Here is a 60,948-nt window from a genome sequence, read left to right as displayed (position 1 = left end):
ATAGGCACCTCAAGTTGTGAACTGATTTAGTACTTGGAAACCTCCAGTTGCCCTTAGTTGTAGCATTTATCCAAGTACAGCACCAAGTAGCAATTTAGCTTCTCAGCTAACATTGAGTAGTTTGGACAGTTCTAAGTAAATTGTTTTTGTTGAGCTGATTGTTTTAAAATTAAGCCTCCAAGCACTGAAAGAATCAGCAATGCCAAAGGAGACTCAGAGCCTGTCCTCAAAGTTATGACAAGTCAGGCACTTGGCAGTTTTCACAATGACCTATATTTTAATATGGGCTATTGGATTATTTCTAAAGAGGCTTCTTAGCCATAAAAGAATTATGCTCATTGGCTGGGCTGTGGCAAAAATACAATTGAATTAAGGATTGAAATAATTTAGGATCCAGCTGGACAAGTTGTCCCTGCGGCTGAGCAGTAACAGATGTATTAAGCATTGGAAATTGCACAGAAAAAACGGTATAATTGATCTAAGGTAACCTCACTACTTTATATTAAATAAATCAATGCTGATAAGCTGAAAGGTTAGAAGCAAGAAGCTGAATTGAAGGAAGGTGGACTTGGAAAAAGCAACTCTAAGTAAAACAAGTCAACTTTTATGTCCTAAATGTGGTAGGGACTATGGACACTTGATTTCTCTAAGTACAGTGGCTATGAATTTCCAAATCAGCAGAGCCCTGGGGAGTGTTGGGGATGTGAAGGAGGCGTTACTATTTCTGTGTGAAAAACAGAAAATGATAATTAGCCACCTCTGTGTTAAGTTGTGCATCTACAGTGATTCATGGCTGAAAAGCACAGGTGACCCACAGGGCTCACTCACATGTACCTGCACCTATCTCTGCTGTTCAGCTCAAGGATTCAGAGGGAAGGCTGCATCACAACAACCCCATTACACCGAGCAGCTGAGGTTTTTGGAGTGCAGTGTGCATGTGCATGTGTGTTAAAAGAACCAGGCAAGCCCAAAATGTTGGCCAGTAATGTAGGAGACAGTAAGTTCCTTCTGGAGACACCCAGTGCCTGAACATCAGCAAATGCAGAGCTACTGGAGGAGGAGGCTGTAAAATGAAGAACAACATACTTTTCTAGTTAAAAGTGTTTTTTGAAAAGACAGAGGAAAACTTTACAAGGTGAGAGCAACTTCAAATAAACTTGTGTATGTATTTAATGTAGCTGGAAATACTGCAGGGTAATAGAAGACAGGATTTCCCTGTTGTTACTCAACTCCTGATTCAATTTCTCCATTTCCAGACTAAGTACAAATAGTTTCATTAGAAATTAACCTTGTTTTGCAAAGAATGAAAAGATATATTTTAAAATATTTGAATTATTGCTTTAGGTGCAGGTCTAGCAAAATGAACTCAAACTTGTACGAGTGCTGTGCTTTGGGTGCACACATTAAATGGGACATGCAAGGAAGGGGCGGCAGAGGCAGCTGGAGCCAGGTGCGCTCCCTGTGTGCCCCTGGGGAGGGGTCGGGTGTGTTGGATGTTGGTTGTTGGCTTGTTTGTTGGGGATGTGTTGGCTGTTGGTTTGTTTGTTGGGGGTATGTTGGTTTGTTTGTCGAGGGTGTGTTGGTTGTTGGTTTGTTTGTGGGCTGCTCGAACCCGAACAGCCGCAGGCGGTGCCTGTGTCAGTGCTGGTGTCGGTGTCGGAGTTGGTGTCTGTGTGTCTGTGTCGATGTTGGTGTCGGTGCCGGTGTCGGTGCCAGTGTCGGTGTTGGTGTCGGTGTCAGTGCTGGTGTCGGTGCTGGTGTCAGTGTCGGTGCCAGTGTCGGTGTCAGTGCTGGTGTTGGTGTTGGTGTCGGTGCCGGTGTCGGTGTCAGTGCTGGTGTCGCAGTTGGTGTTGGTGTTGGTGTCAGTGTTGGTGCCGGTGCCGGTGTCGGTGCCGGTGTCGGTGTCGGTGCTGGTGTCGGTGTCAGTGTTGGTGTTGGTGTCAGTGCCAGTGTTGGTGTCAGTGCCAGTGTTGGTGTCGGTGTCTGTGTTGGTGTCGGTGTCTGTGTTGGTGTCAGTGTTGGTGTTGGTGTCTGTGTCGGCGCCGGTGTTGGTGCTGGTGTTGCAGTTGGTGTCGGTGTCGGTGTTGGTGTCAGTGTTGGTGTCGGTGTCGGTGTCAGTGTCGGTGCCGGTGTTGGTGTCGATGTTGGTGTCGGTGTTGGTGTCGGTGTCAGTGCCGGCGTTGGTGTTGGTGTCTATGTCTGTGTCGGTGTCAGTGTTGGTGTCGGTATCGGTGTCAGTGTCGGTGCCGGTGTTGGTGTTGGTGCTGGTGTTGCAGTTGGTGTCGGTGTTGGTGTCTGTGTGTCTGTGTCGGTGTTGGTGTCGGTGTCAGTGCTGGTGTCGGTGCTGGTGTCAGTGTCGGTGCCAGTGTCGGTGTCAGTGCCGGTGTCGGTGTCAGTGTCTGTGTCGGTGTCGGTGTCTGTGTGTCTGTGTCGGTGCCGGTGCCGGTGTCGGTGTTGGTGTTGGTGTCAGTGCCGGTGTCGGCGTCAGTGTCTGTGTCAGTGTCGGTGTCTGTGTCGGCGTCAGTGTCTGTGTCGGCGTCAGTGTCTGTGTCGGTGTTGGTGTCTGTGTGTCTGTGTCGGTGCCGGTGCCGATGTCGGTGTCGGTGCCGGTGCCGGTGTCGGTGTCGGTGCCGGTGTCGGTGTCGGTGTTGGTGCTGGTGTCGGTGTGAGTGTCAGTGTCGGTGTTGGTGTTGGTGCTGGTGTCGGTGTCGGTGCCGGTGCCGGTGTCGGTGCCGGTGCCGGTGTCGGTGTCGGTGCCGGTGTCGGTGTTGGTGCTGGTGTCGGTGTGAGTGTCAGTGTCGGTGTTGGTGTTGGTGCTGGTGTCGGTGTCGGTGTCGGTGCCGGTGTCGGTGCTGGTGTCAGTATCGTTGTCGGTGTTGGTGCTGGTGTCGGTGTCGGTGTCGGTGCTGGTGTCGGTGTCGGTTCCGGCGCCGGTATCGGTGTCGGTGTCGGTGTCGGTGTCGGTGTCGGTGTCGGTGTCAGTATCGGTGTCGGTGTCTGTGTCGGTGTCGGTGTCGGTGCCGGTGTCGGTGCCGGTGCCGGCTCCGGAGGCCGTGCCCGGCCGTGGGGATGCAGCGGGAGCCGCTCCCGGCGATGTGCGGCACAGCCGGAGCCCTTTGGGCTGCCCTGAAGCTCCATCTGCTGGAGGAGCCTCCCGAGCCTCCCGAACCAGGGCAGCGGCCGCGGCTCGGGCTCCGATCCTCCCGCGGGGGAGCCGGGCTGCGCTCCCATGGGCTTTCCTTCCAAAAAACACCGCCGAACTCCGAAGGACCCGACAGCAGCATTCCAACAGAAACTAAAGATTTCTGCTTTGGGAATGAGGAAGATCCAAACTTCCTCAAGAGTGCAGCAAATATACCGATTTGAAGCGTGTACTTTATGTGTGAATAGCATGTGACCTGTGAGCAGCGATGCTAAAGGTCAGTTCTGCATGCAAAGTCAAACAGAGTTTAGCAAATGTTAAAATAATGTTTTAGCTAAGATTTTACTGTGGCACAAATGAATAGAAGAATTGATACTAGAACGTGGCTCTGCCTGTGACATTCCTCTGACAGCCACCCTTTTTCACACCAGATATCTTCTGTCTCTGCCACTTCCAGGAACTGAAACTTTTGTGACCTAATAATTCTCTGCAGATCTGCTGAACCTAATAAAAAATTTTGTCTTGTTATGTCTTGTCCTCAGCAGGGAGGAATCTCTGACACAAAATAAAGTAGAATGAAAATTCTGATTTTGGAGCTAGACATAGATTAGAACAATTAGTTGTTTCTTACTTAATTTCAAATAAATGAGATGAGATATAACCAGCAGGTAAACATGCAGTCATCCTTCCTTGCTGTGATTACTTAGTTTTTCAAGCTGCTCTTAATCAAAGTTTTTTTTGCATCTCAGCAAACATAACCATAGAAATGTCTAAACATAAAATTATGTAATTAAAAATATGATGTTACTTTGGCGCCAGCTAAACCTTAAGTTTTTGTTTATGTACTGAAATAATAGTGATACCAGAAGATTAACTACCATGAGAAATTCTTTGTGAGATGTTATATTCTAAAGGAAAAATGGAACATTCATATGTACCCTCAACATAGAAAAATATCTCTGGCTTTCTGAAGATTTTCATGCTGCAATCTCTTGATGTCTGAGTGTATAATTCCTTGTGGTCAAGGTCCAAAATTATCACAGAACAGTAAGTTGTACATGCTGACTCCTAATTCTCCAAAGAAGGTTTTAGATTGATGGCAGGCTGTTAAATATTAGTTTGGGCAAGGATCAGCCTTGAGCCTCCACACACACTGCAGAAGGAAGTCAATGGGCCTGTTTCATTCCTGGCTTCTGCATCTCTTAGCAGTTTGTGGAATTTCTGAGGGAGGCAATGAGGAACTCAGTTCCTCTTTCTGAGATCTCACAGCAGCTCATTGCCTGAGCCCAGCTCCATCAGGGGTGCTGAGTCCTTCCAGTGAGGGCTCTGAGCTAGGGAGCACAGCAAGACTCAGAACTCTCAGAACTTTCTGAGGAAGTTTTGCTACATGGCTTGGTGTTGTGGGGGTTTTTTTTTGGGTTTTTTTTTTTTGTTTTTGTTTTTTTTTTAAATATCAGAGAGTTAAAAAAAAAAAAGAAAAAAGAAGATAGGGGTAGGTACTGCTTGGTTAGGACCCTGTGAGCTGGCAGCTAAGGGCTGGCTGGTTTATTTAGGCTGGAAGAAGGAACAGGTGAGTGTATTTGCTGGATTCTGATCTCCAGTCAGCCTTTTCAATAAATTAAAAAGTAGGGAGGAAATCATGGCAGAGTTAGAGGATGGGAGGATGAGTTGTTTGAGAGTGAGAAGGTCCCTCCTACATCTTTTTTCTGCATCAGGGCTGTGCTGTAGGAGACCCCAGGTCAAAATTGGAAGGCAAACTCTACATTGAGGGAATATTGTTTACCTAGTTTTGCCAGTATATGCTGATTTAGCAAGACTAGAAGAGAAAAAATAAGATGGAACCAAATGAAGTTGGTATGGTCAATAACTTCATGAGGAGAGGGCCACTGAAAGCAAAACTATCTGTGTTTTGCAACATCTAGGTCAGTGGCTAGGTTGTCTGCTTTTATTTTTTGGTACAGAATTGCTGCAGTTGCCGTCAACATCCCCCTTTCCTACGGCTTCACCCCCACAGCTCTTGATCTGTCTGTAAGGAGGCACAAGCAGGGTTTAATGCAGTGACAGCACTTTAGTATTCTCTTTCTCAATCAATTAATAATTAACATTGACCACCCATGACTCTATTATTTATCTTATACTTTTCCCTGTTTTCTCTTATCCTCGTTCTTTCTTTCCTCTTCTGCATTGGTCTCAGCAAAACTTTGTTCCAGACCCTAGAGGGAGAAGGAGAAAATGGGTCAGAGCTGCAGAGGCAGCAGCAGGGCACAGTCTTCTTACTGGAACAAGTCTGAGACCAGGAACAGAGAAGTGCTGGAAGCTTTGTGCTGTGCTTCTGGTACAATAGCACAGCTCTGATGGCACACTAATTCAGTTTTTTACTTTTAGGAACCACTAAGGCAGCACTGATGCTTCCTTAACTGTGCTAGTTCATTATCATACAATGTAATTTTCTGATTCTGGTATACAGTTTGTAGGACTTATTTTCTGGGTTCTGTTTCTTGGCAGATCTAGCTGACAAGGCAGCTTCCAAAAATGTACATGAAAAGGCCAGGTTTCTGTGCTGAATAAATGATGATTTGTATTTTGGTGGAGTTTGGACCCTGTTGTTATAAAATGCCCAAAAGAAAGGCCAGTCCAAAACATAAAGAATTAAAGTTAAAAAAAAAAAATCAGATAAGAATATGTAATAAGCTCACATCAAAATCCCAAACTTTTGGAAGGAATTTGGATGTAAATTTGATCTTAGAAGCTCTGGAGGATTTATAATCATAAGAATACCAAATAAAACTCTGGCAGAAGCCTTGCCATGTCATTGCTGACATTAACACTAGGCTGCTTACTGGGATTGATAGACGCTTTCTTCTTTCTTGTTTAATAATCTATTTCCTCTTGGAGGAAAACCGTGGTAGTAAAACTCAGCAAAGCCAACAATGTGTCTCCTAAACAAATTAATTTCCTTCTTCAAACATTGTTTCATTCAAGAGCAATACATTCAAAATTCCTTTTAGTGATGGGTTCTTAATTGGTTCCTTTTGCAGGAATGTAGCAGTCATTCTTTGAATCTTCCTTGAAGTTTGCTGAATTTGTTAAAATTGGCTTTGTTATCTTTATTGAGCTGCAGTAAGGGAATGATCTTGATAACATAATTAATGTATGGGGGTTTTTTTAGAGTTTCTTAGGAGGAACCCACACATTTTTTTTGTAATGGTGAGCAATATGTATAAAAAATCACCTTTAACTTTTCCCTAGAGGGATGCAGTTGAGTTTCAGGGATGTGTAATGATACCTAGAACAAACAAATGAGGGATGCCTCTTCCTGTAATGAGGAGATCTCATTTCATCTGCTTCTGAGAAAGCCTCATATTGCTAATGGTCAGACATTGAGTGAAACAATTTTGCAACTAACGTTACCATGATTTTAGCATTAATATTGCTGAAAGAGCATAAATACTTCCTGGAAGGCTGTGGTTTAGGTTAGTGATTTGTATTTCCTCTTTTTTGGGGGGGAGGGAGGGGTTGGTGAGGGATCTTTAAAAATATTTTGATTCATTCAAAGAGTAGGGGAAACAATATGTGATTGCAGCTACGTGGCAAGGCTGGTAAGTAAGGCTCGAGCTGTGGAAGAGTCTGTGGTGTAACCCAGGGCTGACTGTGTCCCATTAAAGTCATTCACTAGGTTTCTCTTGTGCTGAGTGGGTTCAGAGATCAGCAGCCCTGGCTTTTGAACCATTTATGAACTAATGAGAGCCCCAAGATGAGTGTGGTGATGAGCACTGACCAGTTACAGTAGAAGCCTGTGAGCAAGAGGAGGTCACAGTACCATGGCAGGGCTCCCTCACCAGCCCTGAGCAGTGACAGAGTTGGACAGAAGTTCCCATTGCTGGAAAGAGCCAACACACAGAGAGCTGCCCTGTGAGCAGCCCCAACCCTCAGCAGCACAAACCAGCCCAGAGTGGGACTGTGCCACAGGAATGAGATGAGCTGTGTGGAGCATCCGTGGGGCTGTCAGCACAGAAAGTGCTCGGGGTTCTCTGCCCTGGGTGCAAACCCTTCCATTGCCCCCAGTGCTGGAAATTCCCTGCCTTGCTCCTGGGAGCCAACAAGTCTGTGTTGTGCTGCTCTGCTGTGCCTCTGGCTGCAGTGCCTAATTACCAGGATGGAAGCTGTTCTTCCACCAGGACTGTGAAGGAAGCCTGGCTTCACATCAGTCTTTGCCCTAAGAAAGCAGTGGAGGAAGAGAAGTTTGTGTTTTCTTACCAGTCCTGTGCTTAGGTCCTCCAGAGATCTTATTTTCACAATTAAAATGGATTAAATAGGGATTTTCTTCTATTCTATCACACCATCTTTGTGCTCAGGGCTGTGTTTTCTGAAGAAACAGACTAAAAATGTATTTTACTGAAACCTGGTGCTCTGAGCTGTAGGTAGATTTTGGAACATGGTACATTAGGCACAGAGGCACCTTTGCTCTTTAAACAAAATGAGCTTCTGTCTCCAAATGCTTCCACACAGCATTTATCTAGAGATCAAGGTAAATTTTTACCTATCTCAGATACTTCCTCTGAAGTAACTGCTTCTGAAAAAATAAAGAAGAACTCTTCATTTTTTAAAATCATTCCTCACTGTCTGAAAGTGGATGGCACCAGTGGGTTACAGGCACCTGTGTAATGACAAACTTCTAGCCCAAAGTAAATTTTTTCTTTTGATGGTCTATTGCACCAGTAAAGATTCCAGGTATGAAGTTCTTTTAACTGAAGACTCCACATCTGTGTGCATTTTATTCCTTAGATTTTGGGTGACCTGATTGCAAATCACCCTTTTTTAAGAGAGAAGAGATGCTAACCTTATAATCCTGTCTTTTTAATAGTTCAGGTTGCATCTGAAACAATTGCCAAGGTGGTTGCTTTACTGCTGTTCTTAATTAGGAAGTGTCACTAAAATAAATTGGGTTCAGTTTTGCAGCATCAGTATCATTTATTATGGAGAGCGTGGTAGGCTGAAATGTAGGCAGAGGGCTACCAACATCATTAAGTTATTTTGTGTTTTCTCAGGTAGGAGATGGTGGGATACACTGCTGGGTAGGCCTGGTTCAGAATCAGACTAGCACTTGCATATATTTTTCATCTAAGAATAGTGTGGGAATTTGCAATATTTTAGAGAAAGGGGTGAAATACTTAATATTTATTGCACTGATAGAACAAATTACTTCCAGAGAAACATCCAGTGTTTAGGAATGATTCAGTCTTGATGAATTACCCTGCCATATACAGTGATACAGCCAAAGGAAACTTCCAGCTGGCTTCATTTTGTGTGACCAGTGTGATATATTCCCAAGAGACTGAAGCCCTTTCTAAGGAGAGAGTTCTTTGTCCTGGTTGCATCAGCAATCCTTTCTCAGTACATTGTGCCATCCTTTTTTGTGGGGTGTGTTTTGTCACCGTGCTGTATGGGAGATGTGTGCGTAATAAATCCAGTAGAAATAAACAGTGTTTTCCCCCTTGTGAATATGTGATCTATGATTTATTTATCCACCCAGACTTGGACTAATAGCATGTCAAATGCTGCCTGTTTGTCTTCCTGTTGACATATTTCTATCAGCAGTGTCTTCTGTATTATGGATAGGAAAACTATTAGCAGATTTATAAAACAATGGTTTAACGAGACCAGTGCTTTGATGTAAGTAGATGGACTCCACTAGGGAAGATAATAAGAGATTAGGTGGAGGGGAGGGGTTTTTTGTCTGCTGTGAAATTGTTCAGATTAGGCTGCAAGAAGAATAAATGGAGACTGACTGACTCCACCAGAAGGTCAGACACTGACCTGTCTGCTGGGCTGATGTACCCTGTAACTGCACAGAGAACTGAGACCTCTTTCTCTTGCACCTTGGCATGCCCTGAGTCATGGTGGAAAGAACAGGTTTGGTATCACAGAAGTGTCTAGTGACTGCAAGCAAGTCAGAGCTAGCTGTAGGTAAGAGGTACAACTATTTTGATAGGGAGAAATATGCTACAAGAGTCTAAATGCATCATATTGCAATAACTATAAAATCTGTGTCATCTGTGCTATTCATTGTCTGATGCTGAGTTCAACTTCTTCCATCTGAAAAAAAAATTAGTGGGAGTGTTAAAGCAAAGAATGTCTAATTTGACTACAGGGTTTGGAGTACCATGAGCATCCATAGATAATTCAGAAATCAGAACTCTTGTGTTTCTATGTCTGCTACACCAGTGCTCTCCTGTGAAACCTTTGGCAGGGTAGTGGCTTTCTTTTTGCTTTGTGTATTTATAAACTGTTAAATATCTAAGAAAGGTAGAAACTGTTCTTAGGTGCTTTATACAACACTTCAATGGCTCTTTCTTCTTCTTAAGCTGCAAAGTCCATTTTAATTAAATGAATAATAATGCAGAGTATTGTCAAAGGTGCCTCCTAGTACTCGTTGCCCAAAGGGCTGGTTCTCTTTGGTCCACTAAGGATCTTTTCTACTAAAGAGGAGTTTGCACTGTATAAAGCACAGACTTTTGCCTTAAATTTGGTAATATTAAAGGCAGAAAGAATGGCTCCTGCATGTGTTTATTTCAAAGGTTGTTTTAGGTTTAGTGCAGCTTTGAGTTAATAATAGTTCAAACATGAACTGAAACCATATAGGTGGCAATGACACTGTTTCTCTGCCCACTGTGTATACTGACAATATACTTTTCTGCTTACAAGAGATGGGCTGTTAAGGATGTGATTAAATAACATTATGGAATTTGGCTTTCATTCGAAAGGCCAGTGGACAAAATGTAAACATTTTAAATGGTTTCTGCTTTGAATGGCTGCTGCAGCTCATGGCTGGTTATCTCCTGTTTCAAAGACTTCCTGCATTGAGGAAAACAGCTTTTCTAAAAGCTGCTGGCAGTTCTGGTATGACTCCTTCTAGTCTCCTACACTTTTTCCTGTTCATTTCTTTTTTACGTTTTAAGAAAACACTTGGAATTTTCCTGCAATCTTTGATATCAGGAGATAGGAGCAGAAACACAGACTTGTGTATCTAATTGTGCACTTGGCCTTATCTTTGTCTGCAAGGCTGATGTTTACATTTGAAAAGGAAATTATTCTTTTTGAACAATTATAGCCTCTAAGCTTTCATCATGTCTCTCTAATCTGTAGAAGCTTTGCTTATAGTGCAGTCAGATGCTTAGTGAAATTTTAGGAAGATAATGTCCTTAACAAAAGGGAAATAAAGGTTTTTTTTAAATAAGAAATCTACTTTTAACAATAATTTGAGTTGATCAAGATGTTATTGATAAACTGGTCTTTAAAATTCCATAAGGATGAAAGTAAGATACTGCAGTAGGCAGGAATGAGCAGCTGTAGGAAAAGAGCAAGGGGCAGCAGTTCATCAGATTGCAGCTAGCTCTACAGTGGGCATTGCTGTGCTGTTTTAAAAAAGCCAAGCTTTGCACTGTGTATGAACAGGAGCTTTGACTAGAAACTACAGAAAGTCTTCTTGTCTACTGAGGAATGGTGGCTCTGGAGCTGAAGCTGAGAGCTTCTCTCTGGAGAACTAAAATGAAAATAATCAGTAGTCTAGAAAGTGCAACCTGTGATGAAAAAAGCAAAGATTTTGCTTTTTGACTTAAGAAAGGCAGGCTGGGGGAGGCAGGAGTGAAACAGGCATAATGATAAGGTCAGAATATAGTTTTGTGAAGTTATAAATACTTGCCCAGCAGAGAAACAGAAATTAATCAATTCTCCTTGAGCAAGGTGAACACAACACTTCAGCTGCAAAAGTATTCAGGCTAGACTAGAAGAAAAACTTTTCTAACAGCAGAAATTATTGAGCAATGGATCAGATGGGCAAGGCTGTGCAGTGCTCCTTTGTGGAGGCCTTTAATGGCAGGTTTAATCCAGTGAATTTTCACTCCTTCAAATGAATGCTCTTACCCATGCCCAGTATAGAACAAAGCAACGTGCAGCTGTAGCTTTAGAAATGAGTCTTGCTTTCAACATAACATTTTCTTTCTTTTTAACATATAATTTTCAATCTTGAAAGGAAGATTTTCAACTGACTATTTCCTGGAATAAAACTTGTAATAAAAGTTAACAGATGAAAAAAGTTAACATTTATTTATTATCAACAAGATAAAGCATTTAATAACATGAAAACCAAGAATAATCATGATGTGAAAATATAGAAGGGGCATATATTGACTTCCAACATGTTGCAGCAGGAAATAGCTTAAAAAATAGTGCTTAGCAAAGGTAATGAAGTATTTTCTATAATAACATTGTCATATGTCTCTGAAGTTAAGCTGTAGTTGTTATGTTGTAGAATATCACAAACTAAGAGGATGGCATAATAAAAAAAAATTAATCAGTTGTGGTATTGTGTTCCTTGATGAAGTTCTCAGCATCCTTACAATAACTAGCCATGGAAATATTTCCTGTTTTCTGATTATTAGTATTGTTTTCTGCTTCTAGTAAATACAAAGCATCTGCTTGATACCTACAGGATTAAGCATACACTGAAGTGCTTAGCAGAAGTTGGGTCCTTAAATGACCCTCCTATATTTCCTTTGTCATGGCACTAAACCTGCTGTGCTTCTTGAACTTTATCTGAGTAAGTGCTGCATACTGTATTTATATCAGACACATTTTATTGTTTGCATTTTGGCTTTATGAAATGTCAGAATTAATCTTATACTAATGAAATGTTCAAATTTCATCTCAGCTATGAACCTAGCTGCTAATCCTATAAGATGTTTACTCTCTGCCTCTCTGGCTATGTATAGTAACAGAGAGTCTGCCAACCTAAGCACTGCTGACAAACGTCTCCCTACTGCTAGTCAGTCTAATAAATGTTATTTCATTGAGTAAAGATTTAAAATTAATTAATTCAATGTCATTAAAATCCCTTGCAACCTTTGACAAGTTTGCTCTTACTGCAGGCCAGCAAAAGTAGTTATCTGAATACTGCATGTGCCCCTGAACCCCACCAGACTTGGTAATTTTTATGTTTTAATCTTAAAATTTAAGTTTAATCCTTGTGGAATATAACTTTTAATGGTAGTAGCTATGTTTTAGGTGAAAATGTGGAGGGAGAAAGGGGAGAGAAAGGTAGGTTGTTTCAAAAGATGCAAAACAGAAGGGAAAAAGGTAAACCAAAGGGCACTGACCAGAGTCCAGTCTTCCAGCAAATCATACAGAGTGTAGCTACCAACCTCCCAAGCCTTTCTTTAGAATTTCTCCAGTGGCATTCCCAAAGTGGGAGCTGTGTAATTCTCAGCATGGACTCTCAGGCTGCATTCCTTGTTGAAGGCTGTGGTCAGAGTTCACAGCACTGTCCGGTGTGGGTGTGTTTGTGTAGGTAGGGACATTTTTACATTTGGTTTCTGAGCTTCAGGCCCTGACTTTCCACATCTACAGGCCCTGAGTATCTCTTGGCACCTATGCAAACAGCACCAGGAGCTGCTATGCAGAATGGTGGATTTATGTGCACTGGCATGGTGCCTGAGGCATTACCCAGAAGTAGGGCCCTGGTGGGTTGAGCACCACAGAAGAAAGGTCTCAACAAATGTATCTCAGACTTCTGATACCCAGGGAATCCTTTGTTTAGATGGGAATTCCAAGGGAGATGGCAGGTGAGGCCAAGCAGCCCTTACCCTGTGCAGCTCTTCTGTGAATGGTCAATAGAACTGTCACACAACACAGCCCTTGGCTGCACTCCTGGGGCTCTTAGTCCTGCTGGGGTCTTGAGAAGGGATGAATGGGCAGAGCACACAGCTGTTGTGCAGAATTTCCCCTGTAGATCATTTAGGAATCACGGAAATTTTCCTCCTCTGTATCCCCATGCCATGCAGCAAGCTGATGAGAAGAGGATGTGACACACCCAGGAATATTGTGGAGTATGATTTGGCACCTCACTTCTGGTGCAGATGAGCACAAGAGCTCAGGAGCAGCAGGCACTGATGGTTTGGTGCCTCTTATTGGTGCTGCCCAGCTACTGAGTGTGAGGAGAGCCATTTTCAGATACTTTCCCTCAAAGTGTTACTGCTCCTCATAGCTCTGATGGACAGTAACCAGCCAGGAGTTGGGTGATTTTGGCAGTTTAGTACCAGATCTTACAGAGGTATAACCTGACATGAAACCTGAATGTGTTATCTCTGTTTCCACTTATTTAGGCAGTAACACTGATGCAGCACAGGAAGTACAAATAGTTCTAATTTTCTTGGGTTGAAAGATCTTTGTCACAGAAATCAACCTCTGGGGTGGCCAGTGGAGACTCTTAATTCACCTTCATTAAACTTAAAGCATTTGTGTTTTCATTGTTCCAGGGTGAACAAAAAAGGTTCATTTTTCTAGGTGACCCAGCATTGCCTTTCATGTGCTCAGAAACAGGAGCCTAGATTTATAAAATGTAAATGAGATTTATTCATAGTGTGTATAGTTATCAAACCTCATGAATAACAGCATCCCATAAGCCTGTACTCTTGTGAATAAGTTGTGTTTCCCTCTTGTAACAGACTTGTCCTTGTCTCATTCTCACCTGTGTTGATTGCTGGTGTTTCTGCATACTTTAGTGTCTTATTTTTGTATCCATGAAGGATTTATCATCAAATCCATGTCAAAGCAAGACAGAGAAGTCCTGATTAAATAAATGGTGTTTTCTAGGGTGACATGAGGCCAATTACACCTTTCTGCTATGCAGGAATCACAGTGACCCTAAAGCAGCCCATAGACTTACGAACTTGGACCTCAGGAAGTCTAAGGCAGAAAGGTGTCATCCCTCAAAGTCTTATTGAGAGCCATTCTCTGTTCAGTATTTTTAACCTTCTCCTTCTGTTTAGCTCCTGCTCTGCCACTTAATGTAATGCCTGTTTATTGCAGCCTGCTTTTAGTTTGGTCCTTTTAAAAGCTCCCTGAGGCACAATGATGCCTAGAAATTAATGTATTCCCTTCCCGCACATCCAGCAGATGTGTGTATATTGAGTTACTGTCTCTAGTGTTTAGCTAATTTCTCTTCAGAGCATGGTTGAATCACTGCTACATACCAAACTCATCTGTGGCCTTTCCTCTAACTACAGGGATACAGATTTATACACATAATATTTTTAGCTTTAACTGCAAAGGGCTCGTGTGACTTGCAGATTTTTATAAAATCTCTAAACATGCTGTGCTGTTGGACAGCACAGCTCCTGGTGCTGAACGTGGCTGGATTCAGCAGCAGTGTGTGTAAGGCACCCTTTGCCTCCAGAGACCTTGAAGTGCTTTCCTTTGTCATCTTTGCCCACCCATCTTTTTCTTACTGGTTGGAACAGAAATCATCTTTGAAGAGATTACTGCTGGTTAAAAAGATGAGACTTTGGTTAATATGCTAGGTAAAAACATCCTTGCTAAGAATTAGCATGTATTCCAGTATTCCTGTTCTCTAATTGGGAAAAAATACTCTCCTAATGTTCACAATACTCAAAGCCATGATTATTACATCTCAACTGTGGTTGAGGTCACTCGTTTTACATGTAAATGGTGATGCCTTATTTTCCCTCAAAAAATGGAGGTCTCTCTCCACAGATTTGCAGACCTTTGTATCATAATCCCTCTTGTCGAGGCAGTCACCAGAATTAACTCTTTGGAAGAGCATTGGTCCTGTCCTATTCTCATAAAGCAAAGTGCCATCACATGAAGAACTTAAAATGCCCACTTCAGGCTGCACTGAGTTAACCAAGGTAAGACACCTTCAGCATGATTTCCTGGAAACTCCCTGCCAGCCCCTTGTGTAGACAAAGTACCCTTCCCACTGTACTAAAAATAAAAAGACTCAGTTGTTCAAGTAAAGTCTTTCAAAAAATATAGATTTATTTTAAGCACATGAAACATCAGGAGAGGCACAATTATAAACAGAGAAAGCAAAACATGGCAATGAGCTTGTGGCCAGACTCCAAGCAATAACTTAGAGGCAGAGGTTACCATTTCACATATTAAAACCTGCTGAAAGTTGGTTATTATTGGTACTAGACAGTCTAGGCTTTGCTCATCTCAGTCTTAATTTGAACATACCTTCTCATTTATTCCCTTTCAAGTTTTTATTGAGAAGTATTTGCCTAAATAGTTATATATTTTAAATACTGCATAAAGTGCATTCAGACGAAGGATGGAAAAGGTAAAGGACCAATTTCCAGTGCACTAGAGAGGACCGAGGCAAAACATATTCAAATCATTGACTAGAAAGAGCTTGGTTATGAACCAAACCCCAAGAACACTGAGTAATGGCACAGTAATGCAAACTTGGTTTCTAGGAGACAGTTTTAGAGTAGATACTAAGTACTAGAACTATGGTTTGACAGCATATTTGCCTTTCAAGCCTTGCAGAGCAAGGTCACATTCCTCTGTTGACAATTGCGAGAATAAAAAATACACTGAAGTTTGAAATGCTCCTCCCAATGTGATCCTGAACAGTTGTTACTGTAAACAACATGGTATTTATTTTGAAACAGTCCATTAATTCTTAGGTCTTACTGTCTGCATTTTCCTCTACACTGTAAGCTGCTATCTTGGAATTCCAATCAGTTTTTTGCTGTTAGAAGTGCAGCCATTTCCATCCATCACCAGCCTTTAGGCCTAAAGTGGTTTCTGTTAACATCAGTGAACCAGCATGTCTTGTTCAGAAGCTTAGGCTTTCTGGTTCATAAGAAGTTAAGGGCAATCTAAGGACTGCCAAAAAACATAATCTTCAACTCTCAGCTTCCTGTAACTCATGACACTCCTGTGTCTCAGAAGCTTGACAACAGCTAAATGATATTGCAAATTAAAACACTCTAGCATAATTTTTTTCCCTTAAGTCATGTTGGGGTGTAGAGGAATTGAGCAGCACCAAAACTCCACTAGTTTTCAGACAAGTGGTCTCCTCAGTCTCCATTCTGAGAGGTCACTGCAGTGCTGGAGCCTCGCACCCCTCTTAGCACACCTGCTACTTTTGTGGAAGCATGGACTTGGAAGACACTGAACAACTAACCTTCCCAGCACTGTGATACTGACATTAAGATTTGAACAGTGGTTTTTCCCCTCACAATCAAAAAGGAATAACTCCTCCTGATATGAAAGTTTAAAAAAAAGAAAGCTTTTAAAAAATTGTAACTTCCATTTCTACTTTACATCAGTTGTGCTTATGAAGAGCTGGGGAAAAAATCCAGTAGAATTCACAGCTGAATTATTTAACTCTTTTCAGTCATCCTTTTTGTCAGAGGTGCTTGAGTTATCTTCCTCATTGCCTTCAGGACAGACTTTATTTCTTGCAAGTGGTGCTGTTTCTGAGACCAGGGCTGTGCTCCTAACTGGGCTGTGGTTGCCCTTGTGTGGCTCAGTGTCATGCTCCTCAAACATACCCAACTGGTGTCTCTGTAGATCTAGGTATGTAGTAAACAACGTGGCATATTCTGGATGCTTGAGTGCAAAGTCCTTGAACTCCTCTGAAAAACATTAAAAATCACAGATGCTACAGTGCAGCAACAGAATCAAACAAAATTTCAGTGCTTGCTTCTTTCACTGAAGCTGATCTCCAGTTAGTCTCCTCTAAACAAACCCAGGAGTATGACAAGGTATGAGGACCATCAGGGAATTTGAGGGAATTACAAAAGGAAATCCCCTGTCAATAGGACTATCAGAGTATTCTTTCTAACAAAAGGATGTAACTTACCATAGGAGAGCTTCCCGGTTTCATCTGCATCTATTTCTTTAAAGAGCACAGAAACATCAAGCTCAGGCAGCCCCAGTGCTGACTGAACGACAGAAGCAAACTCATCTTCTGTTATAGTGCCATCCTCATCCATGTCAAAGAGCTGCAAGAGACAGAAGGTGTAGAAATCCTTTGGCATCACTTTGCCTATGAACCCCCTGCGCACATCAGCCACTCATGGTGGCCTTCCAGCATTCAGGAGCTCTGTGGACAATGCCTGGGACTTGAAGAGCCTGGAACAAGACTAAGCAGACACTTTGCACAGCAATGTCCATGCTGTAACTGGGAATAGAATGTTCTGCCAAAACAAACAAACCTCACAGCGTTGGTTCACTGATAAAAATAATACAAAACTCATAAAACACAAACAAAGATGTACGGTTTTTGTCACCATAAGCTATGCTAAGAGTCTACTGAATTCAGCAAGTCTATAGTGGAGCACCTTAGGTTTTAGTCTCCATTTTCATTAGGTTATGGCACATGTGCTATCAGATTAAACTTGCTATCATAGTTTATGCTCTGACATATCTAAATTTTAGTGTATGTGACTGATCACTCACTATGGAATTAATTGTAATTAACAAGGAATTTTGGTGCCTGGAATGCAGGCAGTTGATCAGTGATGATCCCATCCTTCCCAGTGCAGTGACAGTAACCATCTGCTATGAGTCACCCCTGGAGAAATACAAGGGATGGATGGATGGTTGTAATTCTTAAATACTTGCTACAGGCAAACTTTGCCATTGTGAAGGAAAAGACATTTAGTGGCACAGAAAACAAGTAGCAAAGGGAACTCATAGTTCCATTTTAGACTGAAATAGGTTTTTACCAGCTGAACCAGTTGTTTTATGCTGAAACTGGAAATTAAAGTGGATTACTGATTTTATAATCAGCACACTTTTTAAGATACTGAAGAGTATCTTAAAGAGTCTAGGAAACAACACAATGGAACAGCAATACTAGCTGCTAGGCTTGCTTCTTCACAGGAATCTGTACTGATGAAACATCCCTAAAAATGGACAAATCACCTTGAAAAGCTGTAGTGCTTATCTGAAAAGAAGCCAGTGGATATAATGGATTGCCACAAAACCTCTGGTACTTCCCAACTATGCATCAGTACTAGGGGGCACCCAGTTCACAATGAACAAGAGCAGTATCTCAGTATGTTTTTCAATAGAGTTCATAGAGATTAATGGGTAGAACAACTGATCTGTGTCAAAGAACTACTGAAAAAAGAGCCAAGGATTCACAACTTGGGCATCCCTGGTCACGTATTGCCTGCATGTACCTGAGATGTGAAAGGAGATCCTTGACTGCTTGTACTATCAGGGACAAGCCAGCAGTTCTTAGATGCAGCCCAATTTTGAATGTGCCAGCCCTGAAAAGCCCTTGATTTTTTCCCCCTCCTCTTTGTTAAGAACAATGACTCTAGTGAGGCTTGACCCACAAGAGGATATTACTCCATCTATTGTGACATTGAAGAATCATAGCAGAAAAAAACCTCGGGCAAAAAAACTACAAGTGCTGCTGAATAATTTTTGGAGTTAGCCTGCCAAGTTACATATTCATTAGTGCCTTCAGATGGCTTTTGAAACCCTTCCCTATGATGCCTGCAATTCTTCCCCTCCCTTTCACACTCTAAATGTCAATTGGTTTAAGAGAATTACTCACATTTGCATAACAGATTGAAGCTATAAACTTATGATTTGAAAGCTAACAGACTTACAGTCAGTCTTGATTTGTCAGGTTTGTAGATTTACACTGAATTGAACTTACCTTAAATGCCATCCGAATAGTCTCCTCTGTGTTGGCCGGGTTACAAAGAATAGACAAACCAATTACATACTCTCTGAAGTCAATGGTGCCATCTCCATTCTGTAACCCAAACATGCATGGCAGGAGTTATAGTTAATACTGCAAATCATTTTAAAAGCTCTTCTGTAAATCAAACACAACACATGCACTAAGACAGTTTACAATACCAGAGGTTTTTGTTCTTCCTGGGAAAAATCCTAAGAGCTCACTAAATCTGTAATACTAAGGCTGGAGTAGCAATATACAAACAAAACATAAACAAAAAAAGATTTAAAACAACTTCGTTTTCTTTTAGTACATGGTTCAGGAGGGCTCTAAGAATAACTGGAATCCAGGTGTTTGAGGTCACTGTAGCAGTGCATGCAGCACTGGCACCTGCTGAAGTTCAGAGACCAACACAACAATCCAGAATTAACACACCAAGAGTGAGGCTGTTGCTTTGAGTTTGAACCTTCAGCAATAAAATATATGTCAGTGAAAGGACAACCAAATCTACCTGGTTTATCTTAAGCTTTTATTTGAAGCCTGTGCACTGCCCTAAATGCTATTTGGAGGCCAATGCACTGTCCTACCTTTAAAGCCAGAAAGGCAAGGAATTCATTGGAACAGTCTCTGTAATAATTCCAGGTTTGATCTGTACAAACATTTCAATGTATTAACTACACAGCTACATCAACAAAACATTTGAAGCTTGCTTTGATAGGATTTGTGATTAGTTCTGTGTAAGCTGCATTATATTTGCAGATAGGAAGAGTGGCAGATGACTGATGAAATCCATGCTTATGTCAGTAGCGTTTCTGTCACCACACTGGAAGGTTCTTGAGTATTTTGGGAAACATCTGTCTGGGCAAAAGCCATCTGCAAATCTTAGATGGTGGAACACAGAGCAGGTAATGACAGCATGATAGAGATGACAAGTAGTTCATTGTTTTGAATATTCACAATAAGAGCATTCATCAAAAATGTTTTAAAAGCAAACTGAAGTGTAAAGCAGAGTTCCCTTTGTGGATAGTGTGTTTTGCATTTCAAAAAGAAAAATATTTTCTTAAAAATTGGAATCTCTACATATGAGAAAAGCACAAAACATTTTCAGCCAAGTGAGAGAGGGGTGGTCTGTTGGGTAAATCTGCAGCAAAGAGCCAGAGCAGGATTCCATTTCTGCCTCTCCTACCAACTTCTAATGTCCACTTCAGCACACCAACCTTAACCTTTCTGCTTTTGGTTTTCAGCTGCTGAACAGTGCAATATGCCAGGGAGAATACTAGGGCTGCTCTGTAGAGTGCTTTGAAAACATTGGGTGCTATGAAACAGGGATTTTAGTAATTCAATTTAGATTTTGAGATAGCTCTTGATTAACAAAGTATGTGTAATAATATATTGACATCAGTATTACTAACTTGTCATCATCAAGCTATACATTTCACAGGATTTAAAACTTCTAAGATATAATTTTATTTAGTCTTCAAAACCAATGCAAGGCTCTTTTGCATAGACAACAGCTATCTTCTTTATATCGATGATCTAACCAATATTTTTGATTGCTCTTTTGATTGACTTTGAACATCTTGTACTTCGGAGACCTGTGAATTTCAGGGAAACTTTTGAGCAAAGATACAAATAAGATACAAACTTCCAAGTTACATTCATGTGTGTCTAAGGGCTATAACCTTCGACAGTTTTTAATCATTAGAAAAGGACATTATTGTCCCATACATGTAGTTTTATTTACAAATCTGTATTCTCATTGTGGTAAACAGAATTTGACTTTCAGTATTTTGTCCACATTGTAGTTCTCAGAGATAACAGATCTAACTTTAAAGTCTAACATTACAAACATAAAGTCTTAAAACAACTGCAGCAAGAATGCAAATAATAATTGCTCAAAGTTCCCCAGAACATTATTTTTAAACAGTTTTGCAGACTGTAGTCTTAGCAAAAGATTTTTGGATGTGATTAGAATATTTAAAAAATTTATTTTCAAAGTTAAGAATATATATTACAGTAAAAGAATCGGGAAGTAAACTTTAAAATAATTTAATTAAAAACAACTTCTGAAAGAAGTTAACACAGCTGTGGTTGCAAATGGAAATATGACAAGAAAAAAGACAAAATAAAGGTCATATTACTTTCATTAACTCCAGCCATTCCAGTAGGAAATAAAGCTACTATGCTTGCAAGATCATGTTGTGACTAGTTCTACTGAACTCTAGGATGCTGGCTAACTTCCAAATGCTCTGGCATTCTGGTTAAGGAGAAATGATGGGGTTTGATGCCTGGAGAAAGAAATGGATGTTAAACTGAAAATACAGGAAAACCTTCAGTGCGTGTGTAACACCACAGCAAAAAGCACTTGCAACTGTCTTTCTATGCATGTCTAAGTGTTTGCAGCCTATGTACCCAAGAATATTTTAAGGAAGCAACGTGTGAGCTGAGCTCCAGTTCTCTAAATGGCAAAATAGAACATCAGAATTTGGGTATTTGCAGCTATGCCACACAAAACAATCAAAATATAATGTAACCTTAACAACTCTTGTTTTCTTTAAGTAAGCCAGCTTTCTGCTACTATTTTCCCTACAGCATGCTATGGTAACTGGAGTTTTCTTGTTGCTTTTTTTATGTAACACAGTAAATCTTAGACTTAGGAAAACAATAAAGTTGCACTGTCATAAGAATTCTCCATTTAGATTTGCACAGGGACTGTAAGCCAGATGCAGAATAAAGTTCAGAGTACTATTGCATCAGTACTTTTGAGGAGGTATCACACTTTACCTCCTGCTCATTTTTCTATTACTCAGAGCCCAAATGGCATTGTGTGGCACAATGATAACTGAGTGCTTTTCCACTGAAGAACTGGGAGGAGGCTGAATGCCATTAGGAGGGAATTGGCCTCTTTTCTCTGGACAATATGAATATTTTTCTGTTTGCTATTAATCAAAGTGCAGGAGGAAAAAGTCTGGGCACAAATTTTAAGTTAGTTTCAAGTAAAAGGTTTCTGCAAATATACCAGGGAAGGTATTTCATCAATTTAAAAAATACTATTTGCCGAGTGTAAGTGCAAGATTTAGAAAGCAAAGCTATGGAAGTTTACAGCCCAAACCAAAGCACAGCACCCCATTAACATGCAGATGGCCTGCAGGTACTGTGTGGTATTTCTCAGTGAGTCACTGCTGTGTCTCTGGGGAAGGGAAAGGGCATGAGGACTCTCACATCTGGAGACTGCCTCCAGAGCCAGGCTGCCTATTTAACTCATCTTTTCACGCTCCAGCCAACTCACACACAGCCGAGACAATTTTCCTTTAAAGCAGCAGAGCCTTGCCAAGAAATCTGCCTTGTGCAAGTGTAGTTTTGACCAACAATGTAATCTTTAATTCAAAGAAATATACCTTTGACAGTTCATCTTCCTTTTTTTTTTTACTCCTTTTTCTTATTAGCCAGAACTGCATAACTGGCTTGAGTGGGATGCTGCACTCTGATGAAATTTCACTCAGATAGCCAGAGGTTGACTTTGGCTGGCTGTCTGCTATGTGACTGTGTAATTATTTCAAGTTTCTCTAAATATAAATGAAGTATTTTAAGTTGTTTGCTTCGTAACTATGTTTAGTCTTGAAGGAAAGAGAGAAAAGACTAGTTCATAGAACTGCAGGAAGGAGAAGACCATTGCAAAAGTAGCCTCGTGTAAGCCTCAATTTTGTCCCGGCCACAGCAGTAGCACTGAGGCTTTGCTTCAGCAGCCAAGCATGAAAAAGTAGAAGTAGAAAGGAAATGGAATGATTATGTAAGTTCACTGATCATTACAGTTATTGCTACTCTAATGTTTTTCCCCTTGTTAGAAATAACTGCACAAGACTCTACCGGTGACTGCCTTCAGGCAAACAGCCTTTATTCCAGCTTAGTGACTGCTGACAAACCAGAACAGCAACATCCACACCAAACTTAGGAGCTTTTTATATAATAGTTATACTCAGATACAAGCCGCTTTACATGAAAAAACAACTAAGCTTTGATCTTCCCAATATAGAGGCTATGATTTTCTTAAGACAGAGTTACACAACTGCCCAATCAACAACCTACACAAATCCCTCAGAAAAGCAGACTAGTGCATGCACAAGAGGAATCACTACACTTGAAGCTAAGCCACCTAGCACTAGCTACATCTGCCTTAGAAAGGCTAAAGGCAAAGACTGCAGTCGTAGGGAGAGGGCTGATCCTCCCCATGTGTGCTCCAGACACAGCTGCCTCTTTCCTGCGCCTTCAGGAATACATGGTCAGCTGCAGCCAGTCTTCCATGGTCACTCTGATGCGCCCACTGCCATCTGCATCCAGGGCCCGGAACGCCCTGAACATGCTGTCCAGGCGCACCAGGCAGCTGATGAAGCTGTTGAAATCCATGCTGCCGTCCTCGGCCGCGTACCTGCGCACGATTACGCGGCACAGCTGCTCGTTCAGCTGGAACCCCGCAGCCTTCAGGGCGTGTGGCAGCTGGGCTCTCCCAACAGTGCCCGAGCGAGCAGTGTCATACTGCTTGTACACACACTGCCACTTCTTGATGTTGTTCCACAGGTACTTGAACTCCTCGAAGCCCAGCTTGCCGCTTCCATCGCTATCCATGACGGCGACCATGCTACGGCAGGTGTCCAAGCTGAAGCCATCCGTCTTCAAGTCTTGGTGTCTGGCAACAACTTTGTTCAGGATGTCCCTTAGCTCTGTGGCACTCACTTCCATGTCATCTCCAGCCAGCTGGGCAAACAGGCGACGGAACTGTCTGACCTCATTGCTCTCCTGAGCTTCCACATTTGTAAAATGATTGCGAGGAGGTGGAGGTGGCTCTGGGTTGTACTGAGCTGCTGCTTCACTTATAAGGTTGACGAGACCTCCAACAACTCCTCCAATATTCCCTGCACCTCCACCTCCTGTCAGGAGCCCTCCAAGGCCACGTGCAAGGTTTCCTCCACGACTACTGCCACTTCCTCCGCTCAGCAAAGCTTTAGCAAGGAACATCGTGAAGATGTTTTGAAGGAGTTACTCGGAGATCCAGTGCTCTGCAGCTCTCTGAAGCTGTTTTGTGTCTGACTTGGGCGTGGGCAAAACACAGTTCATCTGCATGCTCAGACTTCACCATGTCTGTGCATGTCTCACTAGTTTCTGTCAGGTGTTGATACGCCTCTGTTTCTTTTCTTCTTTGCATTATGTTTATCTGATTTGAGGAACCATTTAAGAGAAAAAAATAATGAGGTTGAAACCCACAAAGTAGAAGTCTCAGAATGCCTGTGCTCATACCTGAAGCAATTTGAAAACAGTCCTGTTGGATAAGCATGACTGTTCCTCAGTTGTGCTGATCTCCTTAAAGGTGAATGCAGCCTTTTACTTGTTTGTTTTCACAATCCTTTATTCCCTCAAAGTTTTAGTGAATTGAGCATTAGTTCTAGCATAGTTCTAGTCATTGATGTTGTGCCATATGAAGAAAGTGAAAGGAGTATGATTGCCCTTAATTACTCTGGTTGCCACAGCACATTTCTGATGTAGGTCCTGTGCTTCAGGACTCAGACTACATGCCTCAGGAGCCAATGGTCCAAGATGGGCAGGCAGGAACGACAAAAGGATGAGTACCTAGCTCTGCTGGAGCTTCGAGGCATTCAGCAGTTCAGGAAATGCATTTGACTCTTTCCTATTTTAGAGCATGTAAAAACTTTTAATGTGGAAAACTCCTGAAAGAGTTTTAATCAGCATATACCACAGCCTCCCAAGGTACCCTGCTAAGGCCAACTGATCAGGAAGAGTGATGCTGAGTTGGAAAGCTCTTATGGTAAGAGAAAACCTCAGTCCACAGGCACTAGCAGGACAACAGGCTGTGTGCACTGCAGCACATGTGGAGGCCCAGAAGTAAGATTAATTCTATCTCTGCTCTAGTCATTGATGCTTCAGGTACAGAGAGAAATGCAACCATTTTTGTCATCCTCAGGGAGCTGGAGAGATTAGCACTGACTAGGGGTAAAGCTTAAATGATCCTGTTAACACGCAGTCCCCTCTATGGCTGGAGAGAAGCAGGAGGAGTCCCTGTAAAGTCTAACAGCACCCTTCACAAGCACAGCAAGGAACACTCCAGTGCTCCAGTCAACACTCCAGTTAGCTTCACCCTGCCTTAAATTATCTAATTAATTACAACAGCTAACTAAGCTATCAAAATGTACAAAAAATCAAAATCTGCAGTCAGTAAAAGAAAATATTCAGCATTACCAGCATGAAGATTATTGTCTGATACTGGTGCAGCAACTTGGTCCAAGTTCTGCCATCTCACAAGGCAGAAACTAATGAATATTTTTTCCACTGAAACTTAAGAACAAAATTGTAAGAGTCACCTACCTTGCTTACAGAAACTGTTAACCAAGACCCATTTAGTAAGCTGGACATAATGAATTATAGTAAATACCCTTCTGGTAGGTGGTTTCTAACAAAATATTGTCAACAAGTCAGTTAAAATTACTCACCCTGTCAAAAAGCAGAAACAGCTCTCTGAGGACATCTGAAATAGGCAGCTTCAAGTACTCAGCAAACTCCTCAATTCCAATTCTTCCCCCTTTGGAAGCACTTGCAATAGCAGCAAAAGTATCCAACTGCTCTCTGACATGATTCCATTTTAGGCTATGCAAACATGAGGGAGAGGAAATATTTCTATACAGCAGTTCTTGGACAGATGGAATTTCAGTAGGAGTTATTACAGTGTTCAAAGATAAAAACTGCCAGTCAGAGCATGTGTGTAGAGCATTTCTAATGCTGTACTTCAGACCAGTAAATCACTAATTAAGTACATCAGTAATTAAATCAGTAATTAAGGACTGCTCCCCTCTGGTTATTAATATTAAAAGCAGGCCATTCAGTGCTTGGGTATGTCAGATTTCCACAGAATGACTTCCCAAACCCAGAACTGTCAGTCCAGTTACCAGGCTCCTCCAGCAGAAAGCTTTTCATTACCATAAATTCAGGTGCAGCAATATTTTGCTGCATCATGCTCTAGGGTAAGTATTTCCTTGACAGAGGTCTCAGCTCTATCAGCAAGCTCTCTACCCAAACACCAGTCTTGCCAGAGCCTCAGAAGTGTCAGACCTCTGCAGACATACACCACTGCACCTTGGCAAGAATAATTTAGATTGCCATGTAACTCTTCCAAATGGAGTTCCATAAATGGATATATAGCACATAATAGTAAGTCATGATTTATTGGACACATTCAGATTTCACCACAGCCACGCCAGTATGTATGGAGTATGGTTACATGGCTCAGTCCTCAAATTCCACTGCATCCAGACAGAAAAAGGTTGACATCACTAGTGACACATGGCTGCACAGCATAACTAAGAACAGTAAGCTGAAATTTCAGGCTGGAAAGAAAGCTTTTTACTTCCTGCCACAACCTGCCTGTGCCTCATCACTGAAGAAATTTAAATTTGAACCAAGATTACCATTGAGTGCTTAAAATAGGTACTGCTCTGCTTTTCTCACCCTTTGGTGACAACAACCTCTTCTCCTGCAACACTGGCGACAAAAATTACTCAGGATTAGTCCTTACTGGGATTTTCCTCATCTCTCATTTCCTTGTAGCTTATATAAGTTGTGTGCATAAATATGCTATATAATACATGGCCAAGTCTTTTCTCTGGTTATTTAATCTTTGGCAGAAGGCCATCAACACCTGCAGCATTTTTCTAATTAGGCTACCAAGAGATAAAAATTCCCTTACTTGAGTTTCTTGCTGATTTTGGTGAACTCCACCAGCCCAGCTTCCATGGGTAAAGTCAACTGCCCTGCTGAAATCATCAGTCTGCAATCTTCAAAAGTGTGATCAGTGACTGGCACATTCAAAGCACTGAAATAAAATTAAAGAAAAAGCAAAATCGATTTCTTACATGAAAATAACTTCTTGTTGATGGCTTCCCTTCTCTGATATGTGAAACAAACGGTAATTCACTCTTGCACTGCTGCAAGTAGGACAAAGCAATCCCCACCATTTCAAGAAACTGTGAAACCACACTGTGAAACTACCTTATGGCAGCACCATGAAGTATTAAGATTTACAGTCTTGTAAATGCAGACAGTAATGCTGGAGAACAAATCACCACCCACTTATGCCTGCCAAGCAAGAAGAGGCCATTTTATTCCAGTTTTCTATGAATTGAACATACTGTGTTCCAATGCAAGATAACCTCTTTATGCTCCTTGTAAAAACGACCAGGGTAATCTAGTATAGGAGCCTGACACCTCTAAGTGAAAATCTAGAGCCATTCCTATGTTGACTAAACTGTACTTTATGGCTAGGCTGTATCTGGAATTGCTGCACACAAAGGAACAGCTCTCAAAGGTTTTACTCATGATCAGTTACTTACTTTGCCATGGTTTGTCGGACTCTGTTGGCAAAAAGAATTGGATCGTTCTTTTCTTCCTCAGTGGGAACATGAACAGGCAGAAACTGAAAGGGATGAGTTAGCCAATCAATTCAGTAGTTACCACTTCATTAGGAACATGAATAATTTCATATTTTTATTTGAGGGGGAAAACAGGAGAAAAACATCAGCCATGCAATGAAAGGAATGGGCACTAGAGGTCTCAGTCACCTTAGAAATTGCTCTGGTTCTTCTGCCCTCTCCACACAAATGAGATTTACTGCAAAACTACCTCTTAAGGATTGGCAGAAGCTTCTGTAATATGTAAAATCAACCCCCCAAAAAAGGAAAGTATAATAAATACATACTTAGTTAGAAGATTAAACGCTGCACCAGTAAGAATGTGAGTTTGAAATACTGCACACTTCTTTTCAAACATCTTTTTAAAGTGATGTTATATATTGGACTAGTGATGTGAGTTTCAATGTTTTTAAATACACACTGCAGTCCCACCTCATACCTGTTAATTGTACCTGTCAGCATGTGACTGATAACTTTCCTGTACGTTTTTCCCCCTGACAAAAACATTAAGGAACCATAGTTCTAAGTAGCATACCCACTGGATGCAATTTCAGAGCTCCAAGTAGAAGGTACTCAATTCCCAACAACCCCCTCTCCTACCACATCTAGGAAACATCACAGTTATCTGAAAGGTAACATGTTTACTACGGAGGATTCAGTATTAATATGTAAGAAGTTGGAAGCACCCTTTCACCAAAAGAGACATGAGCTATTATCTATTGTGGCATAAACCAGCACCTGCTTGCAAAGTAGTGTGTGGGGAGGAGTGTTTGGCTCTTTCTACTTCAGTCTACAGTGTTTGCTCACAGCCTTGTTTACTGTTCCTTTTCCCAGCTATGCTTATCATTTATCTGAGTTCTGCTGCTCTGCACCCTGCCCTTAACTCCTAGAATACAACAATTCCAAAACAAGGTGCTGCTCATGGTTCATTGGAAGAAAGATGTTAATTATGTGCCAGTATATTGCTTTAGTTATACTGCAGCTGCTGGTGATGCATTATTATAGTGCTAACTGTCCCACACAAACACAGTTTGTCCTGAACAGCCTTTTACAGTTTAAGGAATGCTTTCTCCTTATGGTTAAAACCAGGGAGTTTATGGAATTGGTTATCTGTCCAACAGCCATAACAATTTTCTGTTTATAATTAAAAGTTGTCTTCCCTGTAAGGAGAAGAGAGGTCCAGCTGTTGACAGGAATACTTGAGATTTTATTCCTTCTGTGAGCACTTGCCAGCTTTGTTCAAGGTCTGAAATAGGTCCCTGGTTATTACAACTCCCCTTCAGAAGCCACATAACTCAAACTGAGAAAGCACAGGCACACAGTACACAAAACTCTGACGTCCCTGGGTGAGCTGAAATAGCTCCAGGTTCATCTACGCAAACGTGGTCATGGTTTTGAAAGTGGTCATTACTTCACTGGGGGCTGAGGTCTTGCTCACAGAGCAATGTGAATTCCTGGCAGCTTAAACACCACCTTCATCCCCTTCAAGAAACCCCTACAATTATTCACAAAACCTGTTTGCCAGAAACAACAGCTGAGGAGCAAGAATTTGGTTTCTTGACCTCCTGCAGTGGCTGCATGATCTCACACCCTCAGCAGCTTATCTGCTGGAGACTGGCAAGTACATCTTCCCAGACAAACTCAGTCCTGTAAGAAAAATTCCTCACAACTTTCAGCAGCAAAAAATATTTCTCTGATCTGCTAGTGACCTAGTCTCTCTTCTTACAGAATTTGCCAAATGCTGTATTTTTTGCAGCCCTAAAACTCACTGCCAGGCTCAGTGTCATGTTAACATCCCAGTGTGTTAGAGCTGGGCTGGACATGGACACACATCCCTGGAGCCCACCACTGCTCCTGCACAGCAGGCAGAGGCAGTGCTACACTGGCTGGGAGTGGAGAGGCTACTTGCCCACAGGATGGGACTGCAGCAGAAATGTCTGCTCCTAAAAGGAGCAGTGGGATTCCCTCCTTCCACAGGAAAACGCGTCCCTTCTCTTTTTAGAAACTGAAAGGCTTTTGCACTGAGGCCAAGAAATTAGTTTCATTTTGGGCAAACACGCTGCTGTGAAAGCTGCAAATGTTTTCATATTTCAGTTTCATCTCTTGCAACAGGAAATTCATTTTCCAGCAAACAAGTCTGAGCTCTGTTTTGAAGCAGGGGAAAACAAATCTCTTACTTCTATTGGAAGGCTACACTAACTGTTTCTTGCTCCCATGTATATAAACCACATAGCTATGCCCTACTGAACGAGATTATTAGGAGAATTATCTCTTGATTACATCTTCTACAAATATGTGTCTAATGCATTCACTATACAGTAACAAGATGCTCCCTTAAAATGAATTTCATTGTTCCACAACACAGACTGCATTGCCAATTGTTAGCAGTAACAGCACTGCTTGTATTCACAAAGCTTTGGACTCAGCTAAATTCTGTGTTTTGCAAATAAACAGCAAAACATGTCATTTTCTCCCCTTTCTCAGGTACCTAAACCTTAGTCCCCACTGACAATCATTTTGTGGTCTGGTAAGAAATGTGTTTTGAAAGCTGCCTCTGCCAGGGAGCAGTTGGAGTGAGGGTGCTCACATTGAGAAGTGTGGATGTTGTTTCAGTTGTCATTTGTCTGTCTCTATGCTGCACAGCGGATTTTAACAAGGGAACTGGCAGAAATCTATGACAGTCCAGTCTGGGGAGATGGTGAGGAAGAGAAGGTCACTTTGAAGGGATCAGAAATGGGGGAAGTAGGAAAAATAAACTGTTACCTTTGATAGAATGTATGTTAATTCTTAGCTTTAACATCTGCAGAATTCATGTGGTGATAATTAACAGTGATTTTACAATGCTCTAAAAAATAAATTTCTGGCAGCTGTCTTAGAAACTCATCAGAATGATACAAACATATGGACAACAAATTAAATCTATTACTTGCTGTGATGTTTGTTGGAGACATTTGTTTATTGTTCACTAAAACTAACTAATAATGTGAATAATGCATTTATATTAAAGCAGAAATTCCCTGGTTGCTAAATCTTTGTACAAAAATATTTCCAATTCTTACCTCAACTTCTATTCTTGTGAAGATCTGACACAGTGTCAGTATGCACAGCTCTTTACTGCAGGCAAAGAGGAAGAAAAATAATTTTTACTTCTTTAAAACAAAAGTATTTGCATGTCAGCAGATTAAACTTTTTAAAACACAAAAAACCCAAAACCATTAATCAAGGTATTAAAGCACCTTGCAATGAAGTTTCTCAAAAAGTTACTTTTCATATTTTTTCTAACAGGGTTTCTGCATATAACTGATGCTTGCTCACAAGGGGAGGCAACTTTCTGTCTGCTCTCATGCACATTAACAATTCTGCACAGCACTTTGGGCAGAAAAATGTCTCCCTCTCTTTAAGGAGGTCCATGGATACCGGATTTTAAACTTTAACATCTTTGATTCTGAGAAGTAGCTTTAATTTATCTTTTATTCACTTAGCTGGAAATTGGACCAGTAACTTCCTTATGCAGAACTGGATGTGTTAGTATTTGCTAATAATTTTGCAAATTACAGTAACATTTAGACAGGTGTGTTAATGAAGTGACAGTAGGGTCAGGACCATCAGTGCTTTTTTAAAAAGTCACAAATTTTAAGGTCAACAGATAAGCCAGGGGGAGGAAGAAACTGCTAAAGAGGATAAGCACAGTCACTTCTACTTCTGGCTTGCTCTCTTAATTGTGATATTTAAGCAGAAATGCACATTGGATCTTTACAGCAAGTATATTATAACAGAAAACTTCCATGCAGTCTTTCTCTGTTCTTGCTTTGTACAAAAAGGAAAAGGGAGAAGGCAAGAGAATGTATGGGATCCTGTCAACATTCTGCACAAGTCCACTCCTAATGCTTGCTTTTCTAGCACACAACATCAGGTATTCCTCCTAGCAAGGCACAGAAGTAAGAGAGAAGTAGCAAATGAAAGCAGGAAGTATGTCAGGAGGTTTCTGAGAAGGAGGCTGGTGCTGTCCCATCCTGGCCACAATATCCAGGAAGTTTTACCAAGAGTGAGACAGTTCTGCATTTTGTGATCTGCATGTTTGTGCAGGGAATATTCTTCTCCTGCTTCCAGTTAGTTAAGAATCTATGGATTCTTCTCCATTCATCCCTTCTCTCCTCAATGATTTTGCTAAGCTGTTCCTTTTCCTGCTCACAGGTTCTGATTTGAGCCTTCACCACGCAGCCACCAGGCTCAGAGCATTTCTCCATTCGGAGTGAATGGGCAGCTCCTCCCTCCCATGGGAATACCTCTGATTTCATTTCTTCCTTTGCCTATTCCTACTCCATCTATCATAACTGAAGATACAGCTCTATTTTAACCCTTCAGCACAAATCCTCCACAGAGGCCATCTGCAGTATGTACTGAATTTGCAGTGGTCATTAGTCTCAGTATGCTGATAAATGTATCAGCAATAGTGGTAACAGCAAAAAACCTTGGGGAACTGAAATGGGCATTTCCATCATGTCCATTGTCTAAGTGTGCAGACGTTAGGATTATATATATTAAAAAGTGTATACATACATATATATATATATATATATTAGACAGCTTAAAAGGTGCTTATGATCTGCTCCACTAGTCCAGATATGTTTCAAAATTAGCTGCCTTACAAATGTTAGTAAATCAGGACTATTGTACTTAGACACACTACATATTCCACACAAAAATGTGGTATATGGATTCTGAAAGTACGCATTTTAATGAATGTTTGTAAAGTGAAAAGTATTTTACAGACATATTTTCAGTACAGTTGTGAAGGTTCTTTAATACTTTTCTTCCTTTGCTCTAGTGTAATGTGCAAATCAGAAGAAAATTAGAGAAAAAAGAGTGGAGGAAGTGGAAACAATATTCTCCTTTGCTAATCCTCTCTCTAGCCATCCAGATACAAAATCTACTGCATGACAGCATTATCCCCAGGTATTTCCCCCTCATAAAAACAGGTCTAGAAGAACATGTGTCTTGGCTTAGTGGAATCTGTTTGGCAGACTGTTTAGCAACAGGGGAAAAATTTCTGTATGTAATTTTCAGTAGGATTAAGAAACTTACAATGAATAGCCCTGCCATGTCCAGGTCACAGTATCCTAAGGAAAAAATAAAACACAGAAATGCATGACAAAACCAGATGAAAGTCAGGGAGCAGATAAATTACAATTTAAAACAGGCACAAGTTTAGTAAAAGTGGATGATGTTTTTATAGGCCTGTAGTGAAAATAAATAAAGGTGCTAAGGCAAATAGGATTCCTTGCCTTAAAAATTTGGAAATAAGCATGGTAGGAGTTTTAAGAACAATTGGGAATAAAATGTATAGTTAGATATTGTAAATCATTCACTCTGATCTAAACAACAGAAGTAGGGAAAAAAACAGTAAGACTTTGTCAGTGGGCCTTACTACTCCCTTCAGAGAGGCATTCTCATAAATATGTCTCATTTAGTTTTTAAGGACATTTCTGCATAATTTATCATGCTTTTTTTGATATTTTGTTTTTCTTTTTTTTCACCTCTCTATGTTTATTACTTCTTATACATTACTTTTACAGTGTGTACTGGCAGATCCTTAAATCTTACCAGTGAAATGCGATTCCAATCCCCTTGAGTGGTTCACTTTTGACATCCATTTGTAAAAGGATTACACAAAGGAGTCTTTGCAAATAACAACAATATTTTTAATCCTAACAAAACATTAGGAAGTGAAAGTTTGCTCTTTTCTGGATTTGTTGGATGACTAGTCAATTTAAAAAAGGTTGAAAAGGTCCCAGCCTTTTACAGGTGAAGTGGAGCTGCACAAGGAATGCTGCATGAAAAGAACATCTGCAAGGCTGCCCTCCTGAGCAGGGGTGCTGGATGTACTGCACTGCTCAGCTTTGCTTCTGTTCAGAAACTCTGCAAGTCCCTTTGCAGTGAGGCTATCTTGAGGTTAACCAAAAAAAGATGACAAATAGGGAAGTTGTGTCCATTTTAGACATCAAAGTGCAGGCTCTGTGGCACTGCAGGAAGTTTCCAACTTCCGCTGCAATACTTTCCTGTCTCCCCTCTCTAGCTAAGAAGCCCAGCAGTAATTTTTCACATTCAGAACAGCAACTACACCATGGTGACACTTGGGAAGCCTGGCTGCTTTCAGGAGCTCTTCAGTGCTGAAGTTCAGGACAACATATTCTTCAATGCAAAATATTTATTGTAGGTTCCACTTAAGCCAGGCCTTTGCTGTCTGTATTATTAGTTAGAAACAGAAGAATGTTCTGCTCACCAGCTTGTTGGGGTACCGCAGTAACACAGGTTGCACAGGGACTCGTGGAATAAAGGCACCTGCAGCCACAAATTACAACTAATTGTTATTACTAAGCATAATACAGCAATTGGGAGCTTTAAGTGATTTATTTCAGACAACAGCACTTGGAAGGAGACATTTTTAAAAACACAAGGAGAATGAGAAGTGTTCTACTTCAGTTTTTTGTTTGTTGTTTGATTTGGGGTTTATGTCTATCGTAGGTTGGTTTTTTATTTGTTTTTAAATCAACAGCAAGATGTCAGAATAGAAAAGGGTCTGACTCCATCTCAAGGAGAAAGCTGCCTACGATCCCGGGACTGTTCAAACTCACTTTCTGTGCATTATCTCTCCACTGACAGGCATTAATTTGAAAGGATGAGATGCTCACAAGGCTTTTGACCATTTCCTGAATCACTCTGTGCTCTGACCATCACAAGTGATAAGGATCTGGGCATGTAGTATTAGTTTTGTAACACTTCTACCGCAGACACTGTAAAACAGTTGAAGTTAGATTGCTCTCCTCTCTTAACTGAAGGGCAGCACAACAATCTAATGATGCAATGAAATATGTTTCTGTGTTAAAAATAATTTTTTGTGCTGGATTGCTAAGCACTACACAAAGATATTTTGTAGCTTGGTTGCTAAATCTTGCATGGCAAAATTTACAGGAATCTAAGACAGCCCAACTGCTAGCTAGGATAAAAGAACATCATGTGAGCAACTTCATACATTCATCTCTCAACAATCCCAGTTGAGTTTCTGAGTAAATAAATTAGATGAAAACAGTATCCAGAAAAATCCCCCAACTAACTAATCATATACATCACAGATATTTTGCACCCTGTACAATAGCACAAACCAGAGAAGTAGCTGACTAGTATAAAAGGGTGGGTTTAGTGCCACTGAAACTTTAATAATGTAAGGGATTACTACAGTGCTGTTGTGGATGATGTACCTTCACAAGTTCAGTCCTTACTACAACTATCAAATCAGTATCACATATTTTTTTCCAACAACAATGGGATAAAACCTCTCACCTTGTTTAAATGTGATCAGGCAGGATCGGTTTGTGCAGGTGCCTTCTGGGAAAATCAGTATCTTGGATTTAAAGAGAGAGAAAAATATAAACACACACATACATTTCATAAAAGGATTCTACTTTAGTATCTGTTATGCACAAGCTGACATTATGCAAGCTCTGTGACCTGTTGTACTGTATTACAGCAATATCATTACTGTTTCCAAAGGAAACAAACATTAATGAAGGATGCTCACAATATTATTAACTTGGTCCATCTTGATTTGGAAACCAATGCCTTCTAAGAAAGGAATTCTGAGAAAAGGTCTTTAGCAGTTCAGAAATTTGGTATAAAAGGCTTTAAGTGTTTCACTTGTAATTTTAGTGTTGGCAATAATAGAATTGTTCCTCTGACAGCAGTTCCTTATTGAGCTGCTGGGTGTATGAATACAGGAGTCTGGGCTGAAAGGAAATGCATGAGGTACTTGGGCAGAGATGCCATCAGTGAGATGCCAGCTGTGATGTGGTCACAGCCTGGGCAGCAGAGCAAAAGGCACAGAAGGCATGTGCTGTGAGACTGAGCTCTGAAGGCATTACACACCAGAGCAGCCTCTGAACCCCAGTGACTCAGACACACCAGCACCCAGCAGGCTTCTGAATTAGTGTCTGAGATAGTACACTGAGTGCACTGCAGTGTGACACACTGAATCCAGCCCCCTGTGGAACACAAGCTTTGGTTTCCCACAACCCTACAGCATCATAAGCAGCATTCTAAAAACACCCCAGTACAAAATGGTCTGGATCAAGTGTTCAAGGTGTGCTCCCACTTCAGCCTGAATGAACAGGTCAAGGCTAGCTGTGAAAGAGGCCTCAGTAGGTCACACCCAAGGGACACTGACTGCTCAAGGGTATGACAGCCAACTGCACGCAGCAAGTTACAGCCAGCTCTCCACGACACTTCCTGTAATCAGAAAGTGTGGCCAGGGCTCACGACTAGAAACCACCCAGTGACACCCTCAGCTGTAGGGCTGACTCAGTCTGGGAGATGCCCAGATTACTTGACTCATAATCTATTTATGCCACAGTACATATCTAGGTTCCACCCCAAGTGCAGCACTGGTGCAGGAGCCCATTTCCCTTTTCTCCTCATGCTGCTTTCAGCAGAGATCAGGTCTACCAGGGCATTCATCCATGACAGTTTAGCAAATCATAAGCACCAGTGTAGTCTGTAAGCCCAGTACTAAAAAAATTTGGCACATGCATGTTTAACTGACAAATTAAAAAAAATAATGGAGGCTCTAAAATTATTTAGAGCAGCTTAGAAAAATAGATTTATGAATCAAAGTACCAAAAATGTTAAAAAAACCTTTTAGAACGGTACTTATGAAGTAAAAATGTATGAAATGTGTAAATAACGCCATTACAAAAAAAAAGGCAAGTGTTGGTCTTCCAGAAAGGCACTCCAAAATGAGATGTCTGTAGATGCACAACTACTCCCAGTCTTTCTTCTTCCAAAGGATGTGGATTTCCATCCCAGGCCTCCGCTTTTTATAAAAGTAGCAGACTTCTGCCTCAACACCTCCCTGATCAGCCCCTGCCCCATTAGCTCTTCCAGATGGAAAGCCAGCCAGGACCTGGAAGCAGAACAGCAGCTTGCTGCTGAGGAATGACCATGGGTACTGCAGAAGAAGTAACTATTGCTTCCATCTCAAAATCTTTAAACAGTTCAGATCAATCTAAAAATCTTGGGTTTAAGTGCATTATTAACCTGAAGAGTGAACTGAGCTCCACCTCATGCAAGCTCTATGTGAGAAACTGAAATTTTGAGCTGTAGTACTGCATGTACTGGTCTTGGACAGTGTGGGTTACCCATCTCATCAACTGCTCATCCTACCTGGTGTGAGTACAGCTACATGGTCTAGCTACAGAACACTGATCCACAAATACCAATGCAATTCATCTGCTACACTGAAGGCAGCATGCTAAGACTTGGCAAGGGAAAAGAGACAGTCAAGAACATTGCATTTGCAGCAGCAATTGGCACTGGCTGGATTTAACTGACCCATTTGTCACAACAAAACTCCTTCTGGTCACCAGATTCTTCCCTTCTTAACCCAACCATACACCTGACAGCTGACTCCATTTCTGTACATTTTTGGAATCCTATCCAGCTGGTCACTTGTGATATGGTGATGCACAATGAGTAGGGAATAGGAATACATGATAGAAGTGTATTTATTAGTGTTAGTATTTATTACCTGTGGCCACTGGTCTCTTGCTAATGCCCGCCTGGTTATCTCAGCAACCGTGTTCTTCCGTGAATCGGGGTCTTGACGAGAAACCGCTACAGGCTGGAGGGATCTTAAAATTGCTGTGAAACAGATTTTAAAAAATGGCCTTATACCAGTGCTTAGAAAACACACAGGTTCAAGGCTTCCTCAGCAAAAACTTATTATTCATATACTAGGAGACAGCCTCCACACAAACAACTTTCAGACTAAATTGGTAAGAGTGTTATCATTCTGGTTTTGCAAGATGGGAAGTAAGACACAGAAGACATACTCAGCCTGCCAGCTGAGGAGTTTTACAGTAGATATAAACATGTAAAATTCACCCAAACACATTCTAATAATATTGCTGTTATTTTTCACTAAGCATTTCCACACAATTCTAAGAGAGTGACTTCACTGGGTCTGCTCACCAGCCATGCTCAGGCCTAACTTATGTAGACTGCACCCAAAATGTAGTTTTAGCCTTCCCTTTTCTGTTACAAAGCATGCACATCTCCAATGTAAATTACAGAAAAAACCTTCTCATTTAATCAGAAGTCTACATCAGAATATGTGAACCTCTGTGATGAAAAATCTGGCAAAGAATTACCTTCTCTGTCCCAATCCTCTGCTTTTAAGCTAAAATCAATATATTGTCTGTTCATTTCTACAAAAACACTGCTATGCTGCCTACTGTGTTCTGGGTTACTGTATAGCCAGCAGAAAGTCTACAGCTGATTCTAGCAATAATGCAAACGGGGACTCTTTTTGTGCCAGAAGGAGGAGAAAATAATAGAAGCATGACTCATCTGATCTTTTCCATTCCCTGCATTTCCTTTTTGAGTAACTCCTCTTTTTTTCCTTCCTGGTCTTGCTCCCATTAAAAAAATCCATAACAGTGCCTGTAGGTTTAATCTTATAAATGTGGTATTTTCCAGACTACTGTAGTTTGGGTCTGTTTTGAAATAACCTTCAGTCACGTTTGTGGGCCACACTGTTAAAAGACAGCAGTGGAACAGATTTTTTGAGCTACTACTGGGAGAATTAAAGAGAAAGCTTCCAACCTGAGCAGCTGCAAAACATTCTTTCACTATAAAACAAGCTCAAAATGATATTGTATTTCATACCTGAAAAGAAACAGCATAATTTTGAGACATTTTTACCAATCCAAAAAGATAATGTGTCATAGGAGTATCTCTGGAAATAATTTGTCAGTATCTTTGGAAGCTAAAGAGCTTAAAACTCTGCCCTTAAATCACTTTAGGAGATAAAATTTTTGGCCCAATGTCAAGCTGATGACTTGTACCTTTGAATTTTTTTTTTTTTTTCATAAATACTTACTGCCAAATACTGGAGTTGACAAATTCTCTGCTCTAGACACTATTGATGGCATTCCAGTCAGGGCACAAATAATGGCATCAAAAAAGCTTGAATGAGGGGCTGCAACAAAGATTGGGGCTTCTGCTTGACTGGCTGCTTTCCCTTTCACTCTCACTTGGAATCCCATCACGAAGAACGCCGAACGGGTCAGGCTGGACAGGGTGGTCTGGATCATCCTCCTTCAAACACAAACACAAAAACCCCATCCAGCTTGCAGTCAGCATTTATTTTGTGCCTCAAAAGAAAAGCCCCTAACAGATTTCCTAGTTCTAACCAGCAACAGGGCCCCACACAGGTGCAGTGCTCACCAGAGAATGCAGGGCTGAAGGGCAGGAAGGGAAGGGGACATCACCTTTTCACCTTGTGAAACCCTCTTCACAGGCACACTGTTTCTCATGGCATTGTACCATAACACCATTGGGAGGCGAGTAATTAGCAGATTTAGTGTAACAATTTGTGCAACTGATACTGGTTTTTAATATCAGATTTTAACAAGAAAAATTAAATGACAATGTTTCCTTATTGGAATGTGTTCCCACAGTAAGGGACACTTTCCTAACCTCTCCCTAACCTTTTGGTCTTGTTAGAATTCACCTGCCCTGTCTCCCTCTCCTCCTGCAGCTGCAGTGCATCGTGGCTAGAAGAAAACTTCAGTACTTTGAGGTCAGAAGTGAGCGACTGAAACCCAGAACCCACAGAAGCAGCTGTGAAGCACCACTTCAAGGGCAATGCAGCTGAGAGGAGCTGTCAAAGCTAATTTTGTCACAGAATAATAGCATAGGAGAAATGACAAAGGCTACACAAGAGCTCAGTCTATGTCATGCTACAAAATACTTAATTAATCACTCTTCTCAAATATTCCTCTTAGGATTATTACTGAAGTAAGTCCTGCCTTACATATAGTCTATAAATGTTTTTATACAATTTTTTTAGCCTCAAGACAACTGAAAATCTGTCTATTTAAAAAGATCCATTTGTTGTAAAACACTCATTAAAAATTTGCTTTATATAAATGAGTAAAACTAAGGAATCCTCTTTAATCAAAAGGAAGAGTGAAAGGAAAAAAGCTTTAGACCCTGGCTTTGTGTTATTAGACAAAAAAAAAAGCTTAGTTTTCACAAATATTGGTCACTTTTTCACCTTCTCCATCCTTTCAGTGGCAGAAATCCTCTTCCAGGCTGACAGAAAGTTGCAATTGATGCAGACAGCCAAGCTAGGAGTAAGATGAATGTGATGCATATGGCACGGATGGGAAGCAAAATAATCCCCTGGAGAACAGTCTGGAAAAAAAGAGGTGAAAAATCGTAAGAAATGGTATCAACAAAAATGACTCTGCTATCTGTGTAGTTACTTTACAAGGATTTTAAAGTACCACCATTATTGCTTTGTGATTTAGTAAGGAAAGCTTTAATGATTCCAGTGCCTTTATGGAAAATAATTAATGGTATTTCATTTTCACTTTTGAGTTCCCATTTCAGGAAGAACTGGAATATCTGAGTATTTACGTTTTTGGCTTGGATGTAGCTAGACACAGAGGGCAAACTGAGTTTGCTGGCTCCAGTTTGTATTTGGTCCTGGTCTGCAGCACACAAGGGCTCAGATGAGTCTGCCCAGCTGACACATACCTCCACTACAGAGCTTTCTATCACTAGCTGCCTATCTGGAAGTCAAGTGGGATCATTAAGATGACTAATTGTACTCTTGCCCTTCACAATGACAAATCTTGTGTTGAGTCACAATATTGCTGCAAGTGATCCTCACTACTGCTCCAGGGAGATGTGCACACACAACACAACATCATTTCCCCCAGCTGGGACTAAAACCAAGGTTTCAGTTGCCCTGACTGCAAATAACCCTCTAACATCATCCCAGCCCTCCCAAAGGAATCGCTGCCTTGAGCATTGTCATGCACAGCTCCAGGACACAGGTGTACTGGCACCATGCTGGACACAGGCAGCTCTGGTACAGGGCAGGGCAGCAAGAAATCCTTAATTGTTTTACCCCAGCACATTAGCTTGGAAACTGTATCCTGAAGGCTGAGCAAGGCTGGAGCTGTGCGAGCAGAGCCCAGCATTCCTGGGAAACCAGTAAAGGGTTCAACTCCCTTTGGCACTAATCCAGCCCAGCTGCCACTCACTGATGAGGACCAGTCTGTGTGCAAACCTAGGCACAAAACACCCCCCAAAAGAACTGTAACAGTGATTTTTAAAAATTTATTTGGGCTGTTTCTTCAAGTCCCTCAAAACTTATCTGAGAGCTTGTCACAGACTGACAGCTCCACCAGTCCAAGTGAATGAGAGAAGTTACTGAAGGAGAGTTAAGAGAATTTAATTTATTCTTGTGAGCTTACTATGTTTTATGCTTTACTAATTTTTAAGAAAATCTACAACTGAACAACACTGTTCCTCTCTCAAAATCAACCTTTCCAGCCAGCTCTTTAACAATGGCCTCTTACTGTACAGAAAAAGCAAGTCCTTTTGTAAGTCAATTTTACAAAATAGTTTGCAACCTCCTAGAGCTGTGATTATTAACATCACAGTGGATTTTAATTTACCTGTTTTCTTTAAAAAGGAACAAGCATAGTATATTTGAAAATAAGCACCTTAGTGTATAACTTATCCAATTTTTTGATACTGTCAGTTGCTTCTAATTTTCCTTTCACCAACACAATCCTTTCTCTCCCACCAAATCCCTTCCATGTACTGTCCTCTTACCCTCCTCTAGTCAATATTCAGGGAGGTTCTGCCATCTGGCTCTAAACCCTCTGACACTGATGAGGATTAAGATGAATTTGGAGCCTTCAGGACTCGCTTCTGTGTTACCACAGGCACAGTGACAACAGCCCAACATGACAGTGGATCCACAGAGTAAATTTGGGTAAGCACAATAAGCAGGTACAGTGTGTTGATGTTCATGTTCTGCAAGCACTGCCACACAATGAGTTTCCAGGAGAGACATGAACACTTAGGTCTGATTATTTCTTTCTTTTATTTAACAGTTCTGTGTAACTAGCTATGGAATTCCAACCATAGCTTTATGGACAACAGGTAAAGGAGTGTTCTGGATCGCAGAATTGAGCATAACATGTTTGACCCTAGAGATCTATTGCTCCCACTCACTCTGGTGCCAGTTGTGGCAAATCTAAAAAAGTCAGGTAGGAAGACAAACCAACAAAGACTCCTTGCTTATCTCCCAAAATTAGATTTGTTCTTTTTTTTCTCCATATGCATACTCTTGTACTATGATCTATAGTCCAGTTCAACATTTCAGCTGCATTCAGTTATCCAGAATGGGCAGTGTGAGCATAAATCAGTGTGGTTTGACTTAAGTAATGTTTTTCTTCATGAAAAAAAAGAATATATATGTATTGACCTAAAATGAAAAATAAAGGATGCAATAGCAAAAACAAAACAATCTCTTCTTCAAAACTTTAATACATTCATCAATCCATTTTAGGCAGATGCACAGGTGGTACAGATTTGCTGATGCAAGCTACTGGCTTTCTAGGCCACTGTGTAATGAAGCAGAGTTGCTTTCTGCTCCATCAGCTGCAGAGTAGGGTACGGAAAGGACAGAAAAGAGAAAGGTCAAGGTAGACTAGAAACAGGAAAGCACAGGAGAAAAACACACAGACAAAAATACAAAGTTCAGTTACTACTCAGTAGGATCAGAGCCATTCCAGCTTCTGTGCAGTAATCACCAAGAGAGAATTATTCTGAGTCATCCAAAGAACCTTTTCCCACATACTGAATCAGCCATGTACTTTCTGTTTACTGTGTCTGCACTAACTGCACATCCTGTCACTGCAGCAGTCCTGGCAGTGCGGCTCCCACTCCCATAGCTGACTGATCCTTGATCAACACATGGCACTATACCTCCACTGATGGCAAAAGCCTGGAAAGTGGAAAAGCAGGTCTCTCAGAAAGCCACAGAACAGCATATGAAATTTTGTTCAACTTTAGCTGTGGCCGAGTCATCTAGGAAGCAGCAGCAGAGCAGGCTGGGGAGCAGAATGAAGCCCAACTCCACTGAAACACTTTGACATCTGAAGCTGTGATCGATGGATGGTCCCCCACAGCAGTGCACACAGGACAAGACAGTGCTCCATGAGCACCCAGAGGATGTCACAGTTCTGCCAGACAGTCCATCTGCTTGCTTCCAAAAATACTGCTTTTAGCATGCTGGTTGTGGTATCACACAGCTCACCACTGCAGCAGTGCACTGAGCATCTCTTCTGAATAAACTGGAATCCAGTAATGACTTAACTAGATTTTGTGCTCTGCATTTGCAGTTCAGAAGTTAGGACAGCAAGTGAGCAATTGGGAACAAAAGAACTAGAACTAAAAGACAGGAAAAATCTCAACAATTAATTGCAGCTAACTTCAGTCAGAGGATGGAAACCAGAAGTATTTGTCAACTCTTTTAAAATAGTTTGACACATAAAGATGTTTAGCACAGACCAACTGATCCTTACTTTGCACGTTCTAAATAAAAATGACAAATAAAGGATGGCTTGTAAACTATGAACAAGGACTGGGAAGAAATTGTAAAATCTTCTCACTCCACTTTTCAGTCTGGCTGTTTTTATATTGGAAGCTGAATGAAATGCAAACAGCTACCCTGTCTCACTTTCAAGCTCCATTCCTCAGGCACATAGCAGCCTTTACACTCAAGGTCACCACCACAGAAATCCTGCTGTGGACTCCTAAAGAAAGAGGGTTCTGAAATTGCATGTTTGTATTGGTGTATGTTAAAGGAATAGTACAGAATGGGGACACATAACAAGACTATCCCTAACTGCAAGGATGGAGAAACACTACACTTGATATAGAACCGAAATAGAAGGGAGACTTCTCTTTTCTGAAGTTCATAGCACACTGTCTGCATGGCCTGGACTGCCAGCAGGTCTGACTGGCACTGCTGAGCAAGAGAGGAGCAGAGGCTGACAGGACAAAGCAACCAGTAGGAAGTACCCTGGTCCTTGTGACCATAGGAGGAAAAGAATAGAAAGGAGCAATCCACAATACAAAGTATGTTCTCTGTGTACTTTTCTGCTTTACAATTCTGTGACTGTTTTGCTCCTGAGCTCATCAGCACTAGGTCCTAACCTATCTGAGTGCTTTTCCTTCCAGGCGCATTATGGAGTAACTTAAAAGTGCAAGCCTTTCAAAGTAGTCTGTGCATCCTCCAGAAAGGACAGCCAGCACAGAAAGCTGTCCATTTCTGGAACCTCATTAAGAAACTAGTTTCTTCAGGGTTCATGCCTAAAGCTACTGATTCAGATGTGTTGCAGGTTGCTAGTAAAACATAGCAGATAAAAGGACTTGAAATTGCTTTCCAGGTTTCTCACATTTCCTCTACCCAGCTAACTTCAGGGCAAACATTGTTTATAACATGAGGAAGATCTATATGAAACATAAAATATTTAGTTATGTCAGCTTCAGATATTTATAATCGTCAGCGGAAAATACTGTAATTTCACCTACACACTGATGTCCTCATTGTCCTCAATCATATATTAATGTTTGGTTCACAAACTAATTTTTAACGAATTTTTTTTAAGAATCAAAGGCTTCTTAGTTGCATGAGTATCCTGTAAGTCTTGCGTGTGCTTGTACACAAGTCATACTGGGACAGCACTTAGCTCAGAGGTCTGATTCAATCCACTCAGTGACACCAGTGGAGTATAGGGTACCATTTTCTGTTGTACACCCTGCAATATGAAGCTAAGAGATTTACTCCCCCCTCCCCAGCCCAGGCTTAAAATCAGCCTAAAGCCAGTTAAGCATCTGAAACAGCATGACTGAAAAAGTTATCTTCTGTTTTATCTTTTCACATCAGAAGAAAGCTGACATCTTAACTCTAGAGCTGAGGCATCTGGCATGCCTAACTGATGGCTAGTATTAATTCTTGAACCATGACTCCGTTTTCTCTAGGAGTGATGTTATCAGCAATAATTGCGCAAATGTTTCCAAAAGCTTGTTTTCCATCTTGTGCTAAAAGTTTTAAGTCAGTAAGCCTCCGTGTATTCATCGAGCAAGCATGCAGCTTGTGGACTCTAAAAAGCTGAAGAACTTAATTCCAAAAAGTGACTTTTTTATGCTCATCACCCTTTGCATCTCTGACATAACTTTCTCACGATTATTCCTTGCCAGATTAAATCAGGAAACAAACTATGCCGGAGAGGGGAAGGAAATGTTCTCACTAGCAGCCTGTTCCCGGCAAAGGCAGGAGCTGGAGATGTGATGCAGAGCCGGGGTCGCTCCGCTCGCCTGCGGGGGCGTGGCGGGGCACGGGCGGTGCGGGACAAGGGCGATGTGGGACATGGGTGATGCTGAGCGCGGGGGGTGCGGGACACGGGTGGTGCGGGACAAGGGCGACGCGGAACACGGCGATACGGGGCACAGGCGGTCCGGGACAAGGGCGATGCGGGACACGGGCGATGCGGGACACGGGTGATGCTGAGCACGGGCGATACGGGGCACAGGCGGTGCGGGACACGGGCGATGCGGGACACAGGCGGTCCGGGACAAGGGCGATGCGGGACACGGGCGATGTGGGACAAGGGCGATGCGGGACACGGGTGATGCTGAGCACGGGGGATGCGGGACACGGGCGGCGCAGGGCAGGCCGGGCCCGCAGCCCCGGCTGCCGGCGGCACTTTCAAACCTCGCTCACTCTCACCGCGCTCTGCCCTGGCAAGGGGGCTCGCAAGCCGCCGGTGCCCCGCAGCCAGCAGCGCTGACAGCCCCGCGGAGGCCCGGGGCGAGGCGCGGAGCGCGGACCCAGAGCCGCGCCCCGGCTGAGCCGTGCCGGGGGTGCCGCGCCCGCCCCGCCGCGCTCCCCGCGCATCCCGGCCCGGCCCGGCCGCCTCTCCCGCCCGCCCCCCAGCCTTACCCGCAGCTTGTCGCTGGCGCTGAGGCGGCCCGGGTGCACGAAGGGGTTGAGGACGGTGGGCGGGCTGAAGGACTGCTGCCTGGGCAGCGGCAGCACCCGCGCCGCCATCGCCAGCGCGATCCCCGGCGGCTGCGCATGAGCCGGCGGCGGAGCCCGGGGCCAGCGGCTCCGGCCGGCCCTGCCCACCGCGGGAGCCCCGCCTCGGGCAGGTGCGGGCGGGCGGGCCTGTGGGGGAATCGTGGCTCTGTCCGTGCCCTGCCCGCGCTGGGTCCGTGTGCCCGCAAGCGTGGCTGTGCTGGGGTCCGTGTGCCCCCTGCCCTGCCCCGCGCTGGGGTCCGTGTGCCCGCAACCCTGCCCTGTGCTGGAGTCCGTGTCCCCCCGTGTCCCCCCGTGTCCCCCCGTGTCCCCCGTGTCCCGTGTCCCCCCGCTGCCCCGCGCTGCCCCCCCCAGCCCAGCCCGTTCGCAGGGGCGGTCGCTGAGCGATGTTCTCAAGCACTGGGGGCAAAGCGGGCCGGTATCAGAGAGGAGAGGGGCACACGGCAGAGGTCGTTTCTAGGAGAATGGTGCATTTTCAGCCCTGCGCAAGGCTGGTGCAGTGGTTGTGGTTGTTGAAGTCCAGCGATGCGCTGCAGCCTTTCTTTGGCTCTGGATGCCCGCGGGATCCCTTCCCGCACGCCCGCCCGCAGGGATGCGCCAGCAGCAGTAAAACACCGTCCTTCAGCAGTAAAACACCGTCCTTCAGCAGTAAAACGCCGTCCTTCAGCAGCAAAACACTGTCCTTCAGCAGTAAAACGCCGTCCTTCAGCAGTAAAACACCGTCCTGGGGACATTCTGCCGGCCTGGCTGCTGCTGCTGCGGTCAGCCCCAGAGGAAGTTCACGCTGCCCACATTTAGGAAGCAGGCTCTTGGGTTCTCACAGGAATCCTGTCCGGTGCTGGGGCTGAGCTGGCAGTCTGTCTGTGCAGTCTGCTGGGCTCAGGCGCTGGCCTCCTGTGTGACATTGGTTCAAACACTTCGTTTTGCTATGGTGCTTTTCCAATTTCTCCTTCACTCGAAAGTATTGGTACTTCCTGGCACAACAATTGTCTGTGTGTTGCTAGGCTGTTCATGTTGCTGTAATGGAACTAATTATAAACATCCCATAGTTCAGTTCCCACTTTGACGTCTCTGCTTCCACAAAGATGCCATCAGCATTCACAAAACTTAATTATTATAAAATTATTATTTGTGTTTTGCAACTGCAGGTGCTTAAGGAGTAGTCATAATGATATATTTGGGCTAACTGAAGCCCGCCTATAATGGAAGTTGATGAGTGCAGGATTTCCCTTGGCTGGTTTCCAGGACTTCCCTGTGATTGCCAGTCCTTGAAACCAGCACTGTCCCCTGAAAAAGCTGAGAGCTGTGAACAAACTGGATCAGCACAATCCTCACAGAAAGTAAGGCTGGGGGGAACTCCAGAGGAGAATGATCAATTCTATCTCCATCACTCTTGGCAGATGATTTTACAAGCTCTTTTTAAAAGCCCGTGACTTCCCTAGCTGATTCATTCCAGCACTTCTCTGGTAATGTCTTGAAATTATTTTTTTCTGTATCTGGGGAGAATCTCTGTCATTGCAGATGATATCCATCCTCGGTGGATGCAAGAACTGGTCCCTTTCCTCTCTGCGGCTAGGTTTTGCACACTTGTGTAGTGCTATGATTCTCTTATACTTTCACCAGGCTAATGTTTTCAGATTTTCCCTCCAGGTGATAGTTTCTACATAACTGAGCATTCTTAAATCTTTCCTCTGGCGTTTCTCCAATGAGTCCACACCTTTCTTGAGGCTCCCAAACAGGAAGTACTACTGCTAGGAGACCTCACCAGTGCAACTGAGTGGGCAGCAGGAAGGATTAATTTGTGCTTGACAAATTATATTATTGTATCACTATATAATTGTGTCTGCTTTTTTTTTTTTTTTTTTTTAATATGGTGACTCACACTGTGGATTTGCAGACATGATGCTTTTCATATATAGGTTTGTGTTTCTGGTGATTTTTAAACAATAAATGTTGGTTATATTAAAAACAGTAATATTGGTTATAAATGTTCTATTCTTCTAAGGCTGATTATCTATAGCACCATTTGAAAGTCTTAACATCACAAGCACCAAAATACAAGCACAGTGCAAAAAAAACCCTTTAATGTTCAGAACACGTGAGACGGTGTGATCATATTTACTTCTTTGGCTAAATTAGAGTGAGCATCTCTTTTGAATAGTAATTCCTTTTTTGTCTGTGAATCTATGGTAAATTGAATATTGATCAATGGACTGTTGACACAAAACACCACCAAGCTTTTGCTAAGCTGATATCTGGAATCTTTCACCAAAAGCTTTATATGGACAAAAGCTAAAGATGGACATCAAGGGAATAAGTAGCATTAGCTTGCTACTCATTATTTTTCTTGGTTGAAACTACAGCTTTGGTTCTGCAAGTCACTAGGACAATGTATGTCTTTCCTGAGGAGCTTACCCTATACCTTGGTTCTGCCTAGAGATTGTAGAGGAGTGGTTCTGGAGCAGGTGTAGCTTCTGTATACAATCCAAATGAATCATATTAGTGACACATGAAAACCCAGTACACATTTCCCTAGTGTAAGACAGGAATCTTTCTCTCTCATAAACAGACACAGCTTTTTTTTAAAGTGTATGCAGCTTAATAGTGTTTAATAAAATAGTATATATGCAGTCTAAAATGGACTAAGATATCTGCCTTATCATAGCTGCCTTTGGGATACTTTACTTTTCATCATTTTTGTAAAAACATACTCTAACTTATCTTCTAATCATAAAACATGCAGTAGGCAAAAGCATTTACTGCAGAATATGAAATATTTGCAAACATTTTTTTTAACTCTTCTGTCAGTAATTCCTAATCTGAACCAGAGGATAAAAGAAGGTGCCCTTTTTAATATTTGTCTAATTTTTTTGATCAGGGCTGTGGTTTTGCCTTTATAAAAACATGTGTACAATGACATTTTTTGAGACAGAAATTGAAAACCTGCTCGTGTTTGACCTGCTCCCTGCTGTTGTCTGACAAAAATCTGCCATCTCCTGGCCCAGCTGTGTAACATTGCTGCACACAGCAGTTGAGGAGCATCTCTTCGCTGCTTGTAAGAAAAACAGCTCCTCTCAAGGACTAGCTAAAAAAGTTCTTCATGCAAAGTGCCATGCTGATTTTCTGGTTTCTTTCTATAGTACTAAATGTGAACTGCTTGTGAGAAATGTGTGTTCCTAGATGTTTTCTCTTACAGACTTTTGTTTATCTGCCTCTGTCCCATCTTCCCTAAATATTAGACTTCCTGTATTTGTGTTATATTCCTTATATTGATGCACATAAAGTGTTTGCTTGGTAAGTTTTCAAATGCTCCATTCAATTTGAGAGTTTTTTCTAGCTGTTGATGTCAGAGAGAAGTTGCTGTCCCCAGTGTGTTATCCATGCCAACCCATAAATGCAGGTAAAAGAGTCCTAGTGTGCTGCAGCAAAGGGGAAAACTTAATTCTGAAAGTTCCCTGAAGCTTCTGCTAAATTCCCTTCTCTTTGCAATGCTTAATGGACATAAGGCAAACAAATCAAAGGCAAGAACCTAATCACTTAATTTAGCCAGTCATACCTGATAATGACCTCTGCAAAGGGAGTAATATAAAATTATCAGTAAATGCTTCTGTAAATGCTTAGCTGGTATTAGTCTCAGTGGAGTAGGTAGGACTTGGTTGGATTTTTCATCCAGGCAGATAGATTGCTGAGCCAGCTCTGATAACAGTTTAAGAAAAAAATAGCACTGACTCTTGCTGATGCTGAAAATAGAGGTGGTATTATCTCAGGGAGTCCATTGGGTATGTGCCCTTGGAGATTCCTCCTGCCTCACCTGAGCTGCCTGCAGAACCAGACAACTTGACAAGAATTTCTCTTCTGTTCCTCTGGGTAAAGGAAAGCTCTTGACTAATGATGGAGCATCTCCAGCTCCCAGTGCTCTCAAACTGGCACCTTCCCTGATTATTGAATTCACTTGAAAACAAAAGAAAAAAGTAGATTTACAAGAAAAAGAGAGACTCCAGTGATTTGTGTAAGAATGAGATATAAAACTACCGGTTGGGGTTTTTTTCCTTTGAACTGAACCCAGGAGCCTCAGTCAAGTTTACCCTATTTAAAGCATTAATTAGGGAGCTGACTGTACATAAAGATAAAACAGAACTCTTAAAAAAGTCTCCGGGGACTCCAAAAAACCCAGGTTTGTCTACATGAAGCAAAAGAATTTTAATTAGCAGCAACTGAATTGAACTGAACTGATATGAGCAACAAAAAGAGAATTTATCCCACAATGTATTCAGAGAACATAATTGAATGTTCATTAGCTAAGAGTTATATACTGACTGTTAATGAGCAGAAATGAATATGTATTATTTCTTATTAAGCTGGAAATGTATGGAACTAATTGCATTTAAATATAGTAGCTATAAAGCTGTTTATTAGCAGTCACTACTAAGAAGAGGGAAGACATAGGTGAATTTATATTCTTTACTGCAGTATCGTTTTAAATATTTATTATGCTAAGTGGTATTAATACATAGCTTTTCAGGGAAATGGTTATTGTGTTGTGCTAGTAGGGCTCGGTGATGTCTTCATTTGGATAGGATTTATGCTTTATTTATTTTAAATTAGGGAAGGCAGCACCAACAAACAGAAGCTCTCAGATTCCTCTAAGGCAGTGTTATTATTGCTTCTCAGGACGAGGGTCCTGTTACTCATGATCAAATGACACTTGGCTTCTTGATATCACACCATGATAATGATCTCAGGAGAGGGTTTTGGTAAGGTTTCTTTGTTGCAGACATAGAGAGCCATCTTGCTCTAGGTGTGGTGGCAGAAGACCAGAAGGAATGTGTGTTAACACACTGGGTGTGCTGTGCACCCGCAGGAAGGGCCCATGGAAAGCCTGTGTTATGTGCTGACATCCCAGCTGAGCCTGAGAGGAAACTGTGGGACATGGTGGGCACTGTCTGAGGAGGGACACACACAGGGAAGTGTGTGGGAGTGAGCAGCTCTGGAGTTGTTTGGGTTGGAAGGTTCCCTTTGGAGCATTTAGTTAGTGAGGGGTGCATGAAGAAGGCAAGGGTGGCAGGAAGGGATGATGTAGCTGCCCATCCTTGGGGCAAGGTGTGAAATGGAAACCCTGGTGTCCAACAGCTCCTCAGCCTTGGGGTTTTGTCAGATGAGGGGTGATGACTTTGCCTGAACATTTTATGGCTTTTGCCTTCATTTCAGTGGTCTCCTGGTAAAGGAGAGGGACGTAGAGAGAGATGGAGAAGGAAAGGAGCAGTGACACCCTGAGTGGGTGCAGAGCAGCAGGGAAGAAAGGAGTACCACAAAGAGGAATTCTGTAAGATAACTCAGGAGAAGAGTGATGGCTTCCCAGTGTTGAGCTAGCCTGTTTCCTTTGGAGCACTGAACCAAGACACACCTGCTCCTGTCTGCAAAAGTCACTGGTATCTGCAAACAAATTTGGATTTACACCCACGATTATTCTTTGCCACATCTTCTGCATAGCAAAAACAGGTGTTTTCATCCTCCTGCTCTGTTTGCAATTGAAGGATGTTTTGAGGCTGCAGTCGGGGAGAATTAACACACCTTTGAGCTAGTCTGTGCATTTGCCATCAGTGCTTTAGGCAGTGATTTTGGGGGGTTTAAATTACTGTCTTCCTGCTTATATAGAAAAATATCTTGCTGTTCTGATTTGTATTAGAACAATTTTTTAATTTTGAAATTTATCCTTTTGTGATAAAATTATTATAGATTATTAAAGTAACCAGCAGACATACCTTTTTAGTAATCAGAATTTCTGTTCATTAATTGTACAGATGTGTTTTTACTACAGGATTTTTTAGTAGGAGCAACAGCTGCATGTTCACTTTCAGGCAGATTGTAACTTTTTCCCTATTCACCAGAGGGCGATAAATCCTCAGTCATCTTTATGCAGCCTCTAGTAAGTGTTCAGAACCTCACTGCTAAATATCATAGAGACCAGCTTGCTGTCAGAAAACTGATATATATGTATGATGAGCTGTATGGAACATTGTGATGCCTTTTGTTTTGGTTTACAGGGAGTTTAAGCTATGCTCTCTTTGTTTCATCCCACTGCAGATCCTACTGTGAGTAGAAACTAGATGTGAAAAAGTTATTTATGATATCTCCCCACCACACACTGCAAATGTTTTCTTCATGGTACACATACAGGTATTAAAATCAGACAAATGTCAAGCACATAATAAAAAATCAGTTCTGAGCAGGGTATTCAGGAGAATTTCCCATAGCCTAAACATTGTTAAATATGTTTATTTCTTCCTCATAGTAAAATTTTCTTTGGTAATCAGAACCTTCAGTTTCTTAATGTTAATCTTTTTCTTGAATAAAAGTATCTTTTGTTTTGAACCTTCCCTTTAAATACAATGTTATTGCACCTAAAGAACAGCCTTCTTGTGGTGATAATATCAGTATGGACAGCTGCCATAAGAACTGTGATTTCTCTATTTTTGTTGACACTTTTGTAATTTATTAGCATGCTGTTATATTTCCAATATTTATATTTATTCACATTCACCATGTCTTTTCAATAATTGTATAATAAGAATGATTTCAGGAGTCTTACATTGAATAAGGAAAAGAAAAAAAAGAACAACTGGTTCAGTGTACTAAATTTTATGTCTCTGTTGATGTTATCTGAGTTCATTCCAGCTGCTGGTTTGAAGGAATTGGATTTCTTCCAGCTCTAAAGCTCCACGACCCAGCCCATGCAGATTTTAAACTGTCAGTATAGAACAAAATTCTTAATAATTGACGGTGTCGTATGACCTCTGAAGAATGTTTTCACTTTCTATCTTAATATGAAAAATAAATAAATGCTGAAAGTCTCTAGCAATGCACTGAGGCATTTGCTCAGTGTTAGTACAGCGTCCAGCTGAGTTTAAGGGCCTCAGCTGATGTGACTTCCTTAAATAACAGGACAAGTCCATGACTCTTGAGGTCCCTTCTGCAGTCTCAGAGGAGTTCTGGGCTGTGACAAAAGCACCTTTATATTGTCTTTCAACAACTTCAGCTATGTCTGCTTGTAGACACTCAGTCTTGGCTGGCCCCTTGCCCAGCTGTTGATTACCTCAGGCCTGCAGTAGGAGGGAGCTGTTAGAAATCAGGGCTACTAATAGCTTATTTATTTTGATGTTATCCTGCCTGTAACAACTTCACAATTCACCTCCACTCCTTGTCCAGTGGTGCCTGCAGGAGCAGGACTGGGCAGCAGGCACAGCTGGGGAGAGGTGTGGATTGGAGCTTGGGGAGAAAAATTTACCCTGTTTAAGGGAAATTAGAGTCTACCCTACGCCTTTCCTAATCACCAGATGAGGTCTATGGCCTCTCACTGATTTTTGTCAACTCTAAAACTGGGGGTTTTAGTGGGTGCCTTACAGTCAGTAGTTCCAAGGTTGGGAGCACCACTGTAAGCACAAACTCCTTCACTGACATTCTCTCAGCAGGGCCAGGCATTTTGGCTATTTTAGTGAAGACCAAAATTATATAACAAAGCCCTGTGACTGTGTCTGTTGGTTTATTATCAGCTTTCCTCTGGACAGCAGCAGAGCTCTGTGTGCTTCATTAGTGTCTCCTGACTGCCTTGGCAGATGCAGCCCTGGCTCTGCTGCGTGTCTGGGGGTATGAAAATCTTAATTTTAAATCTCAATTTTAAATATGATCTGTCCCACAGTCATGGACAACTCGTGTGTTTCCAGCTGAGGAAAACAAACTCTTCTCACCACAAAAGTGTTCCCTGCAGAACTCCATCTGTATGTCAGAAAGATACATAAATCATATTTTTCTCGTATTATTTAGAGTTTTAAGTACACCACAACTATAGGAGAGTAAGTATGCAGATGGGTCAGTTCTTTTTATATAATTTCATGAAATGGAGAGGTGCTGAGAGTGAACAAGCAAGAGTAAATGAGGCATTTCCAGCTGACCCACTAGCTGTGACTCAGCTGAGGTATCTGATGAGAGCAAGAACTTGGCAATTAGTGGTGAGTGAGTGGAAGGCATGCTATAATTCTTTTTTATTTAGCAACTGGACGAAGATTTCTCCTACTTATTCCTTCTGTAGTGTTAACAGGTCCCTGCTTTGCTCAAACCAGTTTCTGCTTTTTAAGTGCTAACACTGAAGCCATTCTAATATTTTTAATATGACAGGTGAGGCTGCAAGATTGTAAGGAGAGTAGCAAAATTCAGGTGTGTGAGCTCAGTTAATGCTGTTATAATCTTCCCTTAGCCACACTGCATTTTCAAATACTGAGAGTGAGGATACTGGGTCATTTAAAGCAAGACCAGAATTCCAGCTGTTCAGCACTCAGGACCCTTGAATACCACAGCAATGTCTCTTCTGGAGAGGTACTCATAGATAAGGTTGATCTGACATTGTGACCAGCCTAGAAATTTGCTGTGAAGCCCAAAGCAGAGATCTCTTATAAGCTTTGGCATGCAGGTTAAAAGAAATATTTTTCTAGAGGAAAAAGGCAGGAAGGGTGGAAACAATGAGTCTTGCAAAAAAAAAAAGGAGTGAATGCTAGGAAACAGGCTTGCTATAACTTGGCAGTTTTCAGAGATGTGCTGCTAGTTGTGCCTGAAGAATAAACAATCTGCTTTTCTGCTGGCTGTAGCCAAAGTTTGTGGCCAGTGAAAAGGCAGGGGAAGCTCTGAGGGAGTGTATGTGTGTAACAGGGACATTTCAGATGCTGATTACAGGTGCTTTGCCCAAGCTTTTCATTCTAGATTTCAAAGAAGGTTTGAGTCTGGAAATGTGCTGTGGGATTAGAAACACTGCCTAAGCTCTACCCAGCTGGCTTGGAGAAGCCTTTGGACACTGATATGCAAGGCAGGTTCAACAAACTGAGCTTGGGCCATGAACAGTAAAATAACCTCTTTTTCTTTTGTGGAATCAGATCAGAGATGTGGATGTTAACAAAGGATTATGAAACTGTAGCTGAGTTCTCCTGAAGAGAAATGGTGATTAGTTACAGAGACTTGTGAGCTCCCATCTCAGCAGCAGAGGGGCATGGACCCAAAGAGGCTGGTGCTGGAGTTTCACCCGTGCTTCACCGGGCAAATGACAGTAACTGCTGCTTTTCCAGTCTGTAGCATGAAGTGGTTATCTTACTGGAGGGACTAAAAGGCATAATCAGTTGTAAAATGTATTGAAACAGAAAGTGCTATCTCAGTGCAAAGTGGTTTTATCTACTGCTGCACACCCAAAGGATTTACTTTTGAGGTGGAGACACATTTCTTAATGCCTGTGATGTGTACCGAGACAATTGGAAATAATAAAGCCTTGGGGTGGTGGTGTTGGAACCTCGTTCTTATTGAGGTCACTGGCAATTCCACCGCTGATTTCAGCAGGAAGAGGATCAGGCTGCTTTATCAAGAGGCCTTAGGTAAACACAGGACTTTCCAAGACTAAGGATCTGGGGTTTTTGGAAGGCTAAATTGAGCAGTGCCAGTCCTTGCCTTGGTAGTGCAATGGTACAGTGTAGACACTTTATGTCAACTAATTACTCAGGGATTTATTAACTTGAAATTTTAAGGAAACTGCTAGCTTCATTGCTGTCTGCAAACAAAACGTGCAGAGTGAAGAAGGTTCGTATACCCTAGGCATTTTGGCAGAAAGTGAACACAAAATCTGTTAACTGAACAGAGAACAGTGATTCAAAAGGATGTGTGCCATTAAACTGGATCATACAATCCATGAAAGAACTTAGAAATAAACACAGTGCACCATTGTAGTGGAAACTGAAAAGTGACAGTAGATGGGGAGAAACCAACAGAAAAAGTAACAGAAAAATCTCCACAAACACAAAATTAAAATATCCTTGTGGATATTTGCCCCAAAGTAAATAAAGGTGAGAATGTATTGATATTTGGGAGATGGCTCTGACAGTTATGAACTTAAACAAGAAAGATGGATATTTCTCTGAAGAATTTCAGAGTGTATAGATCTGCAAACAATTTATATATCAAAGCAGTCAGCAAACGGGCTGGAGAGGCAGAGCAACAAATCATTTCCAGAAACTGCCATTATCAGAATTTAGAAGTAGTAGTAATCTCAGTGTTGTTGCAAAGAGTGAATATTAATGTCTGTATTTTAAATAAAATCTGATTTTGATTTTATTATGGGGCCTTAGAACTTCTTGGAAATGGTCTTGGAAAATTGTCCTGTAGCCATGACAGCTGGAGTCTTTTGACATATAAATGACAGAAATCTGGAAAATTTTCTAAACTACATGTATTGTTAAATCACAGTGCAGTGTTTCATCTGACCATTGAAGACGTGTAGAGTAAGCAGAGTTAACAGACAGATGCACAGGTGACTTTCTATGAAAAAACAGAATATCCCTTATCTATTTTCTCATGTTTTTCTAAGGAGTTTGTGCTACCAGATGATTTTATGCTTTTGCATTCACTTCTTGTTTTGGAAAGGAAGATCTTTTAATAATGTTTAGCATCAACCTCTCCCACCTGTGCAATTTGCTGCTCTAGTAAAAGTGCTGTTCCCCTGCAAAAGCTTATAACGTGCTATATGAAATGTCAGAAATGATAAAGCAAAACCAAGAACCTCTGAAAGAAAATGTAATGCCATGAATATCTGAAATCTACTGAACCACTTCTTTTATTATACTTAAATTTCAATAAATGCTTTTCTTAAGAGCTTGTGCTTCAGTAGGCAGAGAGATGTGTTTTCTATGTAAATAGCAGTGTTTGCCTTTTCTTTAAAAATTGTATTCCACTGCAGTAGTAAATCCAAGCAAACTAAAACACAGTTTAGGCCATCAGATACAGAATGAAATCACTGAAACCTCTCTCTGTGCTTGTTGGGTTGCCAGTTGCAGCCATAGGGCACGAACGCCTTAGACAACTGATTTTCAGTGTGTGTGTTCAAGTTTTGAAAATGAGAGAATGGAGGAAGCCAAAATCCATGAAAGGGTGCTAATAAGCTCATTTTGCCCCTTCGTTGTTTTATGCCTTGCCCCAGATTTTATAGCTTCACTTCCACCAGAGATGGTAAGGCACAGGATTTATTTCTGAGTGCTTATCACTCCTTAGTAGAAAGCATTTACGTTTTTCCATAAGAATGCTTTCTATTCATGCCTTCCTTCATAGCATTTTTATCCACTTGCTTTATGCTGAGGTATCACTTGGAGTGGTGCTCAGAGGCTGGCAGGGCTGGTGTAACCATTAATGCATTACAGTTGGCTGCTGGAGGCGTTAATGCTTCCCTGGCAGTTGTGTTTCAGAGCTGCAGTCTCTCGTGTCAGAGGAGTTCCTGTCCTAAGTGCCAGACCAGTGCTTCCTCCCTTCTGAAGCCTTCCTCAGTCACTCTACCAACTCTCCCAGTCACCACTTCAGTCTCCCAAGATATCAGGCTTAAAGTCTTGAAAGATTGAAGATATATCTGTAACTGTTTTTACAAATGTCTGCAAATTAACTGATTTTCCTGAGCAGTCATTTCAGCAGGTTTCCTCTGCATCTCTTCAGGGCCAATTTAGCAACCAAGCAGGAAGCAAGTGCCAAGGCTGGATTGTAACTTGTCTGTGTCTCTATCCTATGCAGAAATATCACTTGAATACTTTCAGAATGAAAGGCAGTCTCTCCAGTTTTATGTTCTGCCTATTCTTTTGTACTGCTCTTTCCCACATATCATTGGAGAACTCATGTGTAGTTTTTCAGGCAAGACAACTGTTACCTGCCATGCAGAGCTTTCTCTTTCTCACCTCCATTTTTCCAAAGGAGATCACTGTAAGGGACTTGTACAATTACAGTAATGCTACCTGCATTACCTGAAGTGATGTGGTGGGTTTTTAGCTTTGGGTGGACTAGCAGGGGGCTGGAGCTGCAGTGTTCTTAAATCTGCTCATGGCTTATTTGGTGAGGTTGGATTGGTTCTCAAGCTGGTTTAGATCTGTTTCTTTGTGGCTAAAACTGGCAATTACAATGCTTATCCATGCTTTAACACAGACCTAGGGCACATCTCCCATGGGAATAATGTCATGGAAGAAAGTAGTTTAATGGTGGAGGAACAGAAACATTCAAGAGTTCTTTGAGTTTTTTGAAATGTCATCTTCCTGTTCTCTGTCCCAAAGCAAATGTTCTGTGTTTGCACAAGTAAGCTGAATTGGATGTTCAGACCTCTGAATATCCTCGGATAGCTTAAAACAAACAGGCTGTGTCATGGCATGCTTGAGCACAAAGTTTGTGGCTGAGTTTAAAAGTACCTGAGGGAACAATAAACATGATTAAGGAACTTTGAGATAAAAGGCCAAGGGTTTTAGCATGGAGCTTGTTGTGCTTCATTAAAACAATGTAAAGGATGTCCTGTGACATGGTGGTCTAATCCAATGCCACTGGGCAGAGCCTTGGTACAGCAGGTGCTGAAGTGTTACTGGAATAAAGGAAAAGCTGATTTCTACTTTGGGCTCCACAGTTGCACGCTTGATGGACTTATCCATTTGGGAATGTCTTATGCAATAGGGCAGGACATTGTGCTGCAGGTGCACAAGTTCCTATTGTGTTTTCTGGACAAAAGTCCAATAAATAATTGTGTACTTTCTATCAATAATGCTGTATGCTGAATACTCTGACCTTGTCTTTCTGAAAGGGAGGCTGTGTTCTGTTGTTCCTACTCCTCCTTCAAAGGTAGTCAGGACCCCAGTGAGATTCTTTGGTGCTGCTGGCTTTTGGGCTGGCACTAGGAACAAACCACTAGCAGCCCATAATTACACCAAAATGAGGAAGCTCCATAATTATGAGTACAGACATGCTTTCTTCTATTCTGCCTTGCCTGATACTCGACCTACAAAATCTTGCAAGGGGGAAGGATTAGCTGATGCCTGTGGTTGCTCTGCAGTTCTTCAGAGAGGGTGACATTCTGGACCTGGTGCTTCTTCCTGTGCCAGCTCTGACTGCCCAGCTCCACAACAAACTCCTCAACTTACAAAAGTGTCCCATAGGTTCATTAGTTCGTGTTTATAATGTTTCTTGATGTAGAAAGTGTTGGTATTAATACTCTTGAAAAACCTCTTGGTAAAGAGCTATAAGACCCTTAATTATAAGAAGTGTGTATCCTGAGAATAACAATCCCATTGTCTGAATTACAGTGACTTTTACTTCATGGCTTCCTGTTACTATTCCATTGATTTTTAAGAACATATAATTTTTAAATAGTTTTTAAAAAATTTAGAACAGAAGTTACCTGATATCAAAATATTTAGATTTATACTGATGTTATTTTTAATTGCATGCAGCACTGCTTTGATTGAAAATATTTAGACTGAGAAAACCCTTGCCAATATGCTGTATTTGTATTTTTGCTCAGCTCTTCAGGAAATTCCTTGTCTGTCTCTGTTGCTTGGCTATAATGCACTTAATGAAAATGGTTTTTGTTTTTTTTTTTTATAGTAAATGTGGTATAAAAACTTTGGAAAGAAAACTCTCCTGCAATCACAAATAATTCTAAGAAAAAAGAAGTACAAATGAGCTTCCATGTATTATTTCTCACTCATTCTGTTGATTTGTGTCAGAAGCCTTGGCTGGGTTAGATGTAGTTTTTGCTGTGGGTAAATGGTGTAACTGGTGAAATGAACCTGTGTTACTATGGAGTAACTGGTTGTCTGTTTTAAAGTTCTGCATTCCACTCTCTGTTGATCACATGCAACATTGCAAGTTGACGAAAACAAGAGCTTTTTCCTTCTTCCTCTAATGAGGAATCATTTCATGGACTCTGAGTCTTACTGAAACTTAAGAAGTCCAGACCACATATGTGTCCTGAAAAGATGGGCACAGTGATATTGTGGAAACACTTAAAAATAGTTGTGTTATTTAATTTCTTTAATTTAACTTCTGAAAATGTGAATTTAACCTTCTTAAGTGGTTTGTTTCTAGGAAGACCAAGTAGTTCTTAGGGCACCAGGGTTAGCCTGAGTTAGTGAATATTATAAAACAAAGTTTCCATCAATGAACTAACCTGAATCATGTTTTTGAAAACACATCTGGAGTCAATTTTGAAGAGTAAGAAGTGTTATGGACAAATTTGTTGAAAGCATATGCTGTACTGGGTATGAAATTCTTGTGCACACGGGTAAGCAGCACAATTCCTGGGCTCTGGAGGTGTGATGCAGGGCTTTGGAGAGACACTCAGCTAGCAGGGTTTGTGTGTTTGCACATCGCTCGTAAACAGCGTGATTTGGAACCCAGTCATGTCCTGTGGTTTCCTCATATCTTTCACTTTGGATGAAAAATAAGCTGTCAGTCATGGCATTGTGGAAGCTGAACTACTTAAGGAGACAGTCATTGAATGTGGTAAATTTTCTGTTGTTTATAGCCCTTAAATCAAGGGTAAAAGTGACTGATCAATGTAATAACCAGTAGTTGAATTTGAGGGGACATTTAAGGAGATCAGATTAAATTATCACAATGTTCTTTCAAAAGTAAAAGCTACAAAAGCATATGCACAATCAGAATTTGATGTACCACGTTTATGTTGAAATGAGTATCTACTGTTCTAAAGTGCTCTGAGGAGGGAAAGGGGCCTTCACTTCAACCCTCCCTTCCCAAACTCAGCATGAATGCTGAGCTGTTTTAAAGTGCCTTGCAAATAGGAAGGAAAGAACATTCCTCCTTCATCCACAGTGCAATGCTGTTGTGTTTAACTCCAGGTCAGTGCTTTTCTTTTTTAAAAATACTGGTAATAATATCATAATCTTGTATTTTAGTAAACTGGAAGTGTTTTTACCAATAGCCACCAGTGCTGCAATACAGATAAAACCTGTTCATGTTAATGGTTCACACCCATCCCATCAGGGAAATGAAGAGGTCTTGCCAACACAGATTAGATTGTGATGGATATTAGACAGTAAGTGAGAATAGATTAATCTATATAAATGTGAAGTATTTAGTGGTATTCTTCAGCTCCAGATAATGAAATGCCATCGAGGCACAGTTAAATTTCTGTTTATTGACAGACATCTGCTGCAGTAAAGAGCCTGCCAGGAGCTTGGTCTATGTTTGAATTGATTTTATATCCCAATAACTCTCCATAGTTGTGTGAAACATACCCAGGTGCTGGAATGGAATTCAGTAGTTCTGTCTGTAGTAATAATTTCTCTGTTACCCTACTTATGATTATTCCTCTTCTAGTGATCCCTTCCCTTCTCTCCTGTAAATAATAGCAGAAGGAAGACTTCCACTTTGCACCTCTAATGACAAGTTAGTTCATCTCAGAGTTTTGAACTGCTTGCAGATTTATTTTATGCAAAGTCAATACTTTGTTAATACTTCCATGATGCCTGAAGTTTTGGTATCAGCCTAAGAGCAGTAGCAGCTCTAACAGCTGTCTGGTCAAGAATAATAACCTTTGGATTTGAGGTGTATCTTTGTGTTGCTCTGTGAGTGCTGAGGGAGGTTCAGGTGGGGTGGCACAGGGGAGGTGAGGCCAGTGCTGGCTTCCCAGGGGTGAAACAGAAATCTCTGTGAAGATGAACCTCATGGCTACTTAGCCACTCAATCACCACTTCCCCTGCTCTTTGCTGTGGCCATTCTCACATTCTGGGTTATCCCATGGAGTTACTGGCTGGTAGCTGTGTATTTGCACTGTTAATGTCAGTCTGGGTGGCACTGCCTCTCCTCCTTAGTTTATCTCCCCAAGCTGTGTGTTTAGAGGTGTGAGTGTGCAGCAGTCATCACTCCTAATTAGCAAGGTTTGTCACTCTATCTCCTGTGTTCTCAAGCCCACCAGGTATTTCAGGCTATATTTTCACTGTGATGCCATAGTTGTGCCATACCTTTTATCCATAGAGGCAAGGCCGGCAAATTTCCCATTCTCCGAGAGGGG

The 60,948-nt window shown here is 41.7% G+C and overlaps 3 protein-coding genes across 3 annotated transcripts; all 3 read right to left on the bottom strand.

Moving 5' to 3' along the window:
* Positions 1–1,366: 1,366 nt before the first annotated feature.
* Positions 1,367–6,872, bottom strand: LOC117001536 (putative per-hexamer repeat protein 5). Its single transcript, XM_033069955.1, has 3 exons — positions 6,730–6,872; positions 2,484–3,260; positions 1,367–2,303 (listed from the first exon to the last, which is right to left on the bottom strand). Exons 1-3 carry the CDS (start codon positions 6,870–6,872, stop codon positions 1,367–1,369), a joined length of 1,857 nt encoding a protein of 618 aa, XP_032925846.1.
* Positions 6,873–14,956: 8,084 nt separating this feature from the next.
* LPCAT2 (lysophosphatidylcholine acyltransferase 2) lies at positions 14,957–45,144 on the bottom strand. Its single transcript, XM_033069796.2, has 14 exons — positions 44,994–45,144; positions 39,237–39,376; positions 38,058–38,275; positions 36,705–36,817; positions 34,466–34,526; positions 33,408–33,466; positions 32,210–32,244; positions 30,184–30,238; positions 27,047–27,129; positions 26,404–26,529; positions 25,154–25,307; positions 18,630–18,728; positions 16,815–16,956; positions 14,957–16,587 (listed from the first exon to the last, which is right to left on the bottom strand). Exons 1-14 carry the CDS (start codon positions 45,099–45,101, stop codon positions 16,343–16,345), a joined length of 1,638 nt encoding a protein of 545 aa, XP_032925687.1. The 5' UTR covers positions 45,102–45,144; the 3' UTR covers positions 14,957–16,342.
* CAPNS2 (calpain small subunit 2) lies at positions 20,752–25,139 on the bottom strand. The gene has a single exon (XM_033069797.1). It carries the CDS (start codon positions 23,664–23,666, stop codon positions 22,920–22,922), a length of 747 nt encoding a protein of 248 aa, XP_032925688.1. The 5' UTR covers positions 23,667–25,139; the 3' UTR covers positions 20,752–22,919.
* Positions 45,145–60,948: the final 15,804 nt, after the last annotated feature.

The sequence above is a fragment of the Catharus ustulatus genome, chromosome 11 (assembly GCF_009819885.2).
Source record: "Catharus ustulatus isolate bCatUst1 chromosome 11, bCatUst1.pri.v2, whole genome shotgun sequence".
Taxonomy (NCBI): domain Eukaryota; kingdom Metazoa; phylum Chordata; class Aves; order Passeriformes; family Turdidae; genus Catharus; species Catharus ustulatus.
The sequence above is the reverse complement of the archived record's forward strand: the minus strand, read 5'-3'. Positions and strand labels throughout refer to the sequence as shown.

Excerpts from the sequence above, each read along its gene's own strand:
- LOC117001536 (XM_033069955.1), bottom strand. The coding sequence starts at position 6,872 with ATGGTTCAAAAGCCAGGGCTGCTGATCTCTGAACCCACTCAGCACAAG. Across the intron at positions 3,261-6,729 it reads TTACTTACCAGCCTTGCCAC|TTCGGCGGTGTTTTTTGGAA; the intron begins GTAGCTGCAATC and ends GGTCCTTCGGAG. Across the intron at positions 2,304-2,483 it reads ACACTGACACAGACACTGAC|ACACACAGACACCAACACCG; the intron begins GCCGACACCGGC and ends ACACCGACACAG.
- CAPNS2 (XM_033069797.1), bottom strand. The coding sequence starts at position 23,666 with ATGTTCCTTGCTAAAGCTTTGCTGAGCGGAGGAAGTGGCAGTAGTCGT.
- LPCAT2 (XM_033069796.2), bottom strand. The coding sequence starts at position 45,101 with ATGGCGGCGCGGGTGCTGCCGCTGCCCAGGCAGCAGTCCTTCAGCCCG. Across the intron at positions 18,729-25,153 it reads TGTTTCTGCTTTTTGACAGG|AATGGAGATGGCACCATTGA; the intron begins GTGAGTAATTTT and ends TTTGGGTTACAG. Across the intron at positions 16,957-18,629 it reads CTATTCGGATGGCATTTAAG|CTCTTTGACATGGATGAGGA; the intron begins GTAAGTTCAATT and ends TGTCTCTTGCAG.